General features: G+C 39.7%; 16 protein-coding genes across 16 annotated transcripts; 8 read left to right on the top strand and 8 right to left on the bottom strand.

The window, feature by feature from the left end:
* Window positions 1-860: 860 nt before the first annotated feature.
* K444DRAFT_533093 (uncharacterized protein) lies at window positions 861-1,178 on the bottom strand (the record flags this gene model as incomplete). The annotated part of the gene is made up of 1 exon (XM_024875124.1): window positions 861-1,178. A coding segment is annotated over one exon (318 nt), but the record flags the coding sequence as incomplete, so codon positions are not given.
* Window positions 1,179-2,828: 1,650 nt separating this feature from the next.
* Window positions 2,829-4,414, bottom strand: K444DRAFT_533217 (kinase-like protein; the record flags this gene model as incomplete). Its single annotated transcript, XM_024875133.1, has 2 exons — window positions 2,829-3,692; window positions 3,752-4,414. The coding sequence occupies 2 exons, from the start codon at window positions 4,412-4,414 to the stop codon at window positions 2,829-2,831; spliced, it is 1,527 nt and encodes a 508-aa protein (XP_024734819.1).
* A 3,943-nt stretch (window positions 4,415-8,357) lies between these two features.
* Window positions 8,358-9,508, top strand: K444DRAFT_533303 (uncharacterized protein; the record flags this gene model as incomplete). The annotated part of the gene is made up of 2 exons (XM_024875142.1): window positions 8,358-8,474; window positions 8,528-9,508. The coding sequence occupies 2 exons, from the start codon at window positions 8,358-8,360 to the stop codon at window positions 9,506-9,508; spliced, it is 1,098 nt and encodes a 365-aa protein (XP_024734818.1).
* Window positions 9,509-24,736: 15,228 nt separating this feature from the next.
* Window positions 24,737-25,613, bottom strand: K444DRAFT_27252 (uncharacterized protein). Its single transcript, XM_024871484.1, has one exon. The coding sequence runs from the start codon at window positions 25,366-25,368 to the stop codon at window positions 24,919-24,921; it is 450 nt and encodes a 149-aa protein (XP_024734817.1). The 5' UTR covers window positions 25,369-25,613; the 3' UTR covers window positions 24,737-24,918.
* A 2,938-nt stretch (window positions 25,614-28,551) lies between these two features.
* Window positions 28,552-30,355, top strand: K444DRAFT_592742 (phosphoesterase). The gene is made up of 3 exons (XM_024878264.1): window positions 28,552-29,083; window positions 29,130-29,236; window positions 29,281-30,355. Exons 1-3 carry the CDS (start codon window positions 28,875-28,877, stop codon window positions 30,300-30,302), a joined length of 1,338 nt encoding a protein of 445 aa, XP_024734816.1. The 5' UTR covers window positions 28,552-28,874; the 3' UTR covers window positions 30,303-30,355.
* Window positions 30,356-30,899: 544 nt separating this feature from the next.
* On the top strand, window positions 30,900-32,946 carry K444DRAFT_631635 (putative Glutamyl-tRNA amidotransferase subunit A; the record flags this gene model as incomplete). Its single annotated transcript, XM_024883394.1, has 3 exons — window positions 30,900-31,197; window positions 31,244-32,722; window positions 32,777-32,946. The coding sequence occupies 3 exons, from the start codon at window positions 30,900-30,902 to the stop codon at window positions 32,944-32,946; spliced, it is 1,947 nt and encodes a 648-aa protein (XP_024734815.1).
* A 451-nt stretch (window positions 32,947-33,397) lies between these two features.
* K444DRAFT_644353 (WD40 repeat-like protein) lies at window positions 33,398-34,651 on the bottom strand (the record flags this gene model as incomplete). Its single annotated transcript, XM_024884955.1, has 5 exons — window positions 33,398-33,543; window positions 33,588-34,240; window positions 34,288-34,383; window positions 34,432-34,471; window positions 34,519-34,651. The coding sequence occupies 5 exons, from the start codon at window positions 34,649-34,651 to the stop codon at window positions 33,398-33,400; spliced, it is 1,068 nt and encodes a 355-aa protein (XP_024734814.1).
* A 582-nt stretch (window positions 34,652-35,233) lies between these two features.
* On the top strand, window positions 35,234-37,719 carry K444DRAFT_533336 (PFU-domain-containing protein; the record flags this gene model as incomplete). The annotated part of the gene is made up of 4 exons (XM_024875144.1): window positions 35,234-35,281; window positions 35,360-36,431; window positions 36,478-36,539; window positions 36,586-37,719. The coding sequence occupies 4 exons, from the start codon at window positions 35,234-35,236 to the stop codon at window positions 37,717-37,719; spliced, it is 2,316 nt and encodes a 771-aa protein (XP_024734813.1).
* A 417-nt stretch (window positions 37,720-38,136) lies between these two features.
* On the bottom strand, window positions 38,137-39,521 carry K444DRAFT_592731 (uncharacterized protein; the record flags this gene model as incomplete). Its single annotated transcript, XM_024878263.1, has 3 exons — window positions 39,065-39,521; window positions 38,390-38,721; window positions 38,137-38,337 (listed from the first exon to the last, which is right to left on the bottom strand). The coding sequence occupies exons 1-3, from the start codon at window positions 39,222-39,224 to the stop codon at window positions 38,137-38,139; spliced, it is 693 nt and encodes a 230-aa protein (XP_024734812.1). The 5' UTR covers window positions 39,225-39,521.
* A 1,130-nt stretch (window positions 39,522-40,651) lies between these two features.
* Window positions 40,652-41,326, top strand: K444DRAFT_533298 (uncharacterized protein; the record flags this gene model as incomplete). The annotated part of the gene is made up of 1 exon (XM_024875140.1): window positions 40,652-41,326. One exon carries the CDS (start codon window positions 40,652-40,654, stop codon window positions 41,324-41,326), a length of 675 nt encoding a protein of 224 aa, XP_024734811.1.
* Window positions 41,327-41,571: 245 nt separating this feature from the next.
* Window positions 41,572-42,194, bottom strand: K444DRAFT_644349 (isochorismatase hydrolase-like protein; the record flags this gene model as incomplete). The annotated part of the gene is made up of 2 exons (XM_024884954.1): window positions 41,572-42,055; window positions 42,103-42,194. 2 exons carry the CDS (start codon window positions 42,192-42,194, stop codon window positions 41,572-41,574), a joined length of 576 nt encoding a protein of 191 aa, XP_024734810.1.
* A 779-nt stretch (window positions 42,195-42,973) lies between these two features.
* Window positions 42,974-46,053, top strand: K444DRAFT_614835 (glycoside hydrolase family 17 protein; the record flags this gene model as incomplete). Its single annotated transcript, XM_024880602.1, has 1 exon — window positions 42,974-46,053. A coding segment is annotated over exon 1 (2,365 nt), but the record flags the coding sequence as incomplete, so codon positions are not given.
* A 2,715-nt stretch (window positions 46,054-48,768) lies between these two features.
* On the bottom strand, window positions 48,769-49,817 carry K444DRAFT_631629 (putative cell wall manno protein PIR3; the record flags this gene model as incomplete). Its single annotated transcript, XM_024883393.1, has 2 exons — window positions 48,769-49,596; window positions 49,644-49,817. The coding sequence occupies 2 exons, from the start codon at window positions 49,815-49,817 to the stop codon at window positions 48,769-48,771; spliced, it is 1,002 nt and encodes a 333-aa protein (XP_024734808.1).
* Window positions 49,733-50,695, bottom strand: K444DRAFT_26980 (uncharacterized protein). The gene has a single exon (XM_024871467.1). The coding sequence runs from the start codon at window positions 50,590-50,592 to the stop codon at window positions 50,002-50,004; it is 591 nt and encodes a 196-aa protein (XP_024734807.1). The 5' UTR covers window positions 50,593-50,695; the 3' UTR covers window positions 49,733-50,001.
* Window positions 50,696-50,997: 302 nt separating this feature from the next.
* On the top strand, window positions 50,998-53,664 carry K444DRAFT_631628 (uncharacterized protein; the record flags this gene model as incomplete). Its single annotated transcript, XM_024883392.1, has 5 exons — window positions 50,998-51,366; window positions 51,596-51,695; window positions 52,099-52,362; window positions 52,408-53,110; window positions 53,307-53,664. 5 exons carry the CDS (start codon window positions 50,998-51,000, stop codon window positions 53,662-53,664), a joined length of 1,794 nt encoding a protein of 597 aa, XP_024734806.1.
* Window positions 53,665-54,546: 882 nt separating this feature from the next.
* On the top strand, window positions 54,547-56,421 carry K444DRAFT_664996 (uncharacterized protein). Its single transcript, XM_024887034.1, has 2 exons — window positions 54,547-55,244; window positions 55,295-56,421. Exons 1-2 carry the CDS (start codon window positions 54,850-54,852, stop codon window positions 56,265-56,267), a joined length of 1,368 nt encoding a protein of 455 aa, XP_024734805.1. The 5' UTR covers window positions 54,547-54,849; the 3' UTR covers window positions 56,268-56,421.
* Window positions 56,422-69,644: the final 13,223 nt, after the last annotated feature.

The raw sequence follows: 69,644 nt of genomic DNA, 5'->3' as shown, positions 1-69,644 counted from the left end.
CTTCCTGACTTCCGCCTCCTTCTCGTTGTATTTTATGTCATTTCGTTAAGACGAACTTTCTCAACGTTAAACATTACACTTTCTATAATGCCTAGAGTGCGGGACTGAAGCAATATTAATAAGCTAGTAGCTACTCGATATGTTCCGGAAGACTGGATACATAGCCAGTGGGCAAACAGATACCAAATCAACTATAACATCCACCTATTCTCACCAAAAGCTTCAATAAGACTCCTTCAAGTCTTCTCTCAGTGGGGGTGTCCCTGCATTTCAGGCAGTCCCATAGGATTCGTTGGCATTTCCATCGCTGGGAACCCCGACGCTGCTGCGTTCATATTACCAAGAACAGTGTCCTTCTGATTCAAGACTGGACTCGCAGATGTATTTTCAGCCAGTCGCCGTCTGCGGCCCAAAGTATACACAAACACGAATGCACCGGCGAGAAAAAGAGCCACGGCTGCAGATCCTACGCCAATGCCCGCGGCTGCACCCGGGCTAATCCCGTGGCTGCCGCCGCCCGCTATACCGTTCGATGATATCGAAGAGGTAGTTGTCGTCGAAGTGGTTGAGGTAGGGGCTGGGGACTTTTTGCCAATAAGTCAATGACAAAACTAGGCAAAAGAAAATTGAGAGAGGGTTCTTACCGATGTTTGCGACTGGAAGTCAGTAGATTGGTATCTTATCTGGACGCTAAGAGCGTTGATAGCACCCGCTTCAGGTTCTTGGGTCCCGTAGCCACAGGTGTTGTTCCCGAGAAAGTGACGACAGAGGGGAACTGCGTTGGACCAAACGTCGATTGGCACCCGAAAGTGGATTCCCAAGGATAGTTCGGTATCGGATTGGAATTGCATGCGTATGACCTATGCCATTGTCAACTTTCTCCTTGCAGAACACGGCTTCCGCAGGACAAACGTCGGGCAGCAAGTTACCACCGTCTCGGTCAACGTTCCTACTGGGATCGAGGAGTGGCATGCGGTCGTGTACCCTACAGGACATATTCCCGGAGAGTAGAAATTTGTGCTGGAAAACTGGAAGTTATCGGGCATGCAGCCCGATGTTGTTACCGGACCTGCAAAAAGGAACCCCAAGTTGGTCAGGGACTGGCTCCATCCCGTGGTTTGGAAGGAGGCGAGACAACTAGAGGGTGGTGTGAATGTCGTCGTTAATGAGCCAACAGATATTTTAACGCTTCTACTGCACTGCAAGGTGGCAACGCATAGGTTTCAGCAGTTATCGCGTGTTAGAGTGCGCAGAGGCAATCTATTGATTGCGAAAGATGAAGCATACTGAGAAATGCAGGTGGACTGGAAAATACAACGGAGTTCTCCTTGAGTAGGAGGCTGGAGTTGGCGCCCCGTTGTGCAATTATTGTGGTTGAAAAGCGCCACAAGGTACCAGGGCGCGTCAGTGGGCGTGACGAGGCTGGAGCTGAAGAGGCTGGTATCGCATACATTTCACTTCACCTATGCTCGAACGTGCAATGAGGTGAGAGGAGTCAAAGGAGATAAAAGAGATGCACTTTATATAAAGGGGGGAGGAGGATGTGGTCGAGTGGTGACGAGTAGTGCAGGGGGCGAGGTACAAGCCACACAATCGAGAACAATATGTCATATCATTTCATTTCATTCTTGCTACGAAAACCACTGCGCCAAGACAACAATCCAAACTCGAATAATCCAAAAAAAAAAACCAAATACGCGATCACGAAATAGAGCAGCCAAGAGAACAAATGGAAGGTTGGAAACGGAACAAAATCCCTTCGAATCTGCTATCCACTACTTTTCTGAATCAAGCTTGGTTAAAGGAAGACTACCGGAGAGATAACGGATAATATTCTAGAGTGGGAGCCGTAAAGACAAGCCGTGGACAAGCTCTGACCGCGCAATCTCGTTGCCTCCCGCTACCCTTCTGGACGAGAAGGAACAAAAACGGCGCCTCGGTCTTCCTCTAATATAGTCTTATAACAAAAGTTCTGATAGAACTATATAACTAACTTTGTCCCAACCCTATTCTGGAGAAAGCACTTAGGAAGATCCAGGAGAGATCTTTGTGCCTTAATAACTGCTTGTGTAATGCATCCCTCCGCCAAATTCCCCGGAAAGAGCCACCGAATTATGGTCCGCAGAGCCTCCTCCCCCACTGTGGCTAGAGCTGTTGCGGCGAAATCTAGACTATTGACCAAAATGGACTACTCGAATATGGCAATGCATTGCTACAGGATGAAACCCCTTTCCCCGGTTATTCTTGCAGTCAGAAAAGGTGCATTTCGACTTTTGACCCTGATGTCTTGATCCAGCATGGCGTTCCATATTACGAGAATCTGTAAACCCTTTTCCCTGATTATTGTCGCACCCAGGGAATGTGCAATTGGATTTTTGACCCGGATGTAGACCCTGATGTCTCGATTTAATGTGGCGTTTCACATTTCTGGGCGTAGAAAATCCCTTTCCTTGATTATTGTTACAGCCAGGAAAGCTGCAATTGGATTTTTGACCCTGATGTCTTGATTGAGCATGGCGTTCCATAATCTGAATACTTGCAAACCCCTTTCCCTGATTATTATGGCAGCCAGGGAACGTGCAATTCGACTTTTGGCCCTGATGTCTTGATTGGGCATGGCGTTCCATAGTCCCACGGGTTGGAGACCCCTTTCCTTGACTGTTGGCATAGCTAGGAAACATGTTGTCAATGGAATTATCTATATTTGCTGATTGCAGATGGTCGGCTGGATTCCTTAGCGAGGAGAACCCGCCTCTGTCTTCGTCCCTATCCCCATTATTGTTGTGACAACGAGGAAATATGTTGTTGCTCAAGGCATCGCTAGAGCTCTAGCTAGGATCTTGCTTTCCATGGGTGTTCCTTTCCAATGCGGCAGAATATTGATCGGCCTGAGCTAGGGCAGGATCCAGGTTGACTGAGAGATATTGGTGCAGTGTTCGCTGCTCCTCTGGTTCCTCGATCCACCGCTCTCTATCCGACTCCGAACCAAAGGACGTGTCATCACCTTCAAGACAGCATAAACCGCAAAACATCACAGGACTAAACAAAGTATCAGACCCCGCTTGCTGCTGTGTAATAATGCTGAATATTGTCTGAGCTGTCGGGCGATCTTGTGGATTGATATTTAGCATTGACTTGATCCATTTTAGAGGCTCATTATCTGGGTAGGATTTAAGAGTATAGAGATCTTCGATCCAAAGATCTACTGGTTTTAAGTTGGCGTAGAATCGATAGTTCTCCGAGTAAGCCTTGAAATTCTGGTGCATCTGACTGACTGTTTCACCTTTTAGTGTTGTAGTCATCTCTAGGAAGACACAACCAAGTGACCAGATATCAGATGACGAATTTCGAGGTTCGAAATTTGCAACTTCTGGAGCGCAATATACTGGAGAATGTCCGAAATCGGTACTTGTAGTACTTCTGCTCATATCTTCCCAGTCAAGAGAGATCCCAAAATCTGTCAACAAGACATTCTCGCCTTTCACCAAAATGTTTTCTGTTTTCACATCACAGTGGCAGATTTTGGATTGGTAGAGGTATTGAAGGCTGTTACAGAGACATCCAAAGAAGGTGCGTAGCAATGATTGCTTATCGACGGAGTTGATAGACTCTTCCATATAGGATGCCAGGTTACAGTCGGCCACGGGACTCATTATGAGAGCAACATATTTGAGATCTGTGTAGCTACCAATCTATATATCCTCATATGTGGTGAGTTCAATTCGATTTCTCAAGAGGTAAAAGCACATACCAGTTTCACACAGTGGCTATGAGAAATCCGTTTAAGAACCTGAAGTTCAGCAAGGAAGGTCTTGATCCCTGTCTCATTTTTTCTTCCATACTTAGTTCGTAGAACTAATTTTCGAGCAAACTCTTCGTGACTGAGAAGGCTTACAACCTTCTCCACTACACCGTACGAACCAGATCCAAGCCTTCCCTTGACCTCGTACGGCGCCGATTTCCCTTTCTCAAAATACAAATGTCCTCCTCTTTCACCCTTTTCTAAATGAAGTGTGTTGGTAAGCACGGTAGACTGATGCTGCAAAAATTCAGTCTGTATTTTACTGCTAATAGAAGAGGGAAAGGATTTCGCGTCGAAAGGGAAGGAGACGTCCGTGATATTGCTCGCTAAAAATTTGTCGAGCAGCTCAAGGCGGTCGATAATACGGAGGACAGTATATAGGCGGGGTGTTCGACTATAGGAAGCATGGTTGCTGTTCTGTAACAGGAATGAGACCTGTGCGAGGTCTGCGTCTGTGAAAGCACTTGCGCGGCCGTCCGTGAAAAACTCTCCAAGCCGCTCATCAATGCTGCGAGGCGTTCTTGATGGTATCGAAAGATTTCCCGTACTATCTGTGATGTTCTTAACATTGGCGAAATCATGTGTTAATTGAGCACCGTTGTGCAACGCCATTTCGTCTGTGATTCCCGGTATCTGTCGTTTTAGGAAAGAACTCCCAAGTTCCCAAGCTCAGAGCTCGTGTAACTGTTAGGGCCGCGAGGCTGTCACTGCCGTGGATAAAATTCACCGATAGTGTACGGGTCGAGGGTGTAAGGAACTTGTCAGGATACCTCGTCCTTACTCGTGCAAGGTTGTAGATGCTTCTCAGCTTTAGCAAGACTGGAAGATGCGCTTCTTCATGCTCTGAATTGTAAACTTCTTAGAAATTTGCTTGTCATCGGCGGTTGATCCAGGCCGCTCTAGGCTTTTCTAGGACAAAAACCACACTGATTGGTTGTGTTTCCCATATGGTCTCGAGCGTTCATTGGATCTTGCGACCAGGCAGACAGCGGAGCCCGAGAAGTGGTCTATTGACAAGGGTTCCTACTGCAACACGTTTATGCCATGGCGTTGACCCAGCCCACCAGGTCTACTCGGTGAGGCTTGATCGCGAGGGTTCCACCTTGACATAGAAGCATTTCGCGGATCTAATACTGATGTCTGGTAACACCACAACAGCTTGACAACACTCTGGTAATGATACCACGTCCACGCTGCATAACCCATTCGGTTCTGGTGTTCGGTTTGGAATTATGGGGCTTTAACATTGAGCCAGATCTGATGATTTGGGGATTTCTGAAAGCAGCCCTGCGGAAATACAAATAAGAAAATGGTTGGATGTAATTCACTAATAATTGATACGATACATGCAATGTGAACTGACTGACCCTCGAGTGAATTCGGTAGTTGGATTGGACACGTGATTACAGAATCTTTGTTGACGAGGTTTTTCGCAAAGGGGGAGCGGTGCACCATCAACCGCTCTTCAGTACACCCAACGCTGAAAGCATCCACCATGGCATCCGACCAAGAGCCAGACGACAATTCTACAGCTCAAGGGTATACCAACCTCCATGAGGTCGATATGCTCGAACAGCCAAACAGCGACCCTCGACAGCCTCGGGAGTTTGCTCCAAGAGCCCAAAGCAGAGACAGCAATCGACAGAGGCTGGAGCATCGCTCAGCGCCTCGCAGCAGGAACAGCATCATACCCTCAGCCCCAGACATACAGCCTTCAGCTTCAACCTCACACCCAATGGAGGGCGTCGAAATTGATGTCCAGGGGCATAGGGTCGATGAGGTGACAGCGATCATTCAGGGGCTAGGATGGAGCGCAGAAAATTCCAATGGGATGGCAGGCGGGCAGCTGGGTCAACCAGGTAGACCGGTAAATGGTATCTGCTTCTGGTGTGGTCGACGCGGTCATCAGATGTCTAGATGCCCAGGGCCGCCAGGACCCAACGGGTACATTCCGGGTTGTCCGCAGTGTTATGGTGACAGGACACATTCTTTAGCCACATGCCCGAAAGGATGTACAGCCAGGGATGCCTATCACTACCTGATCAGACTGAGAGCATGCAAGCCGCCCATCGAACATGATCGGGACCTGCTCAGCGGACAATTCAGGCTCGAGAATGGCAAATTCATCGGCCCCACTGGGTCGGTGAATAACCCTCCATGGTCAGCGGAGTTTTCCAAGCAAATGGCAGCGAGATTCAAGAGAGCTTGGCAATGGACAGAGAATGGGATGTTTGAGGATCCTTCGTGGAATGGGGACTTGGCAAGCCTCGAGCCTCAGATCTCGCCCAATGCTCCCAGGCCGCCAAGAAGTGATCCGAAGACTGGCGACGTACCAATGCCAGATAGGAAGCCTGCGTTTGTGAAGAACCAAGAGCAAATGCAGCGTGAGGCAGAGGCTCGCGAGCGCAAGGCCAACGGGCTAGGACACGGCCATGGGAAGAAGCGCAAGGGTGCAAGCGGTTACACCCAGCCAGCGAAGAAACGCATCGCCAGCAGCACTACACAGCGGCAGGTTTTGGTCCCCATGGAAGTCATAGAACGTCTCAACAACCAATCCAAGACGATCTACGAATTGGTGCGGCGACAGGGAACGTTGCCAGCGTCGCCAGACAGCAAGCCCCCTACGGAGGACAAGGGGCGGTCTCGTGAACGTCACTCGAGAGACAACCAACCGCAACCAGGATCTTCTGAACTCAGCAACAGAGACCCTCCTCGGCGGAGCACAGACACCAGCCAGCAAAACAGCAGAGGCCCTCCACGCCGACGCAGCAGAGACACCGATCGGCCGTCATATGAGGACCATCATGACAGCCATTGCACATCCAGCAACCCCCAGCCTCCGCAAAGACATTTTCAAATCCGCGGAAGAGCCGACGAGCGGTCCATGCCCCCTCCAATACGAGGTCGCAGCGAGACAAATGGCCATCGGGTCACTGGGAACCTAGTTCCAATCGGGAACCGGACTTCAAATCCAGGGGAGGATTCCTGCGACAATTGCGGGGCACAGGACCACCATTGGCGTGCATGTCCATATCCGTGTGGCAATTGTGGAAGCCATCGACACTTGAGAGAGTTCTGCTCGAAAGAACCTCAGTTCCGAAAATAAAAGGTCGATGTCTTCGATCTCCAGCGCAGGCTACCGGTTGCACGTACGTCGAGGTCCATCGCTCCTGTGGGCGGGACTTTATGATTCGAAGTCCATAGTTCTTGTGTTCGGGACTGCATGATGTCAAGGTCCATAGTTCTTGTGTGCGGGACTTCATGATGTCAAGGTCCATCGTTCTTGTGTTCGGGACTGCATGATATCAAGGTCCATCGTTCTTGTGTTCGGGACTGCATGATATCAAGGTCCATCGCTCCTGTGTGCGGGACTTCATACGAATGGTCAAGCCTGTTGTACGGTTACTTCCATGGTAAACTTGGCAACAGAAATGGAGAAATTGAAACCTCTGTAAGTCACACCTGGGGGAAATCTGTGCAATGCTAACGTTGATGCGGTAGAGAGTGAGGTGCTGAAGGGCTGAATTGGAGTGCAAAGGTGGTTGGATCTCGGTCGGGTTGGACTGAATGTGTAATGTGTAATGTTTAATGATTCCAATGAAATTCCATGAACCTGGGAGTGTGTCATACTGTTTGAATGCTTTTGTGCCTTGCAAATCACTCCGGTGTGAGGTGAAGAATGGTTGCCATCGAAATTTTCAAGCTGAAGTATGCCACTCGCTAGTTCTATCGCTTTCCGTAGAAACAACAGTTCCAGCCCCATTTTTAAGCGAACTTTAGTAAAACGCGTTTTTGCAGGACCACGATTTTACTACCCTCTAGTTTTTAGACCCCGTATCTCCTCGCTACTCCTCGCCTCTCGATTTTTCTCTGACTTTAACTCAAAAAAAAGCCTTTTTATTAATAACTTTATAACCACGCTTCTAGAATAAGTGCACCTAGGCTTAAATTAATTGCAAGCTGCCCCTATCCATTATATAAGTCGGCTTATAATTTAAATAAGAGATCATAGCGTAGTCGGCGAATTATTAGAAAAACATACCAAAAATTCAAGAAATGCAGCAAGAACTTATTTTAATAGTTTTGTAAATAATTTCACAATAATGCGATTAGAATACGTGCGCTATAGCTTAAATTTATCGCCTTGCGCTCCCCCTTCTTTCTATAAGAGGAATAATGGTTTAAAAAAGAGATTATAGCATAGTCGATAGGTAGTAAAATCGTTGTTTGAGAAAACGTGTTTTGGTAGGGTTCGCTTAAAAATGGGGCTGGAACTGTTTTTTCGCATGTGGCTGTAACCCCCGCTCTTGTGTAACATATCTTGGAAGCTCATGGAAAACTTCGCCAAGGGCACCATCATGTGAGGCTGCCTTCTCGAAGCTTGACAGTCTAAAGTCTCTTCACAAACTCGTAGAAATCTTGATGGAGGCCCAAAACACTCCGCCAAGCGATGCGCCAGCTTTGGAATCAAATGTAAGGCCACATACTTACAGGCTCCTGTGTTCCTCACACTGATTCTTCTCTTTAGTGTCAGACGGATTCCAGCACATTTGCCATGTCAGAACTACGACGAGACATACCCTGTTTGTCGACTGGCCCAAATAGAACTCTAGCAGAATATCTGGCTAAGAACAGTCCAACTTTTGTACGACTCGAGGCAGTTAGGAAAAAGGTAGTTGCACCACGACTAGCATCAATTTTGGCCACTTATTAATACCATTTTAGGGTTGGGACAATCCCGAAGGAGACAGATATTGGCAGAATCGACGTGAACAATCGGACAAAGCCACAGATGATTCAGCGCTAGCATTCTACGATATGACAAAGCAAATCGCGGAGGAAATGCAGGCGAAAACAAGCGCTCTGACCCCAGGAGACCTTGGTACTCAACCATTCCAGGTATTGGACTTATGCATGGCACCAGGCGGCTTCACGTGGGGCACCTTGGAGTACAACCCGGACGCGATCGCCTATGGCATCACTCTCCCTCCCGAAATTGGCGGTTACAAAAACTGGTTCACATTATCTGCTGAATACGTCAAATATATGGACATCACCATGCTCGCGAGTGAGTTCGGCATCGGGACCATTCCAACGAGTCATCCAGACCACTCCCTCTTCCTCGCTGAGCGCCCCTTCGTTGATCAACGCTTCCAGCTCATTTTCTGTGGCGGTGCCGTTCTCAGGAGTCATGAGCGATCTGAGCACAGACGAGAATTCGAACGAACGCGTCTGACGACATCTCAGCTCATCCTAGCTATGCAGCGGATCATTCCGGGAGGGACAATGGCTGTCTTACTTCGCAGACCAGATGCCTGGGACGTAGTACATCTACTTCACCAATTCAACTCATTTGCAAGTATTCAGTTGTTCAAACCATACAAGAAACATGCTGTTCGATCCACTTTCTACCTCGTGGCTAAGAATGTACAACCAGAGGCTGAGAACGCAAACGCTGCGCTGGAAGAGTGGAAGAAGAGTTGGTCTCGTGCGACATTTGGTGGTGATGAAGGAACAGGAGAAAAAGATCCTGAAATGGATGTTGAGGCTGTGAAAAAAGTGCTGGGTGAGTTTGGTCCTAAGCTTATTGAGTTGGCGATTCCTGTTTGGAAGATTCAGGCTAGTGCGTTGGAGAGGCAGGACTTTACTAAGACTCGGAACGATGGTCGGAAGAAGCAGCCCTATTGGCCGAAGAAAAGGGGCTGAATTGCCTTGGTCAAGGTAACTGATGTGAGGTGAAATGAATAATTTGATGTATGTTCAAGAAGAGGTCAAGATATGGGGGTTGAATTTGTTTATTTATGGGTTGTTGCAGGGGACAGACAAAAAACTTGCGTTCTGGAGTTTGTCATACCCCTGAGACGGCGCATCATGCCATGGCATGGTGCACCAGCGACACATGGAACCTGTGTAGTCCACGTAATTGCAGGTTATTCTCATCGAATCCTATTCCCAAGAAGATCAAGATTTGAAACCCCCTGGAAACAATATGTTGGACATGGGTGTCCTTGAATTTTGGGCGGCATGCATCGTGCATCCTCTCTGCCTGTCGTGAATCGTCCCAAGACATTCGTACAACTACTTAAGCGTTTCCTACAGGTCTATGGTTTTTTATCTACGCATACCAGAAATAGGCATGTTTGGAGAGGAAGAAGAATTCCTTTTAAGCAGGAGAGTTACACGTGTTTAGATGTGTTTAGATGTGCAGAGAGGTTATGAGGCATTCATTTAATTAGACCGATTTTGCTTCTTGAAGTGCGATGCTGGTGATGCTGGCCGGTTGTGCCAGGGTCGCTGTTCGTATCCGGTGCGCTCTGGTTCATCTCAGAGTCTGGCCAAGCTTCTGGTTGGAGAACTCGATAGTAGAAGAGCATGTATTACCCCTTGTGCTGAATGGCCCACTGCTGTGCGTTGGCTATGTGTGGCTCCTTGTTTTGGTAGTCGCCGACTTCAGCTGGAACAATCTCCGTGCTATCCTTCCAGTACGTTCGAATATGTTCACTCGGGTTGCCGTTCTGCGAAAGGCAAACAACTGCGCAGAGGTGGTAAGTGGCTTCTTGTACCCCGAATACTCGACTTCTCCGAGTGAGGGTTGTTTCTGGGGCTTGGAACTGGAGCACCCGTAGTCCTGAAAAGGGTCGTTTGGAGTTCGTTCGACTGAAGCGTACTCGGAGGAATTTTGGGCGGAGGCTGAGGTATTGTGAGCCTACTGGATCGGTATCAAACAATCGAGATATGTGTAGAGACAGGGCCTCCATCCCATCATATGTGCCCAACAATGCACAGATTGGCAAGCAAGAGTTAATGCAAGAGGGCTGGCCAAGATCGTGAAAAATGCACCTTGTACTTTCATTTTATACGAAACAATGGTATTTCCAAGCCAATTCGGGCAGATACGATGAAACTTGATCGCGTTCTAGGCAATATTGTTTGCATATGTTCTATTTGATCACAAAAATACTGATGCTGAAGGCAATTGTCGTCAAAGTAAGCGGCGGGTTTTGAGCCGCAAGTGATGGATCGCGGAAGCTTCCGACGCGGGGTGCGGGGTTGATGAAGAACTAATGCAGGCTTTTTTTAGTCACGGGATCATACATCCTTCAACGGCGAACATGCGCTGCCGTAATGTCTTTCGGCGAGAAGAATCTCATGAGTAGGGTCTGGAATATGGCATCCACTGTTACGAGTGAGAGGAGTTTGATTAAGGTTGTCGGATCCGAGTGTCGATGTTGTATGAGGTTGGAGTTTTAAGTCAACATTGCTAAGCGAGCGTAACCCTACAGCGTGGATGGGAAACACCATTTTCTGGGCACGTTCGATGTGCTCTATGATCAGTGGTCTTTAAACACATGCGTCCTCTGGCGTGGAACAGTTTTCGAGTTAGCACTGCATTCGTGTTAATTGGACAAGATAAATATTACCCCTATTCGGACATGTGTCTCCAACGAGCTCAATAGAACACTCAGAAATATAACCGCGTAACGTGGAGCCATAATTCGGGCTGCAAGTTCAATTATCGCTGCATCAAAGCCTAGACTTTTGAAGTGTCATTAGATTGGCCAAAATGTCATCTCAAACCGCCTCAACGATTAGCTATTTCTCCTAACGCTTGATCCTCGGAGGATTCTTTGAGTGTGAAGATAGGAATAAGAAAGCGACTTGAAGTAGTCGGCTTCTGCTCAGGGTTTTTTAATTGATCGAGCTTCTGCAATCAGACTAGCACATCCGTATCTTTGCAAATTCACCCAGCTCTCTGAAGAAGTTGAAGATACGCTTCGAATCAGTATGCCTACCGATTGTTAAGCTTTGGAAACCAAACCAGTTGAAGCTGGCAGAGATAATGATCGCCATGCTCTCAGGATCCATAATCTGGGACAGTGGATTGAACGAGGTGCAACCAGGAGGCAAGGCAGCAAGGGCAGATCCGGAAAAGTTCGGGGAAGCCCTGAAGCAGATCTTCATCCACAAGTCGTGGACAACAGCCAACCTCAGGAAATCAGAAGAGAAGCTTCAGGGTCAAATTGAAGCTTCGGAAGTCTACTAGGATCTTGTCGACAGGGAGAATGGGATAGGGTCGACAATTAAAACGTCTCTTGCAGAGATTTCAGCGATCCAGAGGGTTGCGCTGAAGACCATAATCGCGCTTAGTCAAGCAAATCAGAAAGCAGTGCACGCCCGTAACCAGACAAAACCAACAGTTGCGGAGATGAGAGAAGCAGCTATCTCACAGAGCGAGTGGTCGAATCTTCACCAGCGTTTTCTGAAGTGGCAAAAAGGTAAAGAAGATGGCAATACCAGTGAGGGTGATTCTATTGGAGATTGTAAGGGTGGCAGTCTAGAAAAGTCAGGACCAGGAAGATCGGCGTAGCAATGTTTCCCTGATAAGGGTGCCTTTAATGAAGATGGTTTCTAAATGGAGAGGGTTTCTCAGTGGAGATAATTACTGGAAATAATATCTCAATAAAGATAGTTTCTTAATAGAGATGGGTTCTCAATCAAGATGGTTTCTCAATAAAAATGGTTTCTTAATAGAGATGGTTTCTTAATAGAGATAAGTTTCTTAATAAAGATAGTTTCTTAATAAAGATAGTTTCTTAATAAAGATAGTTTCTTAATAAAGACGGTTTCTCAATGGAGATACGTTCTCAATGGAGATGTCCTCAATGGAGGATATTGCTTCATGAAGTAGTTGCGTAGGAAGATGTTACTGGGGTCTGGGTAGTAGAGCATTTTCGTATCATAAATGAAATGTGATATGTAAAGTATGAATCTGTATGGTAATTGAAGGTCTGTTACAGCATCATCTGCTTGGGTATGCTTGCTTTCGATGTTGATCTCCTCCATTCCTTGTGCCCAAAACACGGTCCATTCCCAATACCCTATATTTCGAGCAATCGTAGTGATCAATGGAATGACGAGTTGGTTTAGGTCTGCCCTGGGCTGCGAGGGCCTCGATGTGGGGCTGAGATTATGCTGTACCGAGATGTGGATACGATTGGGTTAGCATGTGTAGTATCGCTGTGGTATGTGATGAAGAGTCTGCGCCCTGGCTGCGACTAGGAGTTGTTCAGGATAGGAAATGGTGGTCCCGATGTGAGCAGAGTCCCCGCCTCGTGGATGTAAGCGCGCGCCTCCAATCTGCAGCGACTGCTGGCGCGAGAAAATCCAGAGGTCGATTGAAATCGTGTGCAGATGGGTCGTGGAGAGGGTCCTGTCGATTCGAGGTCGGACGCGCGTCTGCAGAGAGGAAATATATGGAGAGTCTGCCGCAAAGGGGTTGGCATCTTGAGAATCAGGGCGTGGGACTTACAGCGTCAGCATCTCATCCAGAGTAACAGAGATACTAGCAAGAGGCAATGGGATAGTATTCGATCGAGAAAATTTGGCTCATCTCGGTCGTGGTCAAAGCGGAAGGCGCGAAGAGTCCGCTGAAGTATGGCCAGACAGATCAAGGCCGAGCAGCTTGGGTTACTGGAATGGCGTTTGATTTGGTTGCTGCTCATTTTTGGGTTCTGGATTTAGCTCGCTGGAATAGAATGGGGATGGCGCAATGGGAAGTCGCAGACTGACGTCTACCCACAGGCGCTGGGAGAGGACTCGAAGGCCAACACGGAGGGCTGTTGTGGCAATGGCAGGCGCCTTTGAAAGGAATAAGATGCCGGATATTTGGAAAGGGTGTTGTGCAGTTCGGCAGGGTGTATCGAGCGATTGGGACTGGAACATGAGGTTCAAGAATGCCGTGGATTCCCAACGATAGCGGCTGAGAGGCAGCCCATCTAGTGGAATTGTTCTGGATTAATGGAAGCACAATTTTACCCCTTTTGTTCATCGGAATCGAGGGTGTGGAGGGCCGGCGGTTCTTGAGGACTTGGTATCCCACGTCTTGGGACCACAGCTTGTGGCGAATGGGAGGATAAGTGGGAAATTTGGGGTTGAGGCTCTGCGGATTAAACCGCTCGGTTCCACTTGGAGGTTGCCTCACTAGAAGGTTTCACTGGCCAACCGCCCAGACCACCCAACCGCCCAAAATCGCTGTTTTCCAAAAATCATAATTCAACACCCACATAATATTTTACTATCAAATCAACTGTCTTCTAAAGCTTTTTTAGCCCCTCAACATGTCTGTAAAGAAATATCACCATACCGAATTCGCGGACAATCCCAACGAGCTCTCAGGGAGCGTGCGATTATAGACGGCTCACGATGATATCTCGACTACAAGAAGACTAAATCCATTGGGAAATGTACGAGAGTATGGAATTGCATACGAAACCCTTTGAGATCGAATTAATGGAGCAAAACCAAAGGTATAAGATGCAAAGGCAAGATAGCGTTTATTAGTAAGGCAAGAAGTAGCTAGCTAATTAAAAGGAGGCATAAAGTTTACTATATAATAGCGAATTCGATTAATATACGAGTTTTTATAATTGAAAATTCGAATAGTACCTAAATTATAATTGAATATTTATATGGTGTGAGCGATTCTTTGCCCCAAGAATTAGGTACCCAAATTTAGGCTTGTTACCCCATTAAATGCAAGTTACTAATTCTTACCCTAAAGAAAATTTAATAAGAAGTATTATTATAATAATGCAAAAAACCTTCTAATATACTCTCTTATATTAAGCCATATATAAATAAAGAATTGAGGACGTTATATAAGATATTTAATTAATTATATAGGAATTAGTAAAGGATGGGAATGGGTGGGGTAAAAATTAGTAGGAAAATGCCGAAAATGCTACTAAATAAATAATTTTATTAACACCGTAAAGTTTTAAAGTAATATATAGCTATTAGGGGATTGAGAATACTATAAAGTATTAGTATTTAATAGGAATCATAATTTTATTAAGGCGTTGATTAAATATTAAGATTTTTAGGTTGGGCGGTTGAGTAGTTTGGGCGGTTGGCCAGTGAACTCTTCTACGGAAAGCCGTAAGGATCAGAAGACCAAGCGATTTTCGAATCTGGTTTTCGACCTTCGATATCTGATTTGTGGCACGTATGCACCCCACTAAAAATCGCCCATAACCAAAATACCGCATTCTGCAGGTATAACTATACCTAACTTAAGTTCCTTTATTACTATCTATTATAAAACTCGTATATATAATTAAATTATATTTCTAAGTATAGATAATTTATAATATAATTAACTATAATACTTCTAAATTATTCTTATAAGATTATACTAGTTCTATATTATTATTTATAATACTTCTTTATTTTTTCTTTTTACTCTTACTAATATATAACTAGCTTTATATATATAAGATATATATAGAAAAACAAAATTATATCGGATTAGAGAATTAGTTATAGAGGATATACTTGCTTAAAATAGCTAGTTAGTAAGAAATATATTCGAAACTAGTAAAAATAAATTAAAATATATAAAGTTACTAGTTTATAGAAGGCGTGCCCGAAACCGGTAGTACTAAATAAGGATATACTTAGAATAGCCGGCTAGTAGAAAGTATATTTGAAACTAGTAATAATAAATAAAAATATATATAAAATTACTAGTTAGTAAAAGATATATCTAAAACTAGTAATAATAAATAAAGATATATTATAGAATAATTTAATATAGATTTATATCTAAAATAGAAATAGATAGTTCTATTAGTTCTTTAATATAGAGAGATTTTTCTATTATATTCTTATTTCCTAAATTATTATTTTTATTTTCTTTTATTTTTATTTTTAATTTAATTTTTTTAAAATTACCTTATTTAAGACTTTATATATTATAATATTATAACTTATTATAAAAAGTATTAAAAATAGAAGAATATTAGCTCTTTTTATAGTTATTATAATATTATTTTTCTCTTTTCAAGTTCGACCGAATTTATTTTAGAGAAAAAGTATTTATAAAAAGCTTATAAGCTAAAATTAAAGCCTCTTGCCTTTTACTTTTCTAAAAATAATAAGAAAGACAATAATAATAATAGTATTAAAGAGATAAATACTAGAAATTAGTATACTTATTAGGCTAAGTTTTTAAAAAATAAGGAGAAGAAAGAAAAAAAAAAGAAAAAAAAGCAAGTAAGAAAGAAAAGAGAAAGTTTCTAAAGAATTATTACTAGAAATATTTTTTATAATATATAAGAAAATAATCTTACTTCTACTAGAAAGAAGAAAAAGAAATCGAGGCTCTAGGAAAGTACTTTAACTAAGGCTTATAATTAGTAATAATTAAAAGTAAAGAAAAATAATAAGAGAAAATATAATAAAAAAAAGCTAACTAGTAAATATAGCTATAATTCTACTAATAAGCCTTTACTAATAGGCTTATTAATAATTATTTATTACTATATTAGCTATTCTGGAAAGCCGTTTAAGTAAATTATTTCTTTAAAACTTTTATTTTTTCTCGATTCTTATAAAATATTTAAAAGGCTTAATAGCTAGATATTTAATTACTTTCTAGAGTCTAATATCTAGAAAGATATTAGAAGAACTAAATACTATAAACTTAATCTTAAGAATTAAAGCCTAACTATAAGCTACTTTACTAGTAGAATTACTTGCTCTAAAATTCCGGACTTTCCGGTTTTATTTAAAAAAAATTATACTTTTAAATAGTTCCTTAAATATATAAAGAAAATATATTCTAATATAAATTATTAAAAGCCTAAATTCTATTTCCTTATTTCCGTTAAAAAAAAGTAGCCTTTATAGAATTATTAATTATATAAAGGGCCAATAATTAATTTAATATTAATTTCTAATATTAATAACTTACTAATAACTCTAATAATAATATAATTAGAAATAATTATATATTTAAAAAAAAGTAGTATTAGTATTAAAATATTAGTAAATAACTTAAGTATTATTTATTAAAAGAATTATAAGAGATTTAAGTCTCTATAAACTTTAGCTAGTAAGCCTACTCTAGCTAATAAGCCTATTCTAGCTACTAAGCCTATTTTAGCTAGTAATTCCGAGAAGCCTTTTAATAAGATATTTAATAAATAATATAAGTAGCTAAGGAAGTTTATAATAAAAGATTATATTAATAAATATTAGTATATATTAAAAAAGAAGCTAGTAAATTTTAAGAAAGAAAAGAAATAATTTAAGGTATAAAAATAGAGCTTTAAAAAGAAAAAAGATATAGTAATTAAAAAAAGTAATACTTATATAAATAGGCTTAATAAGAAAGTATAGCTTTTAAAAGCTATAAAAGAGTAATTTAAAATTAAAAAATAAAGTTTTACTAAAATCTATATAAAGAATTTTAAGAAACTAAATATAAAGATACTTTTTTTTTTTAGAAGATTTTTAAAATAAAGTAATTAAAAGAGAATAATTATTTATAAGTTTAAAGTATCTTAATAGTTTTATAAAAAAGAATTTAGAGATTATAGACTTATAAAAGAAAGTAAGGCTTATAATAAAGGCTCTTTAATAGAGTTTCGACTATATAATATAAAATAAGAAGAGGCTTAATAAACTAGTTATTTAGTAAAATAAAAATAAAAGCTTAATATCTATTATATAAAGAGCCTTTTAGGTAGCTATATAAGAGACCTAGAGTAAAAGTTCGGGGTTAGTAGTACTAGTAGTTTAGGAAGCTTAGAATAAAGGCTCTGGATCTCTTAAGATAGCTAAGTCTAATATTAATAAAAGCTTTTTATAGTTTATTAAAAATAAAAGAAAAATATATAAATAATAAGAGATTATCTAAATTTCCTAATATTATTAATTTAGTTATATTAAGAATCTTATTACTTTAGTAGCTAATTAAATTAGAAATATAAAAAGTAATATTTACTTATTTCTAATTAACTAATTTTTAGTTAATTTTAAGAATCTAGAGATTATATAATTATATGTCTTTTTTTTCTAGCTATATAATATCTTAAAAAACAGATATTATATATTTGCTATAATAAAGGGCTTTATTATTAATCTAATTAGATAAAGTATAATACTATCTTATTATATTACTAGCTATTTATATAGCTATTCTATAAGTAATTTAAGTAAGCTTTAATATTCTCGAATCTTTATATATAGCCTAGTCTATAAACTAAAATAGCTTTATATCTAGTAATACTATAATTTAATTTTTAATATAAAAATAATTGCCTTATTTTAGTATATTTAAATATATTAGATTTGGTTTTTTTAATAGTATTATTATTAAATTATTATTTCCTAAAAATATTAAATAATATTTTCTTCTAAGAAATATATATTTTTAATAAATAATAAAAGTAAATATGGAATTTAATAATATAATTACTTTATATTAGTATCTTTTTTTTTTATAAAAGTATAATTCTATTTTATTTTAATTTTAAAACCTTTATTTTTTTTCTATATTTTTTTAACTTTACTATTAATACTAAAAGCTAGTATTTTATTATTCTTTACTAATACCTCTATTAATACCTCTATTAATACTAAAAGCTAGTATTTAATTACTTATAACCTTTTTCTTTTTCTTTAAACCTCTTCTTCTTTAACCTCTTTTCCTTTAAATTTCTTTTTTTTAAATCTTTTTTTCTTTAAATTTCTTTTCTTTTTAAATTCCTTTTTCTTTAAATTTCTTCTTTTTTAAATTCTTCTTTCTTTAAACTCTTTCTTTTTTAAACTTTTTTTTCTTTAATTCCTTTACTAATAATACTAAGAACTAGTATCTAATTACTACTTTCGGATTACTTTTATCCGGAACTTCTATATTATAAATCTTTAATCTATTTATTTCTTAGAAAGCTAAATTTTAGATCTCTTTTCTTTTTTTCTAATATTTCTTATACTTTTAGGCCCTTTAAAAATACTCTTTCTCAAACTTCTAAAAAGAGGCTAACTTCTATTTAGATTTCTTTAAACTTTAATATTTTTTCTCTTTTTTTAATATTTTCTTCTTTTCTTTAATATTTATAAAAGCTTTTAGGCTATTACTAAATACTTTTATTTTTTATTTTAAAATATATACTAATTTATTTTTATAGGAAATAGCTTTTCTTTCTCTAATCTTAATTTCTTTAATATATACTTTTTATTTTTAGGCTATTTAAATATTTCCTTATTCTTTTTTATAAAATATATACTAATTTATTTTTTAGTTTCTTTTATCTTATTTCTCTTGCCTTATTTTTTCTTTAATATTATTATATATATATCTAGTTAGTACTAGTTCTTATAATTTATAATTAGGCTTTTTATTTATTAAATATCTAAATATTTTATTTTACTTTTATTTTATATATTTTATTTTATATATTTTATTTTATATATTTTATTTTATATATTTTATTTTATATATTTTTTTTATTTTATATATTTTATTTTATATATTTTATTTTATATATTTTATTTTATATATTTTATTTTATATATTTTACTTTTCTTTTATTATAGATTAGAATTTAAATAGTATTTATTTTAAGTACTTATACTTTTAAATATATAAGATTTCTATAGATTTTTCGGAATTATAAACTAGCTTATTTTAATTTAAGGAAGTTTTCTCGAGAATATTTTAGAAGTTATAGTATTTACTATAATTCTTTCTAAAAATTAATATAGTATAAATAATTCTGGTTTATTTTCTTTTTATAAAGTAAACTATTACTTTAAGTTTATATAAAAGTTCTAATTATTTCTTGAGTTAAAGTATAAATATTTCTTATTTTTATTAAATTAAATATAAAGAATAGTAAATGTTTTTAGGCTAGATTATAATACTAGTTAAATACTAAAACTTTCTATATTTTATAAGATATTACTTATAGCTCTAGATATATTATATTTAATAAGGCTTCTATATTTAATTATTTTATATTATAGTAAAATATATAGTATTATAATTAGAGAAGTTCTATTTTATAATCTTATTTATTACTTATAGATTTTCTAGCTAATAAATCTTAGCTAATAGCTAAGAAACTTATTAGCTACTTTATTTAAAGCCTCTAAAAGCAAGAAGTTATCTTAATAAAGACTTAGTATTAAAAATAGATTTAACTAATTAATTCAAATAAAGAGTTTATAGTAAAAGTCTTTATATAAAAGTAATTTTATATAATAAACTCAAGTCTTTATTTCTAATTATATAAATAAGCTATATAAGAAACTCTTTCTAGCCTATTAGAATAGTTCCTATTTCTAGTTATATAAGTTATAATATATAATAAACTCAAACTTTTCTTAGGTTATTTTTAGAAGAATTAGTAAGCTTTTCTAGATAGATTTATTAAGGCCTTAGTTTTTAAAAATATTAGTTTAGTCTTTTTACTTTTTTTTAAGTAATAGTTTAGTTCTCAGAAATTATATATAAATATTAGAATAAATAAGAAGATATATTATATATACTTTCTAAATAGATTAAAATAAAACCTATAGAATTCTTATAATATTTATATTAAATCTATAATACTAGCTAGTAAAGACTTTAATAATTTTAATAAAACTTGAATTATAAGCCTAGCTTTTAGATTTCTCGCTTAATTTCAAAATTAAGTAGTCTATAATAAATTATTTATTATAAAATATATTATACTTTTTTTCTAAAAAGTACCGAATACTAGTAATAATTCGAATATTCTAAAGTTCTTAAGACTCTTTATAAGTTTCCGGTTTTAGAGTATTTTTATAGCTAGCTAATTCTATAGAATTATATAACTATATAATTTCTTATATTAATTTAAAGGAATTATATCTTTATATATAACTATAATATTATTTTTAAAAAGCTTAATATAAATAAACTTTTATAGCCCAAATATTAGTTATTAAACAAGTTATTTAAAATTCCCTTATTCTCTAAATCCTCTAAATTATTCTTATATTATTTCTTATTATTTATAGAAACTTTACTATTAAGATTATTCTTTTTAATATTTCCTGATTTTTAATTTACTATAATTATATTTTCTAGTCTTTATTTTATTTTTTAAACTATCTTTAATTATTTATTTCTCTTATAAAAAGGCTTAATATTAAATAGAAGTTTTCTAATTCTTTTCTTATAAAGTTTAAAAATATAATAAAGAAACTAATATACTCTAATATAGTTTTAATTTAGCTTTACTTTAAGCTTATTTATAATATATATAATACCGGTATTTTTAAGAAAAGTTATATCAAGCTCTTTAATTTCGGGAATTTAATATATTATATAATTATATTTTATAACTTTTTTTTTAATCTTAAAAAGTAATTATTTAGTTACTTTTATTAGAGAAATACTATAATAATAAACTTTCTAGTAATAATTATATAGCTTTTCTAGAACTTTAGGCTAAAGGTAATTAGTTCTTACTTATTAAAAGTAGATTAGACTAATATTATAAAAAAGAATAAAGTTATTAATCTATTAGTAGAAAGTATTTATATAAATAAATTAAATAGTAATTAAATTATAATAAGACTTTTTATTAAAGATATTTATATTATAAAAAGATTTAAAGAATTATTTCTAGATCTCTATAAGCCTATTAGCTAAGGTATTTTATTATATCTTAATATACTAATTCTTTATTAAGGGCCTATAAATAAAGGCTTCTTTCTATAATAAATTATAATTCTTTACTAATTACTAGAGCTCGACTTATATAATTATTATAAGTAGTATTTCCTAGTTTTTATTAGCTTATAACTTTTTTAGAAAATAACTTTATTTCCTAATATAAAGGAAATAGAATTTTAAAATAGTAATTTATATATAATTTAATATACTAATAAAAATACTAATTATTATTTAAGAATATATATTAATAATACTATAGATCTAAAAGCTATAATAGAATAACTTATTATATTTATCTATAAACTAATATTAATCTAGCCTCTTAATAATAAATCTCTTATATTTCTAATTTTTATATTTATTTTATATCTTTATTTTTATCTTATCTAATATTCTAAGTATTTATTATATTTTCTTATAAAATATAAATTTACTAGTATTTTTTTGAATCTAGTAATATATTTTCCTATAGCTATATTAAATTAATTAATTACTCTTTAGTTCCTTAAAAGTAAATTCTTTAGCTTTTTTAAAAATATTAATATATTTAGTATTAAATCGATTTTATTTTAGCTAAAGCTTATAATAGTATTAAATTATTTTTAGAATATATATATTAAACCTAAAGTAATTAAATTTATAATTAAAGATTTAAAGTATATATTTAAGTAAATAATTTTAATACTAGAAATAATATATTATTTTAATTAGCTTTTTATTATAAAAATATATTTTATATTTTACTTATTATTAATTCGGAAAGAGTTTAGTATTTTATTATTATAATTAAATAATATAGCTAGTTTTACTAATATAAAACTTTTCTAGTTATAAGATATATTTAATATTCTAAAAAGTTTTCTTTTAAATATAATAAAGCTTTTTAATTTAGGTTTAATATTATTTCTATAATTAAGAATTAATTCTATTAGTTCTTATAATATAATATAGTTTATAAATTATAGTAATAGTAATTAGAAATAAAAAATAAAAATAAAAGGAAATATATAGTTCTTAAATATTAATTTATACTAGTATAAAAATTCTATTTTTATATTTATATAAAATATAATATTATAACTATTATAACTATTAAAAATAGTCTTATTTTTATATTATATTATCTAGATATATTATATCTAGATTATAAAATAATACTAATATTTTATTTTTTATATATAAAGAAAGCTTAATTTTAGTATTATATAACTATATAATTTTCTAAATTCGAGAAACTAATATAAAATTTAGAGAAGGCAACTTATTATTTATATAATTCCAAAATTATTAGATTTCCTAATCTAATTCTATATTCTTTAAATTTAACTAGAGACTTTCTATCTATATTCTAGTATTATACTAGTAATAAACTTATAAATATAATTTATCTAATTTACTTATTTAGCCCGGAAATTATATCTTATAATTCTCTTTTATAAAAGTAATATTAGTATAATAGATATTATTATTTATAAAATTAATTCTATTTTCTAATTAGCTTATTAATTTTATTATTACCTCTATTTATAAATTTATTATTACTTTATAAAAAAAAGAGCTTAGAAAAATTAATTCGATTTTTTGGTTTATTTATAAATCCGTTCTTTTATATTTTTTAAACTTTTATAATATAAAAATAACTTCGAATTTATAATTATTTCTCGGGAAAAAAGTATTATAAAAAGGCTTTTTTTTTCTTCTAACTAATTCTTTTTCTTTTAATTATAATACTATATCTAACCTTCTTTTTACCTCTTTTCTTTTTTCTTTAAGTATTATTTAAGTCTTTCTTTCTATTATAAAGTAAATATAATTCTTTATTATATTACTAAAAAAGTCTTTAAAAAAAGAGAAAAGATATAATATATATAATATTAGTAATATTAATAACTTATATTTATTTAATAAAAATAAATAATATAATATAGCTTAAATATAAAGGCTTTAAAACTCGAGGTATTATAAAAAAGTAATAAGTTATATTTTCTTTATATAAAAAGCTAAAATATAATACTAATTAAATATTAGAATAATAATTTATTAAATTTATTAAATCTTTTTTCTTTCTTAAATATCTTATAGCCTTTTTCTATTATTACTAATAAATAATACTATCTCGAGCTTTTTAATATTTCTAATAAAATAATATAAGTTATAAAAAATATTTATAAAATACTAGAGATTTAAAATATAAAGTTTTATTCTAAAAAGAAGCTAGCTAACTTAAATAATCCGAAGATTATAGTAAATTTAGAAATAGTATATAGTTAAACTTAAGGCTATTTAGTATTTATATCTTATATTAATTATATAAAAAAGAACTTTAAAGGCTTATAGTAAAAATATATATAAGTTTAGAGCAAATTTAACTAAATCTATTATAATTATAAATATAATAATAGTAATAGAATATATATCTTATATTACTTTAATAAAATACTAAAAGATCTAGCTTTTCTTAAGTTAGCCTTTATAAAACCTTAATCTTTAAAACTATAAATATTCTTAAAATAAGGTAATAAAGTAAAGAGACTAATAAAGAAAAAAAGAGAGAAAAAGAAAGAAAATAAGAATAAGAATAAAGAAAATAATAGAGATAGAGATATTTCGAGTATTATAGGAAATAATAGTAAGAATAATAATAATAATAAGAAAGATATATCTTATAATTTATAGAATCTATTATATAAACTATATAAATTAAAGGAAAATTAATAATAGTTAAGAAAAAGAAATAGAGGTAAAGGCAGAAGTAGAGGGAATACTAGAGATATTATAGTAAAGACAAATATAAATATTAGTATATTTAGTAACTGCAAATAGCTTTATTTTAGCTACCTCTATATAAGTTATATATATAAGTATAATAGTAGTTGCGCCTGCAGAATGCGGTATTTTGGTTACAGGCGATTTTTGGTGGGGTGCGCACGTGCCACAAATCAGACATCGAAGGTCGAAAACCAGATTCGAAAATCGCTTGGTCTTCTGATCCTTACGGCTTTCCGTACCGCACAGAAAATTTGAACGACACGCCAATCTGTACACCAAGATTCACAGTTGCACACCACAACATCCGTACAAGGCATCTTCCTCCAGTGTTGATTCTACTATGGAGTCGATGTCTGCTGGTAGGAGGTGTGGGCGTTGCTCTCTGGTACGCGTTTCAATGCGCGATTGGCTATGCGCAAATTCGTCTGCACTGGTTCTTTCCCTCGAGATGCATTCCTGCCTAATGGTATTCAGGTATGAAATGCGCTGAGACATGGTGGGCGTATGCTTTTCTCGAAGGTCTTGGTCCGATTGGAGGGTATTGTGTGGGATATTGGATTCGGCTAAGTTGGAGATTCACAAGCTCACTCTCTGCTTCATCTTTGAGCAGTGAACGCACATTTTCGGGCCCAGGCAAGTGTTTGGATTTTTGGTTACTACATATCTTGCCCTCATTGCGGTTACGAGCTCCATTGAGCGTAAGCATACTCCATTGAACGTAAACCATACTCCATTAGTGTAAACCATGCTCCATTGAGCTCTGTTACTCGACATTTCTTACAAAAGACGCTGACCATCAAAGACATGTACCCCTGGTCGCTGCTCAAGACCCACGCCCGTGGTCTAGAGTATCCTACAACTTGACTCCTCCAGGAGACTCATCTTCTGATGAGTCGTCTCCAGCATAGTCTGAAGCTGGCTTTGGTATGCCATGGTGATTGTTTCGAGAGCTGTGTTGGAGGTGACTTTCAGGAGTGACTGGTGCGTTGTTTGAGGCACCTGCCGCGGCATCCCCATCTCCCCCCGATGGCTCTGTATCCTCTTGCTGGTTCGGATTGTTCTCGTCTGGCGAGTTGTCCCCATCATTGGAGGTGACCTGAGGAGACTGGGCGTCGTGTGATGCAGACGGCGCTGCGTCCGTCTGCTCTTGTGTCTCCACCTGAGTCACCGGTCTGCTGAGGTCTGGAGTTGTTGGCATGCTAAGGTCTCCAGCTTTTGTATCGGCGGCTGAGTATCCCGATGCCATCTTCTCCGCCATGAATCTGGTTCCGCTGGTCTCTTTTCTCTTTCGCCCGAGGACCATGCCGCCAGAGGGAGTCAGCAACAGTTCCCATTCGACCGGGTAAATAGTCTCCTAGTTGCGGTACATGACCAACTCTTCGAATTCTGGGAAATCGCCCTCAACTACATTCTTGTCAGCAAGCATGCTCAAGGACGGACTCTTGAAACTGACAAAGTCTAGCCCAGGTGAGCATCTCTGCCTGGTATTGAGCCCTGGGGCACAAGCCTCCCCACTCGATCATTGCTTGTTCGAGGTAATTCCGGTAACAAATCTTGTAGTTCTCGTACTCTGGTGAATCCGGGCCGTGGTTGGCGTGGATTCTTTGAAGCATTACTGGTATTTGGGAACGGTAACAGAACAAGACCCGGTGAGTCATGGTCGTGGTCTGGGAGGGGATGCGTAGGTGGAAGGTGTTGTTGTTGTTCTTTTTTGTTGGAGGGAAAAGCGACGATCTTCAGAATCGCTAGTGAAATCGGGAAAATAGTTATTCCCGAAGGCAAATTCACTACAAATGTTCTTATCAGGAAACCAACATCGAAGTTTGCGGCTTCAGCGTGCCAACATCTTTTCCATGCGCACGCTTCAATGTCCAAAAGCTGGGGGGACATTCATAGCGACATGGGAAACCATGATAAATCCATTATCGTATGCTGAACCGCAACCTTTCGCATGCAAAGGAACTCGAGAGAAGGCTGTTTTGAATCAGGCGCTCATTGCTTCGGCCAGGGATGTACAATTCATATTTCTTTCCGCATGAAAAACCGCGACAGAGAAAGGTGAATATCATCTAGTGGCTCGTTGTATTAGCCAAACATGTATATCCCATATCCAATTAGCTTGAACCTTTTGGCACCTCCAATTAAATTACGAATCTGACTTTTCACACATTCAGGGGGTCTTTGTGCCACGTGACCCATTGTTTTGATTTGCTCACGTGACAACCACCCCCTTTCCATCAGAATCATCTATGCATGCTGGAACGATCCAGAAGCTCCAAGTCTTAATGGGAATGTTGCTGTTAGATGCCACATGCGGAGGATGCCCTTCTCTTGCCTCTTTCGGGCATTGCGTTGCTTGAAGTCGAGTTGAACGGGGCATCTTGCAATTCGCATCATTGCAGAAGTTAATTCTTCGGTGGAATCGGCTCTGCAAAGTCCGATTCGGGTCAGTTAGGGCTTGGACACTTAGGGGGAGGCTGCGGGGCTTGGAATCGCACTTTAGCGAGTGTCGCCGGCTCTCAATTTTGAATTCGAGAACTTGGACTCGGCTTCCTTCCATCAACAACATCGACTCCGACATCTATCAACCAACAACACCCACAGCCTCACCAGATCAACCATGGCCTACCAAAGCCAGCTTGAGCTGATCCACCAGCTCTTCCATCAGATTCCCACCAGAAAACCCCAGTGGACATGGGAAGCAATCCTCCATGTCCACCTACCAGCACAACGAGCAAACTCCCAGAGAGACCCCCGCTTCTCTGCAGCAACCAACCCAGACTTCTTCCAGTATAGATCTGAGCTCCAGATCTGGAGAAACCTCTGTAAGTTATTATTATTACTTCCAGTCATTCGGAAAAGCATCCTGATTATTATAGGGCACCAGCCTGGTGTCGGAGGACCTCCCTTCCCAGGCATTGCACCGCCAATGCATCTTCCACCACTACCACTACCGCCACAGTCTTCCCAGCCAAACGTTCACCATAGAGTCACCTCCAACAGCTCTCAGACAATCCCCATAGCTTACCAAAGCCAGCTTGGGTTGATCCACCAGCTCTTCCATCAGATTCCCACCAGAAAACCCCAGTGGACATGGGAATCACTCATCTATGTCCACCTACCAGCACAACGAGCAAACTCCCAGAGAGACCCCCACTTCTCTGCAGCAACCAATCCAGACTTCATCCAGTATAGAGCTGAGCTCCAGATCTGGAGAAACCTTTGTAAGTTGTCATTATTACTGCCTGTTAGTCAGAAAAGCATCCTGATATATTGTAGGGAACGAGCCTGGCATAGGAGGACCTCCCTTCCCTGGGATCGCACCGCCAATGCATCTCCCACCAGTCATACACTATTACCATACTACTGTCATTTATCCTCCTCCTCCTCCACCACCAGTGTACCCAATAGCTCCTCAACCAGAACCCACAATCCATCTCCCTCCACCACCGCCACCACCACCACAGCCTCCCCAGCCGATCGCTGCAGCACCAGCGACTACAAGCCTTCCACCAGAAAATACGGCTCTTCCACCAGCATACCCCCCTCCTCTCACGGATGCTGGGTCTGTCCCTGTTGCAGGTGCACCTGGTGAGGTACTTCAGGGAGAGAAGGAAGGCGCAGGAGGCGTCGAGGGCCAGGAAGTTGTTGACCAGGAGGAGGAGGGTGGTGAGGATAACCGTGTGAAGTTGTGAAGTGCCTCATGAGGCCTTTTTGCATCATGATGCTTATTTTGTACGCCTGAAGAGGTGATTGTTTCCCTAATGAGGCGTCTATGTCCCTAATGAGGTTGACTTTAACAAATGAAGCTTTTGCGTTGCTTCTGGTTGCTCCTGGTTGCTGCACATGAGTATGAAAATGTAAACTTTTGCAGCCAAACATGAGTCCACAAGATTGAAAATGTCTCTCGTGAAACAGGATCATCTAATACCCTCTATTCTGCGCGATCATTAACCATTGTAGAAATGGTTGAGAATCCATTGTTGCCGAAGCCGACCCGCAATCACCTACCTACCAAAGGCAGCTCAAGCCGAGCGATGATTAGCCAACCACCAAGAAACAAGCTTCCCGGGTCTCAGCCAAGCCGGCGAAGGAAAACGCCTCACTTTATTTCCACGGCATCGACTTTCTGCACTTCTCCCACTTACCTCTCTTATGCAAACCGAGAATGGCAATCGTTCCACCGAAATATGAGGGATTGATAATTGACAGGGGACCCGTAGCACACACGTGTACCAGCTCCTCCTCCCAATGGACTGCGGAAGTTCGCTTGCAGAAGCTTGCCGCAGATCCCCGCCCGAAACCCCACCTTCACTTCCAGAAGTTTTCCGTTCGGTCCAATCGTTTTCCAGGCATTGCTGATCAACAGGTACCGCAGAAGATGTGCCTGGCTGTCTGCACGATAAAGCAGCAGTTTGCTGTGGGATGAAGCCGACTTCCCAGCCTCGTGCTGTGGCCAGTAAGAGTCAGATGGTCACACCATGTGCAACAGCGGAGAACCGGATGGGACTCCAAGGGCAGCTGTCCATGGGAGACCCTGAGAGTCAGGGATCACAACTGCAAGCACCGGGGCATATCTGCTGCCTTTTAGAGGTCGCTCGAGCCGTTTATGCGGCCTTGGAGTGCCGCTCTGAAATGAGCCCAACCTCGATGAAGATCATGTCCTCTCGCAGGATACACGTGCGTCGGATCTATCCAAGCTGGCAGGCCGCAGTTCCTGTCAAGTCGACAGTGGGAGGATAAATAGCTGCAAGAGAGACCTTGAGACAGGTCTCAGGCAGCCGTTGTATCACTTCCGGAACTGCACAAATGGTGGGGTTTAAACTTATTACAGTTGCGGCCATCTCCGGCCTCGCTTTGGCTGTTCCCAATATTGCAAACAAGGGGGACTGGAAGAGCAAGATCAAGAATGTTGTCATTCTCGTTGAGGAGAACAGATCCTTTGATACCTTCGCGGGTGGTCTGAGCTATAGCAAAGACATTGATGGATTGCTTCATCACAACTACTGCAATTCCATGTCAGAACACCCGAAAACCCTTCAAGGCAAGGCTGACATACTCCAGGAACGCTTCCGACCCCACGCAAAAGGACGATGTTTGTGCGGGACCTCGAGCTAACGACGTTGCTCCCGATGATCCAAACCACAGCATCAGTGGTGTTAACATGCAACGTAAGGAAACCCCTTTGTTTCCTTCAGAAACCAACAATTTCCAGTTTTCAGCACTTGGCACCCGGATGAATCAGTTGTCGACGCGGGCCACCAAAGGGAGAACATGCGTGGATTTGTGACGGAGCAGTCCTACACGTTCAAAACTCTCAACAAGACCCGGGCTGCTGAGGCAATTAATTACTACACCCCAGACCAAGTCCGTGTCTTTAACGAAATGGCCGAGAACTTTGTCCTTTTCGACAGATGGTTTGCTGCCGTCCCTGGCCCAACCAACCCTAACCGTGCCTACCTCACCTCTGGTACCTCACACGGACACGGAAAGAATGACAACGCTTTCAACGTCTATGGACTGCCCCAGCGATCAGTCTTCCAGCAACTCTCGGAAGCCGGAATCAGCTGGATGAACTATCAGAACTCCACCACCGGGCCAGGACTGGGCTTTAACCCAGATGCTGCTTTCTATACCTGGACCAATACCTCCGGGGCTTACAAGACCAACATCGTTCCCCTCACGCAATTCTACGCTGATGCGAAGGCGGGAAGATTACCAAAATTCACATACATCAACCCCGAATGCTGTTCTTACCAGTCATTCCACCCGCCATCCCCGATCACTCTTGGGGAGAACTTCATCAAGGGTATCTACGAGGCGGTCCGCAACTCCCCACAATGGGAGGAGACACTCTTCATCTTGACCTTCGACGAGCACGGAGGTTTCGGCGACCACGTCCCACCCCCAGTAAACGTCCCCGCTGGTGATGGTATCCTGTACACCGAGACCGCGCCAGATGGAAAGAACATCACTTTCGACTTCAAGCGTCTTGGTGTTCGCGTCCCTACTCTTCTCATCTCACCTTGGGTTTCCAAGGGGGTTGTCGAGAACAAGGGACGAAACAACGGGGGAGAATACACACATACTTCCATCCTCAAGTTCTTGCAGAACCTGTGGGGCCTCGACAGCTTGTCGCCGAGAGTGGACTACTCGGCTACGTTTGAGCATCTCATCACAGGTGATTACAGGACCGACACACCTGCTACGCTGGTGAACCCATACCCATACAACTAATTCTTCCGCCGTAGAACGGGAATGAGGTTATAATTCATGAATGTAGAAAGGATTAGAAACAGTGTCCAATGGAAAGGTTTCTCTTGGCTTAGGAGTGCCATTCGCGTGACTCACCCCTCGCTACCCTCTTCTCAAACTGGAAGGTCCTAAGATCTCCTTTTCACCAAGTCAATTAGTAATCTCCCAACACCCCCACTGACTATCTGCCCACAGACATCCCGTTGTTGAAAACGCATGTATGTCACATCTGGCCTGGTAGCAGAGTACTTATTCCACGCCGAAGGGACCATTCATCCGTCGCATGCTTCAAGCAGTCTCGGTAGTTTACCGAGGCCTCCGGGTCCTAAAGTTGGCAGCAGATGGAACGCCTCAAGACGCCATCAAATATCATGGACCAATGCTGTTCTCGCACGCTGTTCCTTATCAGTTCCAACGAGCTGGAGACACAGGAACGAGCCTCTTGTCCGGGTATCTCCCATAAACGTCCGTCCCTGGGTTGGAGCAAAGGTGGGGTACTCCATTATATCTTCGATGTGTTTTCCGTGATGTTGGGCCATGTAGTTTGTTCCTCTCTGCTATTGTCAGTCGTTGGTCAAGATGGTAAAGGGATTACTGCATCTCTTGGCTTTGGCCGCTGCTGCCAGTGCCTCGGTGTCCTCCTCTGGCCAGACTCTTGTCGTGAATGGAATCAACTATTATGCTGCTCCTGAAGCTGTGACAGCCATCTCAGCGACGGCTGATATGTTGACTTCTGCGTCGAGGGGAACCGATATCGACTTGATCCCTCTCACTGTTATGGTTGACTCGTCAAGCCAATTCACAACCAACGTCTTCCCGACACTTGTAAGCAACTACACAGCTTCAGACGATGTCTTCAATGTCGGATTCTTGCAATGTTGGACCCCCCTTTAATTGTTCGGCACACATCTAATATTATCCAGCAATCTATCTCACCCATTCTGGATCAGCTCCAGCAACAGTCAAGTATCCCCTCGGAGCAGCACTCACCGAGTTCGGAACCAAATTCTTCATGCCAGCTCGAGCATACACTTCCTCGATCCAAAGCCAAGGGTACAATTTCACCGGTTGGAGGACTGCAGTCCCGGCGGGTCCATATTTCATGTCTGCCTCAACCGGTGAAGTCTTCCAAGCCTACAGACTCTACTCCGATGTGCAAGGCGCCTTCACCGAGGGCCTGAAACCCAACACCGATGGCTCATACTCCATCCTCAGCGCTGCCATCCCAGGAGCCCAGAGCTTGACAATTGGCGTCCCGTCAAAAATGTACTATACCAAGACAGCAGACAAGCCCCTCGCAGGTGTCAGAGTCGGAATCAAGGATATCTACGACATTGCAGGCATCAAAACCAGCTGTGGGAATCGGGCATACTACGATCTCTACCCACCCCGCACCGTGACCGCAACCGCAGTACAAAGACTCATCGATGCTGGCGCCATCATCATCGGCAAGATGAAGACCTCGCAGTTCGCCAACGGAGAAACCGCAACCGCGGATTGGGTCGACTACCACTCTCCCTTCAACATCCGCGGCGACGGGTACCAGGACCCATCCTCCTCCTCTTCTGGCCCCGGAGCCGGGATAGGCGCATACGACTGGCTTGACATCGGTCTGGGCTCCGACACTGGAAGTTCCATCCGCGGTCCCTCAGAAGTCAACGGCTGCTTTGGAAATAGACCATCTCATGGCCTCGTCCCCCTCGATCATGTGATGCCTCTTTCTCCAAACCTCGACACAGCTGGTTTCCTAACCCGGGATCCATACCTCTGGCATGAAGCCGCAAAAGCTCTATACTTGACCAACATCACTTCGAGTTTCAAATCCTTCCCCAGGAAGATTCTTACTTCCGGCTTCCCCACAACAAGGGATAATGAAGCAGATTCCATCCTCGTGGACTTTCTTTCGAAACTGCAGACATTCCTTGGAGCACCGACACCAACGCCAATAACTTTGAGCACACTGTGGTCAGCCAGCGCCCCCGCAGCAGCGGGCGGTGCATCCCTTTCCTCATACCTAGGAATCGTCTATCCAGTCCTCATCTCTCGACAACAATACTCTCTCTTCACCCTCCCCTTTCACGCCGACTACGCAGCCGCACACCAAGGTCGCCGACCATTCATCGACCCCGTTCCCCTCGTCCGCTGGGCATTCGGACAGAACAACGTCTCAGCAGACGCCTCCGTCCAAGCATTGCAGAACAAAACCGTGTTCATGGATTGGTTCGCTAGTAAAGTTGTGTTGCCGAGTGAGGAGACATGCAGTGATAGTGTGTTGATTTATGTCGGTAGTGATGGAAGCTCGAATTATAGGAACGTGTACTTTAGTGCACCTGGTCCGCCCACTGGATTCGGGCTGAGTCGAGTGAGTCCGTTGAGTGAGGTGCCGGATTTCGTCTTCCCGAGTAAGTGAAGTCAGTTGTCAAGATATGGGAGAGGGAAATGCTAACAGGAAACAGTTGGCCAGGCGGCGTATAATTCGACCATCACGCTGAAGGAAGAGTACCTGCCGGTAACGATTGATATCATTGCTGCGAAGGGGTGTGATGGGATGATTTTCGCGCTTGCGGAGGCGTTGACGACGGCGGGGATATTGAAGATCCCGAAGACGGGCAGTGTGATGTATTGAAGGGATTGATTTAAAAGAAGGGAAGCAGAGAAGGGATGAAAAACAGCAGGGGTGGGCTTAGGATGTTGACGATGAAGCTTGGGTTATTCTTGCCTAAGGGAAGCTGAAAATAAAGGCAAACAAGGTCAACATGGCACTAAAAGACACGCTTGAATAATTTTGTCTCGTTCTCCAAGGCATCCATAGAATGCAGCGTATGACATCAAGAAGCTCAACTTGAATTACGATTGGACGAATCAACTCGACTCGAATGTAAACTTCGCCAGTCAAATATTGTCTCTCGAAATGATCCCCGCATTTTCCGACGTGAATCTCGCTCTCTATTTTAGACGCTCTTCAGAGAATACCAAGCTGATCACCGACCCATTCTCAGTGGGGCAGATATTTGTAATCCTGGCAAAGAACACCTTAAACGCCTATGATGGTATCTCAATCCAGACAATTCCCAAGACTAGTCTTGTGCGCGCCACAAGCCAAAAGAGCCTTGACAATTTTTCCACATCTTGATCGTGCCATCCTCACTCCCTGTAGCGTAAAGCTTGCCGTCTGGGGAGAAACTGATGCTCCAGATGGGGCCGTGGTGGCCTTTATGTAGGTCTATGAAATGTTAGCTTAGTCGCGGATGTGCATGGATCACCTACCGGTTTCCTGCTCGGTATCATAATCGTACACCTTGGCCCAGGTATCTTTTATGCCACCAGTGACAAACTTCTTCTCAATTGGATGTAAAGCAACACTTGCAACTTCATACGGTAGAGGGATACTCTTGATCAACGTCCGAGCATCAGGTCCGCCATAGAAGTATACCATCTTGCCTGCAGCAATCGTCAGGATTGGAAGACCACCACCAATATCACCTGGCTCGCCCTTGATGTTTGTGAATTCACAGGAGCCAATGTCACCCTGGACGACCTGCTCCTGCACTACAGACTGGCTCTGAAGATCCCACCAACGGATGACTTTGTCGTCTGCTGCCGTAACAAGGATGTTCGGGTCTTGAGTCCAGACGATAGACTTGATCATTCCGCCATGGACTCCTGCGCCAACTTCGAAGCCCATATCAGCAGTTATCGTCTTGTGGTCTGATGCGCCATTCGCATTTCCGTTCATCAAGCTATTGCCGTTCACGGGTGCAGAGGTGTCGACTCGGTCGAGGTCGAAGATTCGAAGCTTCTTTTCCATACCACCTGTCGCAAGAAGGTTGCCAGAGTGAGGAGGAAATGCGACGGCACGGACAATGTGGTGATGCTGGAGGGTGTAGGTAACTTCGCCAGAATGGGTGTCCCATATTTTGCTGCAGATGGGTTAGCAAATGTTGGACCACCGAGGCAAATAATATACGCGGTGAAATCTGCAGAAGCTGTAGCAGCATACTGCGTATCCGGAGAGAGTCGAGCCTGGTAGACAGCGCCTTTATGTCCGAAAAAGGTTCCAATCCTAGAACATCAGCCTTTGCTTCAACCCCGCGCTCCCTCGAGAACATACCAATCTCCGGTGACGCCATCACGGAGCATAGGATTATTGTCTGCTTTTGTCAGTGCTGCCACGACCAGCAGAGCCGAAGAAGCATACCTTTGCAAGCAGAAATCATGTAGTATTCGCCTTCTGGGCCGATAGAAGAGAAGTTGATGTGCGTAACGGGTCTTGAGTGGCCATGGCACGTCAAAGGAACATAGGTCTTCGGGGTCTCCAGTCCTCCTGCCATGGTTGTAGATTCAAGGAGAGGAAGAGATCGAGACATAGGGGTCGAGTAATGAAAGGCTTGCTGTGCGCAAAGAAAGGATGTATGGGACTGATTCGTAACGAGAGATGGTGCGAGGGAAGAACTGCGGTCGAGAAAACGAGGGTGATGTAGCCAAGATAAGAAGATTCGTTGCACGGGTCGTAAAAAGTCGTTACTTCGTGTAGGTCGCAATGATGCCGATGCCGTAGATGGGACTCCTCCTCTCAACTTCTACGTCAACAGAGAGCGCACTTGAATGCTATTCCACAGTCCAAGGGCCCTTCGTGGCAGGAAAGGGGGGAGGTTGCAGCCATCTTGCCTGTCCATGACTGATTCGAATTTCCAAAACTGCGCTAGTGGGCTAGCGTCATAGCACCGCCGGATTATTGTTGCACCGGATAACGATAAGAGTCGCTCGTTCCTCCGCCTCGCTGCGGCTTTCTCAGCATCAACAACAGAAATCAAAAGACCACCATGGAATGACAACACCACAACCTTGACAACAGCTTGATATCGACCACGAAGCTGTATTACAGTCGTTAGCTTTGAACATAGCAGGCCAACATGGCCGAATTCAAGCTTTCGGCTTCTCTTACTGGTCACGAAGATGATGTGAGCAGCCTCCCCTCAACCACAACACTGGCCACTGCCACTGCCACTGAGGCTATATACTCATAAATTCTCCCCCAGGTCCGCTCTCTAGTCTTCCCCACCCCCAAAGCGATTATTTCAGCTTCCCGAGACGGCACTGTTCGATTATGGTCCCTTTTGGCAGACAACCCTCCCGTCTACGATGCCAAAATCTCCTCTCACGCCCCACGATTTGTTAATTCAGTCGCCTACCTCCCTCCAAACGAAGAATACACTGAAGGCCTGGTGGTATCTGGAGGAAAGGATCTGGTTATTGACATTCGGCCGCCTTCGAAAGCCCCAGAGGACAACGCTGATGCGATGCTCATTGGACATGGCGACAACGTCTGCGCGCTGGATGTCTCCCCAGATGGCAAATTCATTGTCAGTGGATCATGGGATAATGATGCGAGGGTATGGCCGATTGGAAAATGGGAATGCGAAGCTACACTCCACCATGAAGGCAATGTCTGGGCAGTCTTGGCTTTTGATCCGGAAACAATTGTTACCGGTTGCGCAGACAAGAAGATTCGAATATTTCACAGGTCGGGAAAGCTGTTGAAGTCGTGGCAAGGGAGCAAGCACCCCATTCGAGCTCTGTGTCGAGTTCCAAAAGGCCATCCTTCCAAAGCAGACTTTGCCTCGGCCGACAATGATGGATCCATCGCACTTTGGACACTGGGAGGCAAGCAAATCGCCACCCTTTTCGGCCACGAAGGTTTCATCTATTCATTGGCCGCTCTCCCTACCGGAGAAATTGTCAGCTCGGGCGAGGACAGAACACTCAGAATATGGAAAGGCACGGAATGCATACAAACCATCACCCACCCGGCTATTTCTGTTTGGGCAGTGGCTGTTTGTGCGGAAACCGGAGATATTGTCAGCGGGACGAGTGATAGATTTGTCCGCGTCTTCACAAGGAGCCCGGAGAGGTTGGCTGATGCCGAAACGATTCGAAAATTCGAGGATGCGGTGAAGGAGTCTTCGATTCCCCAACAGCAAATGGGGGGGGTCAATATGGAGCAATTACCTGGACCGGAGTTCTTAGCGACAAAGCTGGGTACCAAGGAAGGACAAGTTCAGATGATCCGAGAGTTGAATGGAAGTGTCACTGCGCATCAGTGGTCTGCTAGTATGTTGATCGTTCCAGATGTTCGAGATTTTGCTAACATTTCAAGGCCAACAGCAATGGATCAGTGTTGGAACTGTTGTTGATGCCGTGGGGAGCAGTGGGAAGAAGGTCAATTAAAACCCCTCGAAATCGCGTCGTTTCTAATATCTTCTAGGTTGACTATCTGGGGAAGGACTACGACTATGTCTTCGATGTCGATATCGAAGATGGCAAGCCTCCTTTAAAGTTACCGTACAACCTTTCACAAAATCCCTACGAAGCAGCAACAAAGTTCATTCAAGACAACGAACTTCCCATCACCTACCTGGACCAAGTCGCCAATTTCATCACAACAAATACAAAAGGAGCAACGATTGGCCAGGTAGAACCAGGCCCAGCTGGTTCGGATCCATGGGGAAGTGATAATCGATACCGACCAGGAGAAGCCAGCATACCTACCGTCGCCCCTCCGCCTAAGATCCTGCCGCAAAAAGAGTACCTCGCAATCCTCGTTGCTCGAATTCCGCCACTTCAAAAGAAGGTCCAGGAGTTGAATCAGGCATTGATTGCTGGTGGTCACAAGGATTTGTCGCTGAACCCAACAGAACTCAAGGTTCTCTCCAGTTTGGCCACCCACCTCGAGTCTTCTGGCGCAACGAAAACATCACAGAGCGTTCCCGGAGGTCTGGACCTTGCAATCAAGCTCACCACAGTCTGGCCCTATAAGGACCGCCTACCGGGTCTCGACCTTCTGCGGCTGTTGGCCGTAGCACCCATGACAGCAAGCTTCAAGCATCCCCGTGGTGGAAGCATAGTCGATGTCCTCGAGCAAGGAGCAACAGAGACTCAATCTCCAGCAGAAAACCACGTGATGATGGCCGTCCGCGCCTTCGCCAATCTCTTTGAATCAGCAGAAGGCCGAGCGCTGGCAATACAGGAGTTCGACAAGATCCAGAACGTCATTACTACAGCCCTCTCCAACACATCGAACCGAAATCTTCTTGTTGCGGCAAGCACGGTGTACATCAACTACGCCGTTTATTTCAAGACCCAGCCCGAGGAAACGTCTTTTGAGCACGTTCTTGCGGTTCTCGATACACTTTCCAAGGTCCTTTCAACACAGAACGATTCTGAGGCTGTGTATCGAGCGCTGGTTGCTACTGGGACGTTGCTCACGCTTGACGATGAGATCAAGAGCGCGGCGAAGGATGTTTATGGGATTGAGAAAGCGGTTAGTACTGCAGTGGGAAAGGCAAGTGATCCGCGGATCAGGAATGTGGCAGGAGAGATTAGAGGCTTATTGAAATGAAAGAGGTGATGGGCTGTTGATAGGGTGATGAGGCACGAATGATGCATTTTCATGGAGCATGCAGTTTTCTTCACTTCCTCCTTGTCAAAAGCAGCACAGCGTGCGAGCAGTGTCCCCATGGAATAAATATAGATTCCGACTCTAGATCCTGTGACCGTAGCAGGCATTGGTTTCGTGCTCCTCTCCTAGCCCCGCACCTCGACGCCTTCCTCCCCTCTTCATCAAAGCGCACCCAATGAGACGAGCGTCTTCATGATAATTAAAATAGAGTATATGCCACTACTCCAAGTGCTTTCATTCCTTGCCTGCTTTGCCCCAACACCAAAATATACAACCGGAGACGCCCGCACGGGACGGGAAATCTGATGATGATGAAACAGGATATCTACAACGTTCTGGCTCGACACTTCAGCTCATTCATAGCAGAACCATCCACGCGATTCCGAGCAGGGCCACCGGTAATAACGGTATTCTCGAGAGGGTTTGTGATGCGGATGAAGTGGAGCCGCCAATGGCGATCGAGTAGACGTTGTTGAATGAGATGTCAGTGCTGTTGAAGCAGTTTGTTTCGTTTACCTCGGCGACGTCTTTGGGATCCGCGAAGGTGATGTCTACGCACTTTTCCGCTCGTCAGCTTTGGATTTTTCAGCAGGGGAAAAGGAGAACTTACAGAATACAACGCAGCTCCATGTATAGCCGTCTCCACCACCTGAATCGTCGCGTTGTCGCCCACATTCGGCGTCGGTATTCCACTCGGCAGCGGCACCTGAGGAAGACAGAATGTTCCTGGATAGGGATTCTTTGATGGGCCGACGATCTGGAAGACGGGCACCATGGGGAAGGACATGTTGGGTGGTCCGTGGTCGGGCCCATCTGTGCCGAAGCCCATATTCATGTAGAAGAAGGCGGTGGCGTGGCCTTGGAACCAGCCTGGTTGGAGGGCGATTGCTCCGCCGGTCGTGGGCCAGAGTGTTCGGTTTGTGGTTGTGCGCATGCCGCCGCCTGGGGAAGAAACGGGTTAGTTGAGCTCTGGAGATGATGGCTGGAGCGGGAGAAGAGGTGCAGATGAGAGGTTTTCTGGAGCTATCGAAGGGAGGAAGAGAGTGAAGCTTGCAGTGCACTGCAAAGCAGAGCAACCCCACAGCCTCTCCTCGAGGTGGAGGCGTGAGGCAATGCCCAAGTTCAGCCGCCAGGAGGAAAAGAGAATCGTCGAGCTTGCATTGCAAAGCTGCAGAGCAGAACAATTCAACCTGCTCCTCTATCCCAGCTTTCGTCCCATCTCCATCCTCCTCTTCTCTCTTCATCCCCTCTCTCCCGGTTGAAGCCAAACGAGAAAAGTACTCACAAGGATACATCCACTGCATTCCATACGGAAAGGTATCATTCGTCACCAGATTGTCTCCCCTCCACCCGGGATACGTGAGCACCGTGTGCGCTCCCACGCTCTGCAGCCATCCTCCCAACCACACGGCGATAACAGCAACGGATAAGAGCGACGAGAACATGGTGATCTACACTGTCTGTTCGTTTCTTCCACTCGCTCGCTCGCTCACTTGCTCAACCCAACTCAGATACCAGATCGTGTGTTGAAGGGAGGTGCAAGTCGTCGGTCAACGGACGTCGTACAGAATCGAAGGTCGTTCGCTGAGTGGAAGTATTAGCAGGCGTGAAGAGGTCGCGGCCGATCTGGCTGCGGGCGCCCTTTTGTTCCACCGGCCAGCCAGCGCCGACAGAGCGAGGTGTGCGGTGGTGTGCGATGGTTGCGATGCGCATTTCCACCGGCATGCTGTGGGGGCAGCTGCAGCAGCGTTGAGTGGTCGCCGGCCAGCAGAGCGACCGATTCGGCTCGTGCAGCTGGGCGGCAAGAAGGCTGTGGAGCGAGAGCATGTATTTTGCCCAGCCACTCAGCGCGCGGGATTGGCATTCGTGCAGAGCGGCTAAGCGGGATCGGGAGTAGCGCCTCCCAGGGCCACAGATGATTTGCAGCTGAGCACGAGCGTGCCGCGAATCAGCGCGGGGGGAGGGGTAGCGCTTGGAGGGGAAGGCAGCGGAGCTGACCAACGGGACGGCGGGAGTTGGCGCTCGGGAGGGCGTGGCGAGACTCCCGTTCGAGGCGCGAGAGGTACGGAGTACGGAGTACCAAGTAACAAGTCACAAGTAGCCGCTGAAGAATCGAACGATCCATTGTCTGTCTGAAAACGGCCCTTTGCTTCTAGAAATTGGGAATCAAGCAAGATTCGGCAATTGGAAAGGAGGATCGGGGACCGTTCGGGAGAGAGGGTGAAGGATGGGATTTGCCCCCTAGTGCCGGTGAACGAGAATCGAGTTTGTGCAGTAAGCTGACAGACACTTCACTTCAGCCATCGGCCCTGCTTACGTAGTACTTCAGCTACTCGGGCTTTGAGCCCCCCTTCGGCCTCACCGTGCCACTTTCTTGGACTTCAAAGCCGTGAAATGCTGCTCTGGATGTGAACAACTAATGTGACTGACTGTGCTGACCTGAAGGAGCGCCTGTCTGATCTCCTTCCCGTGCGTCTCCTGCAATTCCGATATTCAATACAACGATGTTACTTCACATCGCGTCACCTCGTCACAATCACGGCGCATCGCCAGGTTTCAATGCCCACTATCAAAAAGGCGGCGCTCTCGGCTCTGTGTGAAGCGTGGCTTTATTGTTAGGGGTCTCACGAGGTCCTGCATGTTCTCCGGCAGAATCACACCGCTTCCGTTTTGAGCACACATCCCGATTTTCTTTACGATCCTGACTTTGGGATTCGCGAGCCCATTGATGTGAGGGGTGCGGCAGATTGATTGATTGTTTGATTCCTGAACCTACACGAGCAGTGCATACCGGACCTGGCGCCTGGATCTGAGATTGATGGTCTATTAGGAGGCTTGTTAGGCTAAATTTGGGCGTCGGTTTGTGGCAACAATGCCTCGCAAGAAGAAACCCTCGACGACTGCGAACACCGACGAGAAGAAGAAGACGGTCGTGCACACGAAGAGGAGAGAGATACTGGACGATGAGGGATGGACACATGTTGTTGACGCCCCGAACAGGAAGGGGAAGACCGAAGGGCTAAAGACAACAGCGCTGCTTCAAGGCGGAGACTTCGTTCTCAATGGTGTCAGCTACATCGCTCGCACACACGAAGAATTGAAGCAGGAGTTCGAACACTGGAAGAAACAGTGGGAGGCAAGCCCTGCGTGCTTGGAGATCAAGGCTTTACTCGGGGAGGGACAGGAGAGGAGGAAGATTGGCAACGTCGTCTTCCTCGGCATGGGCAGTCTGCAGAACTCGAGAAGGGAAGGAAGACGTGCTAGTGCTACGCAGCTTGCTGCTTTGCAGACAATTATCAGTGTACTTGGAAAGGGGTTGGAGGTTGTGTTGCAGGATCCGCAGTTCACGGGTTTGGACAACGAGTTTCTCGGTAGCTTGGGCTATAAAGTGGTGCAGGATCCGGAGGCTTTCAAGGGGGTGAAGGCGGGGACGCTGGTATATGCTATTCATTGCTACGTCGATGTCTACAAAGCGATCAGCGCGGGTCCCCGGCCTGCGGTGTTGATTGGCACAGACGTTGGGAACTTTGGAAGGTTCGAGTCGTGAGTATCTCCAGCCTATCACCCCAGAAAGTTTGCAGACTTAACGCAAAGGCAGATCGGAGAAATCAGAAGGGATCACAAAAACCTTAGAAGAGCTGGTTGGAGGCTGCGAGGTCATTGATTTCCCACAACTTCGACACGATTTCTCAGATACGAAGATATACTGGAGGAAGATATCTACATCTAAATTCCCATCCGAGACTGCGAAGCCCTGAAATGGTGTCCTCTTGAGGACTGGTACACAAGCGCCTATTTGATGTCCGCGACCTGCACAATGCTCCCAAAAGCATCCGCCAACTCCATAAGAGTCGTCTGGACCAAATCGCGGGCGTCCACACCAGGAATATTTCGATCACCAATCGCCTGCTGTGGCAGAATCACATCGTACCCTTTCTCAGCAGCCTGCCTCGCTGTCGTGGAAACGCAGACATGTGCCATATACCCGCATAGCACTACCTTGTTCTTCCCGGTGCTCTTGAGATACTCCTCGAGATCTGTGCTGGTGAAAGAGCCAGGAAACTGCTTGCCAATCACTTTCTCGCCGGCCTTCGGGGTGAGTTCGGAGAATTCTTCGGCGAGAGAAGTGCCAGGAGTGAACACGGGCGCCCCGTCTGGAGTTCGGTGCACGATGTGGACGAGGGGTGCGGATGCGGAGCGGTACTTTTCGAGGAGCTGAGAGATGGCCTGGCGTGTTTCACTGACGTTCTCGGTCTTCAGGTGTCCCTCCGCATACCTGTGTCAGTTAGCAGAGTGCTGGCATACAGAAGCAAGAGTGTATACTCATTCTGAGCATCGATAATGACGAGGACGCTGTCTTTTGTGGAAGCCCTCGAGGGTAGAACACCGACCAATTCCCTGAATGATTTTGCCATTGTGAATAGTGACGATTTTGCAACCGGGTGAAGTGTACAGAATAAATCAAGCTTGTTCTTATGTTTGATCTCCTGGAGCGGGGTGAGGGGCAAGAATTCCCTGACGAAGACTTTCCGAGGCTAATGACCGCATCATGAGCCGGAGCAGCGGGAAGGGAATGTGCAAGCGCATCAACCCCTTTCCGAACGGCTTTTAGAATTAGATGTTGGATACAATAACGAGAATCAAGTAAAGAGGGTTCGCCAATGTTTCAAACCGCTTGTTGAGTAGAACCTCAGGTTCTCGTAGGATGCATCCATTATCAAATAAACAAAAATTGGACCTGTGCAGTATTCTTCATTCCTGGCGGCAAAACCAAAACTCTAAGAGTTTCGGCTTGCAGTGACATTTTTCATCCAGTCGAAGACTCAGTCTGCCCACTTGAAGCTTGCCCTGGACAAGAAGCACTTGCATAATCAGATCCCAAGCAGTGGCGGGGTGAGTAGTTAGGCGATGCTCTCGAAGGGACCTTGAGTGACGACGCAGATCCACTGCAACGCTATAAAAAAAAAACCAATAAAAATCCTGGAAAAATGCACGAAACATTTCCCACTGTGAATGGTAATATCGCACACATCTGTGGGGAAGTATATCTTCATCAGCGGCTCACGATGGTACGAGAATCGCTTCGTCAGCTCGCATGCCTGCCCCTCGGCTCAGGCCCTTGCCCTTGCCCCTGGCGCTGCTAAATAGGGATGAGCGCTGCACTGCGCCCCCCCGCGTTCAAGCCTCTGTTTCGCATGCTTGCTCCCCAGCCAACCACGGGGGCAACATCCCGCCGCCGCACAAGACGGGACGACCCCCAACATCTCAGGAGAATGGAAATACCAACGCTCGAGTTAATACCAGAGCTGAGCAGCAATGCGCAAGGGATTCTGCTGAGGCCGCTGGAAAACGGTATCTTTTCTGTGAAGAACGGATCTCTGTTTCATTTTCAATTCGGGAGCCAAAAATCGATCTGCATCTCCACTGGGGCTGCCCTGTTTTCTGTGTCTCGACGGACCCATGGTGGCGCAGACCTGATTTATTGGAAAAAACGAACAATCAAACTCGAAAGCCTCCTGCCACCTTTTACGGACTGGGGAACTGGGTAAAGAACAGTCGATCGAAGCCTCTCGTACTTGCGGACCCATTGCGGCGGGCTAGTGGGTTCCAGTCCAAGAATACGAGACAGCGTGGAGACATCTGGCAGAGGGACACACTACACTTCATCCCTTCCCCCCTCCTTCCTCACAATGCAGAATCAACATCGTCACCCCTTCGAAAACGAAGGACAGAATCCAGAACCTTATTACGACCAGAGAAGGAGCCCGCCGCGGCAACAGTACCCACAACAATACCACTCTCCTTCCCAGCAAAACCAACCACAACAATACTCCTCGCCTCCCCGGCAAACAGAACCACAACAATACCATTCTCCTCCCAATCCTGCTGCGCACCCCGAGAGCTCCTTCAATCGGTTGCGAGCTGCACGAAGGTACTCCCAAGAACGAAATCCAGGCCAACAAATATCTCCCCAAGGCTACGCTCCGTCTGTGAGTCCCCCACGACTCACAGCGCCGCCTCCACATCGAGACGCAGAAGGCAGACTCTGGGGGCGGGAATTGGGCTACGCAGACAGAGATTCGAACCCTTACGAGATCGTCACCCCTGGTGCGGATAACTTCAGCGAGAGCGCTTCGGGCGGTCTTGCGGGTATTGCAATGGGAGTTGCAGACACACATGCAAGGGAGAGTGGACTGGAGGCTCTGAGGAGTACACCTGGGTATGATCCAAGGACGGACACGGTCGATCCGCGGCATCAACAAGGCTTCGACCCAAGGATGCAGCAGCAACAAGCTTTCAACCAACAAGGTTTCGTTCCGCGACAACATCCCCACCAGGGCCTTGACCAGCAATACCAGGGCTTCGATCCAGCGATGCATTCCCAGCAGCGTTATGAGCAATCGATGCAACATCCACCGCAAGGCAGGATGCCCGAGCAATCTCCATACGATCGAGCACCGCCACGGGGAGAACCTTCACAAACCTCCTTGACGCCTCTTGGAGCTGCTGCTTTCCCTCCTGGCATGACTACACCACAGTCCCGCTCCATTGCTTCACGGTCACCTCACAGTTTCAACCAAGAACCCTACGCCGATATCCCATACAATCGATATTCGAGGAACATGGATCCTAGCTTGGGGGAGGTAGACCCCAACGTCATCGAAGACGATGGAGATGAAGGACTGGAATACAGACACAACAAACGAGGGTCTTTGTTGAGCTTGGGCCATCATTCTGATCGAAACCTTCCAGCTACTGCAGGGACTGCCGCCACAGGTGGAGTCTTGGGAGCAGTTGGAGGGATCCTGGGAAAGAAGAGTGCTAGCGGATCGGGATCGGGGTCGGGGCCACAGTACAACCCAGTGAACGAGTACTATGGAGCGGGAGGGAATAATTACGACCTCGGGAAGGGGGAAGAGAAGAGCGAGTGGCTGAACAAACAGTCGACTGGAAACAAGAAGCTACGATGGATTGTGGGCATAATTGTGGTATTGGCGATTCTTGGAGGTATCGCCGGAGGAGTTGTGGGCGGCATCCTGTCGAAGAAGCACACAACCCAAGTCTCGGGGCAATCCGCTTCCGACGACACTGCAACCAATGGAGACCTCGACAAGAACTCTGCCGAGATCAAGGCACTCATGAACAATAAAAATCTCCACAAAGTCTTCCCTGGCATTGACTACACCCCGATGTACACACAATACCCGGGATGCTTGACATATCCGGCTTCTCAGAACAATGTCACTCGAGATTTGGCAGTCCTTTCTCAGTTGACCAATACAATTCGACTGTACGGAACCGACTGCAACCAAACCGAATTGCTTCTGCACGCGATAGATCAACTGGGACTGAATGGTACAATCAAGGTCTGGATGGGGGTTTGGCAAGATCAGAATGCAACCACCAACGCACGGCAACTCGCTCAGATGTATGACGTCTTCCAGAAATACGGCGCATCTTCGTTCGTGGGCGTCATTGTTGGCAATGAGGTCCTCTTCCGTGAAGACATGACCGCCACACAGCTTGGAACAATCATCGATGGAGTCAGGACAAACCTATCGCAGATGGGCATCACCCTCCCAGTAGCTAGCTCAGATCTCGGAGACAACTGGACGGCAGAACTCGCCAATAAAGTCGACTACCTGATGGCGAACATCCACCCCTTCTTCGCTGGAGTCACCGCAGAGGTAGCAGCATCATGGACCTACAGTTTCTGGACCGGCCACGACACGATCCTCAAGTCTGATATCTCCAAGAATATCATCTCCGAAACTGGATGGCCATCTACGGGTGGGACTGACTGCGGCGCCGCAGCGACGTGCACGACTGGTTCCGTGGCAGGTATTCCAGAGATGAATACTTTTATGAACGATTGGGTCTGTCAAGCTCTGGCGAACGGCACGAATTACTTCTGGTTCGAGGCGTTTGATGAGCCGTGGAAGATTCAGTTCGATACCCCGGGTAAGGAATGGGAAGATAAATGGGGATTGATGGATGTTAATCGGAATTTGAAGCCGGGGGTCACTGTCCCTAGTTGTGGAGGGAAGACGGTGACTTGATCTGGGGGTATGAATAGAAAAAAAGTGCATCGCATCATCGAGGACAGGCAAAGCACTTGAACGGCGGTTCAAGGACAAATTCTAGGCGTTCCGGAAGGGGTTGGGACTTGGGCATCAAGTTACTGTATACTAGCATGCTAACATTGAGGGCTTTTTATGATTCATTGGGGCTATGTAGATTGGTATCAATCAGAAGGCATTGATTGAGCTGCATGAAACTTTTCCCTTTCCAATATGCGGTGAAGTCTCCAAGTCTGCAATTGCCCTCTTCGAATAAAGACAAGTGACTGATGACATGACGGTTTGCTTCCCCCTGAATGGGGACAACCTCTTTCAGCTGGGCAACTGAAGTAAGTTATGGTTTGGAGTTTGATGATTGGTGAGATATTTCCAACTTCCAGCAGTTGCCACAAGAAGGCCAACAAACTCAAATTTCAGCTGGATCATGTTTCAGCAACCGGGGGTTAGGCAGCCCTCTCTTGGATGTCGATAACTGTCTGCTGCGAAGCTTTTCGAGGTTTCCTTGCCGTTCATTACTCACACCTAGGGATGCACGATTTATAATTATTACAATTATATAATAATCAAGTCGCCAATATTATAATGCATAAAATACTGCATAAAAGAGCGTATAAATCGTGCATAATTCGGCACGTGGAAAAGGGTAAATTAGTGCATTTGATTATTAGGGAGGAGCACGAAACCGCGCTAGTCAAATGGAGGCTTCTGATGGTATGTCTCATATGCAAGATAATATCACCATAATCAAGTCTGAGTGATTATTTTACGATATTACGTATTCAAGTCCTGAATTATATAATTTTAGCATCCCTACTCACACCCTCAAATCTAGGAGTCCGGCAGGGGTTTCCCAGATTGATGATTAACCGATTGTCACTATCCTGTCAGTGCGTGCAACATTGCAGATCAGATCCCTTGAATCAATGATTAATGGTGCAGCTAAGATGTCATGATCACCAAGCCAAAGTCGGCTCACGACAGAGATCGAGCATCAATGATGTTGAAGACCCTGCTTGCATTACTGGGGTCAAAGCCGATCGCGGGAAGACATGACTGCCGGTCGATCGTAGTGATATGCAAACTCTATTCCTCCTCGGGCTTCGTATTCGCTAGTCTTTCAACGCAGTGGTGTGGTGGTCACTTGACTGCTTCTCGTTCCTCTTATTCAGACTTCAGAGAGGTTCGATCGTAAATACAGATTGTTGAGCACGGAAGTGGTTCAAGACCGAGGTTGCACTTATTCCCCTTCATGAATTAGCGGATGATCCAGGCCTTGTCCTAAATCACCAAGTGACGACACATGAGAAATGCCACTACTACTCAACCAATAACCCAGTGTATTTGGAGTATTTGCCGGAGCCTTGTTACTTGAAATTTGCCCACAGCCTTCCAAAGATTCCACCGCCAGCATTCAATCCAGCACCACCGCCCTCCCTGCTCCCGTCCTGATCCACTATCTATCTCGCATCCATTTCGGACTCGTCACTTTTGTGTATGGTTGTACGCCCTTCTGTCGAAACTCAGTAATATATTCCCGAAGGCCAATTCCAGCAAAGCTCAAAGCTAACGAGCCTTCCAGCAAGATCTTGGAAACCTCGGAAGACTTAAATAAGAAGCGAAGACGGCGTGAAAGGCAGTCCGGAGCTCGCTCCGATGCCTTGGCAGCCTCCAGCCAGTTCCGACTCGATCCGAGACGGTGCACCACGGCGTGCAGCTAGACTCCGAACGGAATGCGGCTCTTAGCTCTATGCACATTGGTGCCAGTCAACTTAGCTGAAGTCCGTCGCATGAGTTAATCTATTTATAAATAAATAAAACAAGTGAAAAGCTAAATGAAAACTTGGAATGGGAGAGGTTGGCCGACCCGGTCAGTCGTTTTCTTTCTGGCCGCTGACGGGAAATGGCCCAGAGCCAGCCACTTACTTGTTACAGACAGGTTGAAGAAAAGGGGGGCTGAAAATCCGAAAGGCTGAGCCAAGTGCCAAGAACAAAAGGGGGAGGGGGGTACTGTTAAGCAATCAAGCTGACATGACGTGCAGCTGAAAGAAAGAACCTTGCAATCTTGGCAGCGAAGCGACGTTTCATGTTTTGTTGAGCTGCAAAACTTGGGCTGCGTCGAAGATAGGGGACGGAAACATGTGAAAGCCCCCTTTCCCGTTGAAAATCCAAAATCATGCCCGGTGAAGGAGAACTTTGGTTTACTACGAGCGCCGAATCCAGGGGAAAACTAAAAATGAAACGAAGAGTGGGGAAGGAAACGGACCGAGACAGCTGGGCTGGGAGATAGTCACGTGAGAAGAACCGGAAATGAGGGTGGGGGGGAAAGTAGAATTAAGCATCGTAATTTCCACAACTTCATGGGTTTGGGTGAGACGTGGCGATGGGGTAAGGCTGTGCATCGCAATAACCTTATTGTGACGGCGCGTTGATGGAGGGGTTGGTTTGATGGGATTGAGATGAGGAACTGACAGTGAATGAAATCGGGATGAGATGCTGAGTTAAACATGTGTGCATCGCTTGGCTCAGGACGCGAAACAAGAACTTGGACAGATATCAAGCGGCGAAGTCGGAGAGAATTACACCAGGTTCCATGGGCATGATGGAAGGAGAAGCGTTTTTCAAACTGTTTTTCATTCGACCATGATTATAGATCGTCGCTATATACACCATTACTTCATCTCCAGTTCTTCGTATTATTCATTGCGTTCTTTTAATCTTTCACAAATTTCGCACATACAATCCTATTAATCCTCCGCTTGATACCATAATAATGTGATTTGATGTGCTGTTCCAAATGCTCCAGCCAGCTATGCCATAACTTTTAAAAAGAATGTGCCATTACCTACAACTCGCTTCAATCCAATATGAAACGAAACGATCCTCCCACCACGATGCGAACTCCACAATTTTACAGGAGGAGCATGGCAGCAGCACCCATAAGGAATGCAGCGAAGGACGACGCAACAACTGCGTTGCCAGCACCAGTGAAGGGGATAGGGGACTTGGTTGCGTTGGCAGCACCAGTGGCTTGGATCTGGCCGTCTGAGATCTGAGTTACGACAGCAGGAGCCGTGGTAGGAGCCTGGACCTGTCCGTCTGAGATTTGGGTGACGGGCTTGCCAGTAGCTGAAGGAGCTTGGACCTGTCCATCAGAGATCTGAGTGACGGGCTTGCCAGTGGCAGAAGGTGCTTGAACCTGCCCGTCGGAGATTTGGGTGACGGGCTTGCCGGTAGCAGTTGGGGCTTGGATTTGTCCGTCGGAGATCTGGGTGACGGGTGGCTTGGGTAAGACGGTGATGACTTGAGGTTGGCCGTCAGTGAACTCGGAGACTGGCACTGGGACAGCGGATGTTCCTTGTGGCTGCCCATCAGAGATCTGGGTGACTGGCTTGGGCCCGGGGGTGCCAGTTGGCTGCCCATCAGATTGCTGGCCGACGGTACCGCAGGGAACGACGCCGATGAGGATGGGCTCGCATTGAGCGGCCCATGAGCGGTCGTACAGGTTATAGAAGGTTCCGCTCAGGCATTCATAGAAGACAGCCGAGCCACCGAGAGCGAGAGAACCGTTTGAACCGACAGAGAAACCACCAGTATAGATGGCTCCGGCTTGAGGAGGAGCATCAAACTGGAATTGGTAGTTGGCTGCGATGTATCCGGTTCGGCCTTGGGCGTCTTTGAGTTGGCCCCCAGCAAGTGTGAGGGTGAGATAGCCCGGTTGTCCGCAGGTGGAAGCACGCTGATGATGGTCAGTATGGACAGGAGTAATGATTGAGGACAACATACCTCGGTCAAGGAACGCTTGGCAGAGGTCTTGTAGATGGAGATCTCGAATTGGCCACTGTAGTCTGGGGAAAATCCGGCAGGGGCGCTGGAGGTGGGAGTGATGTTTGTAGTGACTCCTTGCGGGATGGCATAGGCAACTGCGGCTAGGGCAGCGAGAGCGAGTGAAGTCTGCATGTTGAGCGAGTGAACAGTGCAGTTGAGAAGACGGGTATGAAAGCGAGTGACAATTGCCTTTGAGAAACGCAGAATTAAATATTCTGGGAGGAGGGCTAATAGAAGGCTTGGGAAAGGGGGAGGCAGGAATCCCCTTATGTAGTGCGATGATCTGACTACGGACCAGCACGACTCGACGACGGCACTACCGGCGGAAGAATAGGGTGCGTTTCTTTTGCGAGGATGGGGAACATGTGTGTTGGAGTGTTCGACGCCTACGCGATGACGGCGTTGTGGATTTCCAGATGGGGCTGCACTCGCACCATCTGACGCCGGGCGAAAAGTCTTCCCTGAAATGGCATCCCAGAGGTGGGATTTGCTGAGGAAGGTCGCACTCGCTGACGGACGGGTGACCTATCACATCCCGGATCAATTGGGATGTTTTGCCGTTTAGAAACCGATCGCTGGGGAAACTAGAAGATCTCTGTCCTTTGGTGTTGAGGCAGGTGGTGATGTTGCACGGGCTTGGAATGGGCCGGCTAATCAGGGGCTGGGCAGACAACGCCATCCGCACGCAAGTGGCCCGGTGTGGGCCTTCGACTGGCACTCCTGTACAACTGCTCTGCGCCAGTGCTGCACCATTCCTGCACGGCTCAGGGCTAGCTGAATCGGGGGCCACGGAGCCGGTGATCGTGCGGAGGCGAGCAGCTGCTCGATGGGAAACAAGCAGGGGGACAGGAAGCTTCGAAGTTCGAATACGAATGGGGATGGCTAGGCTGAGGGGCCAAGGGGCCATTGCTGCGCTGGTCCTAGTCCTAGTGGGCCACGGTGACCTCTGCTATCACTCCAACGTCTGCACTCGGGACAATCGAGGAGACTATGCCATGGGAAAGGGCCGCGAGTGGTGATGCCCGTGCCGGTGCCCTGTTGCAGGCGAAGAAAGGAGGGAGCTGGGCTGAGTCGAGCTCGAGCTCGGTGCGGGGGCTGGCAGCCGGGGACAGGTCAGCATCTTTTAGCGGGGTAGTTTCGGTGTGTAAGAGCGTCGATTATTCCGGCAGAGATTGATGCAGGTGCTTTGGACCTCGCCCGTGGAGAGCCAGTATTGGCACTAACTGAAATATACGAGGCGGGGATGAGGTTGGTGGTCGGTGAAGTGTGGGCAGCGAAGTGTGAGGGGATGGGGTATGGAAGGAAAGACAACATGACGAGGACACTTTTGCTGCGTCTCACTTCTCAACCTCCCACTCACTCTCGGCGGCTTCTGGCCCAAGTCGTCGGCCCGAAAAACCTCCAGGCACTCTGGCAGGTTGGCACGTTGGCAGGCTGGGACGCTGGCATGCTGGCACCCAGAGACTCAGGTACTCAGGCACTCAGGCAGCAACAAGCCACCCAACCACAATTCCAGCCCCCAGCCCCACGTTTCCAGCCACCGACGTCTTTGTATTCTCTTCTGCGTAAACACAACACCAACGACAGTGGCCCGGCAACACCAGCCCCATGCTTGCGAAACACGGTGGCTGTTCTCCTCTTTTCCCATCCTCCTGCTTCACATGAAAAATGGCTCAAAAGGGTATGCGACATCGACACGGCCTCCGGTTCCAGCCACTCGCCATTCGTCTTGGCGTGCGCACCACTCGTGGGGCGACCTGACCCTCGCTGTCCCGTTGTGGGGTGCTTTTCCATCACGGGCGATTGACGCTGTCAAGGGTGCATGCACAAAGATCAGCCCAGGGATGATGTAATTCTGCGGTAGAATGTTTTTGGCCAAGCATCGCCGCCTTTCTCTTTCTTTCCGTCAGCCACCGCATTTCGTCTTCGATGGCATGACAGTCACCCAATCGTCGGCAACCACAGCTCTCCCCACCAGATTGATGGCTTCGCCTGCCCCTTCGTCCCCCGGTTCGTCCCCAATAGCGGGGTTCAATCACGCCCAGAATCGCCGTCTATCTGCTCTGCATCCGGAGTGAAATCACTCATGGGGTTCCAGTTGCCTTGGCTGGCCAACATGCTGTGTTTATTTCATGAGTGTGGCGTGTGGTTGATATATTGAGCTTCATATGGGTCTTAATATACCCTCTTTTTGGCTTCAAATCTCTTGTTGAGATCTCTGGGTCCTGTGCCACACCAAGTCCTAGTGGTCTGACGAGGCTTCAGCCCCGACGAAGCGCCAAAATGGATGACTTATATCAGAGATCCTTTGCTATCCCAATTAACATCAAACAAATATTAACCGCATTGTTTACCAATCATGACTGTCATCCGAAAACATCAAAAAGTTAAAACTTACTCACGAAAATCAAAGATATCCCACTCTCCATATCGTCAGAGACACCTCTACCCACTGTTTCAACATTCGGCCATCAGGTCGACCAATGCATAACCGATATCGGCAGATACCTCACATGTTGCGAGGATATTAGGAGAAAATGGAATTCGGGCAGAGACCATCACAGAACGTCAGTACTCGATGAGCTCGAAATTACACTTCGAGCCGGTTCTGGTTTCATCTCAGGGGAAGCGGGTAGATTTCCCAGGCTCTATCGCTCTGATCCCGACGGTATTGACGGTAGATTACTCCCTCCCCCAGCAAGCACATTATAATTCATCGCAGATGTCGGAGGAACCGAATTCGCTAGATACATTACACAGATCGAGGACGCCAACCTTCAACTGCAAGCTATAGCCGAGCCATCATCGCGACATCATCACCATTACCACCACTGTCATCTCTCACGTTTTCTCGCTCATGGCTGGGACCATGATGCCCATCACAGCCATGAGCATACGCATTTCCACGAGTTGAGTATGCAATGGGAGAGAATTCGGGATGGGATACCATGGACCTTTGCGGAAATGGACGCCCGACTTGCGTTGATGGAGAGAATACGGATCAAAAGAAAAGAGGATGAGGATAAGCTCAAGAAAGCCAAGATGGAGTTCGATGTGAAGAAAAAGAAGGACTTGGGAAAACTCGAAGATATGGAGAAGGATAATAACAAAGACTTGGAGAAGCTCGAGGAGCACAATGAGAAACGATTGTATGAGAAGGAAAGGATTGATCATAGGCGCGACTTGGTTGTTGAGCGAATGTTGGAGTCAAAATTGGACGAGGATCCGATTCAAAAGATGCATGACCTAGCGCATGTGATTAGTCACCTCTCTCGAGCAATTACTCCCAGGACAAGCCATGAGAGGATACCTTTGCGTATAAACCTTAATTCCAATGCCATCGCATCGGGATATAGAATGGGAGCGGGGGGCCGAGGTGGCAGTACGAGGCTGCTTGAGGTGCCCGTTTTCGATCATCATCACGAGTAAGTCTCGCTTCTCGTTCGTCTCTTCTAAGAGGGAGCAGGTGCCGGCTTGAGGGAGAATTCTAAGACAGGTTAATCAACTTAAGCAGCACTTACTACTTCCTCTCGGCACTATGGCAATCGACCCGTTTCAATTTTTAATCTAACCTCCACAGTCGCGGCCACAGCCACTTCCACCCCGTCATCATCACCATAGGTTTCCCGTTCGGCGGACACACTCCTGTCCTGACTTGCCCGGCTCAGACTCCACCGAAGCCTCTTCGGTACATCACACTCCTGTCTTCATCGAAAACCACATCAATAACAACAGCGTTGGAGATGACGAAAGCATCGATGATGAGGTGGACACGATCATAGATGAACGAGGTATCGTGCGTCGGCGATATCACCAGGATGATTGGCATCGACACGGACATCGACATCGACATTTGTTGCATGCGCCGGGCCATCATCCGGAACGTGTCCTTACAATCACTGTTCCAGAAAGTGAAGTGGGGGACTTGGAGGAGTTTGTGGAAAGGAGGAGGACGAACAGGTCTGGGAGTTGGTGGTGAAATATTCCGAGAGTACTTATTCTCCGCTATTTTACAGACCCAGAGAGGTCTAAGACTTACCAATTTGCCTTCTGGCGCGCTTCTTTGCTCTTTGCGGTTTTTCATTGGACAGGCTGGCTAATTTTGGCGTTCAAAAGATGGCAGGGCGGAACATTTTCACGGCGTTGCCAAAGAACACGTGTGGATGGGTTTTCTTGCCTTGTCGGATACCGTTTGTGGATACCCCCTTTTCCAGTCTGTTCTAGTTCGTTGTGACTCTCATTCTCACTCTCACAATTGCTTCTGCAGCGTATGCTCCTTGAATGCATATGGACTCGATTGACTCTGTCACATGATCAACCTTAAAATGCCGACACTTCACCACCATCGTGCGTTGTCTTCTGTCCCACCAATGGGCGCAGCTTCCACATCCTGCATGGATCTAGAACATGCATGCCAAGCCGAAAGGGGAAACCCCTCCTGGAGTACGAGATTCCTGAGCTGGAAAGCTCTCAGTCATTCACGTTGAATTCACAGCTTCATCCTAGATAAGAGCCAACACCACTCCCTCTAGAGAAACGTTCCACTGTATTTCCCTTTCTTCAAGATTGTCCCAAGCAATTTCCAATATTCCAAGCATTTGTTCAATCCTCTTTCCTTCATTCGATCTCTGGCCAAGGCGATAGCCCCAAAGCCTTTTACATTCGTCGGAGCGGCTGCAATGCTTCGGACATCGGGTCAACTTCCATTGGTTTGACAGTAGCCATTCCCTGGGTCACACCACCCACCGCTCCCGCTTCTCGAATCAAATTTCCCAATTGTCTCGGCTGTTTGTCGAATCAGCGGTTGGCCTTCCAAATCTCAAGACGTCCTCAACCCTCATTCGACGCCATCCAAGCCACTGGCTGCCAGCCTTTTCCCTCAGCCGCACCATCAACAAATCATCATGAACGGCGCCCACTATCGACAGCCCTGCCCAGTCAAAGCTTCTTGATCCTTTCCAAAACAGAACGGAGAGAACTTTACCCGTAAGGCAAGCGGAGCATTGTGTTCTTCAAGGGTCTGGCCCGTTGAGAAAGCCACAGAATCTTAAAGGGGACTAATCATACGCACGAGGCTGAAGTCTTCCGCATGTAAATACGCATTCCCTCCCAATCGAAGAAATCTTCACGCAGGATCTGCCATTTTACTGATCTCCAGGTCGCCATGTTGTTCGCTGTTGTCCTCCTCCTCCTCGGAGTGAGTTCTGCTCAGCGTCCGCAGAACGCGACGATTTGTGACTACTACGCCATCGTCAACTATGGCTCCAACTCAACTGCGACGCAGCTTAAGCTTATGCAGTCGATTTTGGCGCTCGCGTTTGGCGGAGCCGGGCCGCTCTCCAACGTCAACTCCAGCATTACGGGAATCTTCAACCCAGGGAATTTTATCGGAACCCCTGTTGATCTCCAGCCTTGGTTCAACGGAGTGAAGGATTCTACGAATTTAAACAACCAAGCTGTGGGTATTGATTGGCTTGATGGAGGAGGGACGGCTCCGTTGTATGCGTTCTTGGCAGGCTCGACACCGAACCTCACGTTCACAAATGGGTCGAATGAAGCGTGTGTACCCCCTTTTATTATTGAGAATATCATATCTGACTCTTGAACAGGAGGCTCTTCGCCCACTGGGAGTCGGCTTTCCAACACGTCTACGGCTGCACCCTCCCAGCGCCACAACCCCCGACCCCAGGCGGCTTCCTCGACCTAGCCTACGTGCACAAATTCATGGACCTCAACCACACAGACATAGGCCACTTTATCAACCAACTGACTCTCTCCTCGCAACACTTCGGATTCTCCGACAACGATGCCCAATCATTGAACACCCAAATGAATGCGCAATTCAACGTACGTTGCGCGCCACCTTCCGGAACCCACCTCTATTCTCTATGTCAAGATCCATCCTGTCCCTTAGCATTCCCGAGTCCAGATTGTGCCCCTTACGAAAATCTCGGCCCCAACGGAGTAGCATCCAGCTCAGGAACAGGTCCCGCATCAACATCTCCCCCACAATCAACATCTTCCTCTCCCGCCTCCTCCTCCCCAGCTACACAATCATCCGCCGCCGCCGCCGCCACCCACGACTCATCAAAGCTCAGCGCGGGCGGCATTGCAGGAGCGTCCATTGGCGGCGCCGCTGTCCTCTTCGCCTTCATCGGCGGCATCATTTTCCTCCTCCGCCGAAAGCAGAGACCCGACCCCGCACTTTCTAACCCCTACGTCCCGAACCCCTCCAACGCCTCGTACCAGGCGCCAAGTTATACAGATCCACATACGAGCTACATGTCGAACCCCCATCCGGACGATGGGAATCCGCAGGGCTACTGGCACTCGGCTGCAAACCAGGGCGGCATGGGAGGCGGGGAAATCGGTGGGCAGATGATTGCGGAGATGGAGAGCCCGAAGAGCCCCGAGATGGTGAGTCAGGCGCATATGAGCTCGCTGAGTGGGCGGACGATGAGTCCGGGGCCGGGGAGTGGGGGGATGAGTCCGCCGGGTGGGAGTCCGGGGCAGACGTACTTGACGCCGGGGCAGATGAGTCCCGGAGGTGTGAGCCCGACGAGGAAGCCTGTGGGTGGTTAAGTGAGGGAAGGGGGGTAAGGGTTGGCATTGGGAGCGGTGTATATAAATAGCATTCTTTCCTTTTGGAAATGAAATAAGTTAATGGCGTCGTTATTGTTCAGCTTTTGTGAGTTAATAGAAATAAGTTCAAATCGGGTGATTGACTTGGGATTGGAATGAGTGACGCTCGGTCGTTCTGCGAGTGAAAACTCACCCCGGATATTTTCTTGGATGCTCCTCGTTTTTGAATGTTTCAAAATGGGCGGCAATCGATGCCACTCGAATGAAGGCGGCTCCAGTCCAGATCTCCATTCTTTGTCTTCTTATATTCCCCCCCTTTGTTGTCCTGTCTCTTCTCATCTGTTCTGGTCCTCGTCATCGGGTGCCCTTGATAATTGAGTTAGTAATTAGGTTATTCGAACTATTCTACGGATCTTTAGTAAAGTCCGCAACTTGATTCGAGTTTTCATTACTAGCAGGCCCGAGACAGCTTTTTGACTTGGCTTTAGCGAACTTCCTGGTATTATATTTAGAAGCCTTGTTTTTTAGTATACTTCTGGAACTGAGACTAAGCTAGAGCAAAATTATAATTATTTATATTATATAATAATAGAGTCAGGCATAATTATATAAGATTTAAGTTATTAGATTCGTATTTTATAACGTATTATATAGTATATTATATAATAGCTAGTATAATTATATAATTTACTAGAAATAGAAATTAAAAAAATGGATCTAAAATAGAGAACTATATTAGAAAATATAAGTAAAGTATTACTAAAGATTAAGGCATTACTTTCTTTTTTGCTTTCTAGCTTAATATTCTTAATATATAAGATTTATTAAACTTTAAGCCTTTATTTATTATATTAATCTTATTATTATATAATATTAAGCTTATTTAATTTAGCTTATAAATATAATATAATATTACTAGTAAAGAACTTATATTTGTTTTTAAAAAGCAAAAACAAAATATTGCTTTTAATATTAATAACTTTCTCGAATTAAAAAGAACTAGAGATCTTAACTAAAAGTATAATATTTTTTGTAATTTAATTAATCTTAAAGTCCGGCTTTTAATTAAAGTAAATAATACTTCTTTTCTAGTAATTAGTTATTTATTAATTAAAAGAAAAAAGACTTTTATTCTTTATAATTTATTTAATCTCGGAATTTGGCCTTTAATTAAAGAAAATATTATTATTTTAATATTAATAAAAGTAAAAGAACTAGCTCTTTTTATAAAAAGAATTAATTACAATTTACTAATTTAAAATAAAAATAAAAAAATAAATTTTAGTTTACTAATTTAAAACTAAATAAAATAATAATTAATTATAGTTTATTAATATTAAATAAGAAAAACTTATTTAGTATTTATTTTTATAACTAATATTTTTGAAGCTATTATAAATAGTTCGGAAATAAATATTATTATTATAAGTATATTAAATAAAAAGCTTTAATATAATAAAATAAAGAAACTAGACTTTAATATTATAAATTTATATTATTAGAAAAGCTATTATAATATTATTCTAGAAAATAATATTAAGAAATAGCTAGCTAACTTATTTGTTTTTAGGATATTTATTAAAGTTCAGAATTAATATAAAAGTTATAATATATATAGAATTATATATAATTTAAAAATATATAATAAACTTCAAATATTATAGATATTAATTAGGGAAATTAGTAGCCCTTTAATATTATAATTAATAATTATTTATATTATAAGTATTAGGCTTATAAATTACTAATTATATATATATATTATTAGAACTTTTTATTTAGAGAAGGCTTTCCTGAACTTTATAAAAGAAATAAAAATTAGTTTTATATTAAATTTAATATTATAGTTTTATAACTTACTAATTTATTCTATTATTTTATTACTTATAAATAAATACCTTATAAGCTAATTTCTTTATTCTTAAAGGAAATAGTTTAATAAGTAATTATATCTCGAAATCTATAAAATATATAACTTTTTACTAAAGCTATTTCTATAAAAGAAATTAATTAGATTAATTTTAATATAAGTAATAGTAAAGACTTATTTAATACTTTTAATAGAATTCTTTAAAAGCCTCTAAAAGCTAGTAATAATAATAGAAATAATTCCGGTAATAATTAAGATTTTAAAATTAATATCTAAATTATTATTATTTAAGTTATAAAATAGAACTTATATACTAAAATTAAAGTACTTTAATAAAAACAAGAATTAGTAAATATAATTAACTAATATATTCTATAATTAGAATAATATAAAAATATTTTCAAAAATACTTTATAGTTTATTATATTTTATAAAAACTTTATTTATAAATTTATTTTATCTTTTTTAGTAATTTTTACTAGAAAACTTCTTAAAATAGAATTAGAATCTATTTCTTTTTCTAATATAATAAGCTTTAAAATTAATCTCAATACTATTTATTAGAAGCTATTATATAATATTCTAAAGATATATTTAAATTAAAAGAAGCTTTTTAAAATCCGGATATCTAATTTATATTATAAAAAGTTTCTTAAAAAATAAAAAACATTTATATTTTTCTAAAAAGCGGTTTTTAGAACTTAATTTTAAACTTATAATAAATACTTTTCTAGAATTAATTTTATTATAAATACTTTTAAGAACAAATTTTATAATACTTAAAAGGCTATAATAAAATAAAGCCTATTATTATATAAAGTCTATTAAAAGTAATTTAAGATCTATTTAGCTAATATATTTTAAGTACTTTAAATCTATTAATAAGATATTTTTAAAGAACTCCGAAATTTTTATTAGAAAAATAATAAAATAATTACTAATTTTTATATTTAAATAATTAGTTTCGAAATTAATTAGAATTTATATTCTAAAAAAGATTAAATTTAAACTCTTAATATTATTTTATCTAATTATAAGACTTATTAGATATTTATATCTATTTTTTTTAGGAAATAAAATAATATTTATTTTCGAATAGCTTAAAAAAGCTTAAAAAGTAAAATATATTATTTATTCTAAATTAAGAAAAATAAAAATAAAAAAGTTTAATAAAAGTAACTTTATTTCTAAAAACTTTAATTTAGTAAATTCTAATTTATAAGGCTATTAAAAAAGAAAGAATAAGTTTCGAAAATTATATAAAAAACCCTTAGATAATACTTTAATTTCTTTAAGGCTTTAATAAAGTATTAGTTTTATTTTAAATATAGTTTATTAGACTTATAAATAAAAAGAATACTTTTTAAAAAATATAAAGTATTTTAAATATACTAAATAAGTTTAATAAAACTCTAATAAAGCTAAAACTATAAAAGAATTAAGGTATTTATAAAAGTAGATTAATACTATTATTATAAAAAAGTATTTTAAAAAAAACTTTTCTAAGAAATAGAAAAAAGAAAAAGCTAAATCTTAAATATTAATTATTTTAGTAATAATAAAAAAGATATATTACTTTATATAATTATTTAAGTAAAATTAATATAGCTAGAAATAAGTATTTCAGAAATATATAACAAATATAATAACTAGTATTATATAGTTAGTTTTAGTTAAAGAAATTAATTTTAGCTAAAGTTCTAAGCTATAATTCAAATTAAGCTTATTTTTAAAGCTTAGTATTTTAGTAGTTTTAGCTATATCTACTTATTTATTACTATATCTTACTTTTTTCTTCTTAGTTTTAAATTCTTAAAATATAGGAAATTATTAATCTTTAAATCTTATTTTCTTACTTTATTTCTATTATTATAATAGATTTAATAATATTAGATTAGATTATAACTTCCTTAATAATAATTAGACTTAAAACTAAGTATTATAATAAGAATTACTAAATTAGGGCTAGTATAATTACTTTACTTAGTTAGAATCTATATACTTATTTCCTAAAGCTTTATATTTCATTTAAGCTCTTTTCTAGCTAGTTTAATTAATTCTTTTATAATTTAATATAACTTTTTATTTTATAATCTTTATATATATTAGTTATAAGCCCGGTCTTATATTAATAAGCTTCCTAATTAGTATACTATAGAAAGTATTTAAGAGCTTATTTAATTCATTTTTAAAAAAATTATATTTTAGTTTATATTTCTATTATTAACTAATTAATAGAAACTATTTCTATAGCTTCTATAATTTCTAAAGTTTAATTATAATTATATTAGAAGCTATAGTAAAGATTATTATCCTAAAGAATTATAGTTCCTAGATAGACTAGTTTAATACTTTCTATAAAATAGCTAATAATAAGAATATCTGAAATAAGATTAATTTATTTAATAATAAAATAATTAAAATAAATATAATAGCTTCTTTTAGGCCTTTTCCTATAATTAATAAGCTTATACTAAAGGAAATAGAGAATTACTATATTAGATATTAAGTTAATATAGAAAATTAGAATAAAGATATTTAATCTATAATTAAGAAAAAATTAAAACTAGTATTTCTATAATCTATAATATTTGGGAATATTAGAGATTACTATTTAGTACTTTTATAGAACTATAAGATTAAGAAACTAGACTAGATAAATAAGCTAGTATACTATTATATAATTAAGTAATAGCTTTATTAAATAGTTAATATAGAGATTCTTATAAACTTTACTTTAGAATTTAAAGAAAATAAATAAAGCTCTATTTATAAAGTTCTTAAGATATTATTAATAAAATATAATTCTATAAATATAATACAAATTACTACTACTTAAAAAATATATAGCTTGGTTCTATTATAAGTAAATAAAGAATATTATAGATATAATATTTAGGGCTTAGAAAATAAGATAAAAGATCTCTTATAAAGATAATTTAAAGCTAAGAAAGAAAAAACTAGAATATAAAAGGCTATAAGGGAATATATATACTTTATAGTATACTAGTTCTAAAGAGGCTTAGTTTTCTAAATACCTCTAGTATATTTCAAGTATATTTCTTTAATAAAGTAACTATATTATATATATCTAGGAAATATCTAGTATTTAGTAAGATATCTTAAATACTAGATATCTAGGAATTATAATATTACTTTTCTTTTTATAATAAACTTATTCCCGAGCTTTATAAAAGCTATTAATCTATCTAATTTTATATTATACTTTTTCCTAAAATAAAACTAGTATCTCGAATATAAATATTATATATAAAAGACTAGTACCTTTATTATATAACCTAGAAAGATTTATTATTATTTTTATATAATTCTAGATAAGTATTATTTTTTATATAGTTTAGCTAGTATTATAGGTTTTATAAAGGTTCTAGTATAATAATATTATTATTATAGAAACTTTATAAAACCAGAAAGCTATTACTTAATATTAAAGCTAGATATTATATTAGATCTTTATTCTAACTAATTTACTAAATTCTATACTTTAGTCTATTTTTTATTAGCTTAATTATAATAACCCGTTTAATACTATACTTTTATTTACTATTCTCTAGTATTAATAAGAGTAGTTCCGGGTTTACTTAACCTAGTAAAGAATTCTAAGAGTCTTTTTATAGCTTCTTTATATAAAAAACTAGATATATCTTTATAATTTCTAGTAGTTTTAGGAGAAATAAGTAATTATACTATTTTAGAATCTTAAATAGGTTCTTTATTTAGTTCTCTAGCTTCTAGCTTAGATAATTGGATTTCTAGTACTTTATAGTAATTTATATTTTATTCCCGATTTTGAAATTAATTAGATAATAGTACTTATTAGCTTATATTATATATTATTCCTATACTTATTTTATATAGCTTTAGATAAGTTATTATAATTCATATAATTAATTTACTAATACTTTAGCTTTATTTCTATTTAGCTTTTTCTTAAGTAAATTAGCTTTAATAAAAAAGTTCTAGTCTAGAGAAATATAAGGCTTATAATTCTTTTTAGTTATAAATAGAGACTAGCTAATAGTTTTATATTAAAGAGAGGCTTATTAATAATTAATTATAATAATTCATTTGTTTTAGTTATTCTAGTAATAATTAATATATAGATATAATTTTTAATTAAAGTACTAATTAATAATTTTTATTTATTTATTTGTTTAGGGATAATTAGCTATAAAAAGCTTGAGTTTTATACTAATTCTCGTATAGAATTCGTTCTAAAAATCGGATATAAATTAGAATCTCTAATCTAATATAATTATTTCTAGAATACTTACTTAATATACTATATAAAATAAAAATAGAAATACTAGCTACTTAACTATAATTATATCTTATACTAGAATTATAATTAGGTACTTAAATAAGTAATTTACGAATATAATAATTATATTATAGCCCGATTTGCTTTTTAGATAGCTTTTGAAATCTATAATAATATATTATTAGAGGTAATTAGAAACTAAAAAGAAATAAAGTAAATTAGGCTTTTTATTTCTAGATATATATAATCTCCTATAAATATAGTAATTACTATAGTATTAATTAATATTCTTATTTATAAATAGCTAGTAATATTACTTCTTTAATAGCTAATAAAGCTTTATATATCTAAGATATCTAGAAAGAAGTTTATTATATATTTTATAAATTAGAGCAATTTATAAAAATAGTCCGGGAATTATTTCGTTCTCTATAATATAAAGTTTTCTATAATATAAAAAGAGGCCGTCTTATAATATTTAGATATTACTTTTAGCTTAGGCTATTATATATAGCTTTTCTAAATCCGGTAATATATAATTATCTTATAAAATCTTATTTATAAGTTATAAATTACTATACTCGATAAGAGCTTCTAATAGTACTTCTATAGGAGCTACTATAGTAAAGTTTACTAGTAAAGCTTCTAAAAGAATACTTTTTTCTAGGGAAATTATATCTCTAATAAAAGTATTTTTTTCCGGAAAGTTCTTAGTATATACTTAGTTTTTAGGACCAAATTCCGGATTAAGTAAGCTAATTTTATAAAGTATTATTATAAGTTATAAATTATAGATAATCTCTAAATTAATCTTATTTTTAGGAAAAAGTACTTGGGTTTATAGCTTTTTCTTAATCTAGCTCTAAGTATTTATTTTATCTTATTTTTATAATAAAGTATTTACTTGCTTATTTAATTTTCTAGAATAATATATAAGCTTAAAATAATAGTAAAATAAGAGCTTAGCTTATCTAACTTATTAAAAAGAAAGCTTTTTAGTAGTTATAAAATATTCTAAGATATAGTAATTAGAATAAACCTTAAAGGAAATATTCTAAAGGCTCTTTAGCTTAGTTTCCTATTTCTCTAGTACTTATATTATAGTAAGTATTTCTTTATTATATATATTATAATTAAGCTTTATTAGAAATATAGTTTTAGAAAAATAAGCTATAGAATACTAAAGGCCTATTTCTGGGTTTTATTAAGAGAATAAACTAATAATTAATTTTTTAGATATATTTATTTCTATTATTATAAGTAGATCTGAATTATAGTATTATAGAACTAAAATAGAAATTATAGCTTTCTTTAGATAAATAAAAGCCTTTTAATATTATTCGGACTATTTAAAGGAAATTCTCTTTTTTATAAATAAAATAAGAGATTTAGTAATCTATTTATATTTTCTAATAAAATATTTATAAAAGTTATAGAAGCTAAGAAAGAACTATATATTTTTAACTAGTTTTAGAAGTTACTAGTTATATATTACTTTAACTTTATTAGAATTTATTTTAATACTAGATATAAAGATAATAAAGCTCAAGTACTTTATATATATAACTTTAAATTCCGATTTCTTAATATTTATTTAGAGGCTAGTAAGGTATAAATAGTCTAGTACTTTTTATATATACTATTTATATTTTATTAGGTTCTCTAAATAAATAAGAATATTATTAAGATATACTATATAAAAGTTATTTAGATACTTAAAAAGTATATTATTTATATAATATTAATATATAACCGGGCTATTTATAAGGCCTTCTCAGAAAATATTATATTTATATACTTTATAGCAGATATAGAATATTATTAGCTTCTAAAAGTCCGGGTTTATAGCTATATATAATAAAAAACTCAGTAAATATCTAATTTAGTATAAATTTTAGCTTTAGATAATTAATTTAAAGTCTTATTAATAAGTAAAAAAAGATATTAATTTTTCTGAATAATATTATTTAAATAATAGAAATTAATATAGAAATATAAATCTTTATTTGCTTTCTTTATAAAAAGAACTAGAGAAGTAAAGAGAGCCTAATTAGTTTTAATAAAGTCTTTAGCTAGATTATTTTCCAAGAAATACTTAATTTCTAGAAGCTCTTAAATAAACTATTACTAGAGGAATTAATATTTAATATTCTCAGTTTCTTTTAGGCCTTTAATCTAAATCTTATAATTATATAGTTTATAGAAAGGAAAAGTATTAGTTTTTTTTTTAGAGAAAATAAAAATATATTTCTTAAGTTCTGGAAGTAATATTCTCTATAGCTATTAAAGCTCTATTTCTTCTGGTTATTAATTCTCTGGGCCAGGAATAGCTTCTTTTTTCCGAGCTTTAAGCTTCTTATTAATCTTATAAATAAAGATTTAACTAATAATATTATTTTCTTTCTTAGCTATATAATTAAATACTATAGAAATAAAAATAGCTAGGTCTAATATTTGCTTTTTATTAAGGATCTCTTTTTGCTTCTTTAGCTTTTATTTAGGTATTATATCCTAATTAGGCTATAAAAGCTTCTTTTTTATAGTTTTATATAATTCTCTTTAATTAGTCTAAAAGAAAAAAGACTATTTTAGAATAGAAGGTTTTTAGAAATAGCTTATAATAAAATCTTATTAATTAGTATTCTTTTAATATTTCTTATTAAGTTACTTTTCTAGCTATTACTATAAAATATTAATAATATAACTAAATTATATAGATTTAGGCTTATATTTTGGCTATATAAATCTATATCTTTTATAATTAACTAGAATATTAATATATATTATCTATTTTCTATTAAGAATAATATTATAATTTTTAAGATTTAGAATAATTATAGGTATATTAATACTTTATTTATTAATTAGAAATAAAACTTTTATATATTTCTTAGTAAACTTAGCTAGCTTTCTATTAAAATTATATATAGTATAAAATAAGAGAAGGGGTTATAATTCTATTTCTAAGAATTACTTTATAAGCTAAATAAGCTTTATATTAATAAAAGTATAACTATTAGCTCTAGTATTAATAAGGGAAAAAGACTTAATTTCTAATTTATTTATACTAATAATATAGGATATTATAAGAATATTTCCTCTTATTAGATAAGTTAAGTTAATCTTTACTAAATTCATATTATAAACCCCTAAAGTAAAGACTTCTTTTAAAAGTACTTGTTTCCTGGTTCTATACTAGAATTAGAACTCAAATTCTTTAAATACTTTACTAGAATAATATATTCCGGTAAAATAGGAACTATACCCGGCTTAATTCTAGAAAAAGCTATTTTGGTTTCTTTATTATATAAAACTAGATAATATTAGATATAATAGCCAAACTTATTATAATTAAAGTACTTAATAATTAAGAGATTCTTAGTTTTTATAGAATATTACTTATATTTATAAGAAAGTATATAATTAATAAAAATAGTTAATATAGGCTTCTTAGGCTTCTTTTTAGGAGTATATTCTTTATAAATATATAGAAATATAATACTAGAAGTAAACTTGGCTAGAATAGCTTTTATTTTCTTATACTTTTTAGTTTTCTTATATATAGCCTTAATTTACTAATTATTAATAATATAGTATTAAGTAAAGTAAATAGTATTAATAAAAGAATTATTATAATATATATATACTAACTTCTAGAGCTTTAGTAAGAGCTTCTTATTTAGTTTATACTTAATATCTTAAAGACTAATACTGCCTTTTATAAATAGTTATAAGAAGAAAATATAGAATTCCTGAAATATTTAACTAGAGTATATTTAAAGCTTACTAAAGTTATAGCAAGTATTTTATATTTTATTAGAGTTAAAGTATAGCTTTTTTAAGTAAAAGTAAAATTCTAAAAGCTAATAATACTAATTCAGACTATTTTTATTTATATAAGAGTTAGTTAGAATAAGAGTATTACTAGTAAATTTATTAGAAATATAAATAATCTTGAGATTTTCTAAAAAATATAAATTAGTATTTTCTTATAGCTTATTTTTAATCTAAACTAGCTAGTTATTAAAAATAGTATAATTTCTAGTAAAGAGAGTTAGATCTGGGAGCTTAGTAACTCTAGTATTTCTAAAGAAAATATAAGATATAAGAGATCCTAAATAGGAATAAGTAAGAAATAATTCGGAATTCTTTTAAGAAAGATTTAAAATAGCCGGAATAAATAGAATAGAAGTAGTTAGAGCTATTATAAGCCAATCTACTATAGCTATATAATATTTAATATTATTCTTAAGTTTAGTATTATAGAACTTAATATTCTTGAAAATAGCTTTATTATAATTATAGGTATTCTTATATAAAATAGTTCTTTAAATATTTTCCTAGTAGCTTTTTATAATAATATTAATATCTAAGAATAAAATATCGGGTTCCTTGGCCTATTTATATAATTCTCTAGTAATAATATGGTTTTTGGTTTCTAGAAGCTTTATAATAAAAGTAGAGAATTCTATTTTTATAAACTTATTTATAAATTCTCTAGAAATACTAATAGGATATTTGATTCGAGAAAAGCTACTAATAAGATAACCTAAACTAATAAGAGCTTTACTAGAAGCCTTAGTAGAAGTTAATATAGTTCCTGGTCACGTGATATCCTGGGAAATTAATCTATTATACTTTTCCTCTATTATATTCTTTTTAATAATCTCGTTACTAGTATATATATAAGGCCTATAAAATTATAGAATAAGGCTTAAGAATAATAGTTAGGTTACTAGCCTATATATATCTATTACTCTAGGACTTAGTTAAAAAGTAGCCTTTATTTAAGGTTCTTTAATTTTCGGGTTTTTAGAAGAGGTTTCTAATATATTACTAGTATATATTTATAAAGATATAAATACCTAATTTCTCTAAGAATTCTAAAGCTTTTTGCTTTTATTATTCTAGAGTTTATTACTTGTATTTCTGAGGTTCTATTATCTTAGTAATACCTATATTACTAATAGTTCTAAATTAGTTTATTTGAAATCCTTTATAGAATTAAAGAAAGTAAGCTTTAAATATTATTATAAATATAGTATTTAGGACTTAGAAAGTAAGGTAAAAGATCTCTTATAAAGACGATTTAAAGCTAAGGGAGAGAAAACTAGAATATAGGAGGCTATAAAAAAGTATATATATCCTATAATATACTAGTCCGAAAAGGGCTTAGCTTTCTAAATATCTCTAGTATATTTCAAATATATTTCCCTAGTAAGGCAGTTATATTATATATATCTAGAAGATATCTGGTATCTGGTAAGATATTTCAGATATTAGATATCTGGGAATTATAATAAAGGAAAAATAAGCTTAAAGTATTAGTTTATTAATTAGAAAAAAGTACTTAATTATACTAGAGCTCTTAAAATTACTAAAATTAAAGATATTCTAGTAGTAATTGAGTTCTTAATAGTTCTCTAATAGAAATATATACTAATCTAAATAATAGAATAGCTTAGTAATCTATATAATAAAAACAAGCTAGGGCTTCTAATTCTTATACTCGAATAATATAGCTAGGTATTTAATTAAATTATTTTAGAAAACCAGAATACTAAATACTTAGGAGCTTCTATAATCTTTATTATATTTAGGAATTAAACTAGTAAAAAATTAGATAGCAAACTAGATTCGGATAAATATAAGTACTATAAGTACTCTTATAAGAGTTCTAAAACCTATAAGTATAAGTAGAACTCACTTAGCTATATTGCTATAGAAATTATAATTACTAAATTAAGTAAAACTTAAATAAAATTTAAGTCTAATAAGAAATAGATTAGAAAAATCCGAGAAAGGCTTTTAACTAAATATTAAAAGAATCTGAAACCTTAGCTAGAAGAGAAATATAGTATAAAAATTACTAGTAAACGAGTTATAGAGAAGCTAATACCCGGTACTAGTTCTAAAAAAAAGCCTAAAATATCCGGAATCCAATCTTCTAGAAATTTTAATACTATTCTAATAGATTCTATATTTATAATCTAAAGCCCAGATTAGGGAATTTATATAATACTCGATTTCTTAAAATATTTACTTTCTTAAAATACCTTATTAGATAATTATAGTATTATATATCTGGTTAATAATAAGAATCTAATTAATTCTAGTACTTTTATTAAGGTAAAAATTAATAATTATATAGAAATAGAAATAACTAGTTTTCTAATTATTAAATATAATACTCGTATAATTAAAAATATAATTAATAAACCTATAAAACTATATATTAAAGATCTAATTCTCTATAATATTATAGTTATTAAAAGATTTTATATAAATATTATTTCTAAAAGTTATCTAGTAGAAAAAAAAGCTTAATATTATAAATAATATAAGAAATAAATAAATTAGATTAGATTAATAGTTATTAATTTAATTTATTTATAAAATTTTCTTATTAATTATATTCTATTTACGAATTAATTAAGCTAATTATAAATATTTATAAATACCTTAATTAATATATATATAACTATAGTATATAATAGGCTAATCTAATTAGGTAAGAATCTGGCTCTAGTACTATCTTATTTCTAGAGAGAAAAGCTTACTAAGATAGTACTAAAGCAAGAACCTTACTTAATTAAACTAGCCTATTATATACTAAGGTTATATATATATTAATTAAGATATTTATAAATATTTATAATTAATTATTCTAATCTAATTAAATTATATAAGTATTATATTAATTAAATTCTATTTATACTATTTATAAATATTTATAAATTAATTAATTAATTATATTAATTTTTTTATATACTAATTATAAATACAATTTTATAATTAGAATATAGGTTTAATTTAGTTTTCCTTAAATATAAGCTACTTTTTATTTATTTTAATATTTTATTCGAAATTCCTACTAGTACTAGTAATATACTTATATTTCTAATACTCGAATATTTAATTAGAATTTAGTATAAGAGATTAAGAAAGTATCTCAAGCCAAGAAGTAATTTAGAAGAAAAATAATATATAAGAGCGGGGTATTTAGCCTATAAAGCTTTATAAAGCTTATTAATTATATATATAATATGAAAATTAATAGACTAATAAGAATTATATACGAATTTTATATTTAGATATATATTAGGTAAGTAATTTTATATAGACTAACTAAAAGAAAGTCTATTTAACTATTTTAGAAAATCTTATAGAACTTATTTAATTACCTAAATAGCTATAATAATTCGAGCTAGATTCTAATAATTAA

Source organism: Hyaloscypha bicolor (genome assembly GCF_002865645.1).
Source record: "Hyaloscypha bicolor E unplaced genomic scaffold K444scaffold_113, whole genome shotgun sequence".
NCBI lineage: Eukaryota > Fungi > Ascomycota > Leotiomycetes > Helotiales > Hyaloscyphaceae > Hyaloscypha > Hyaloscypha bicolor.
The sequence above is the reverse complement of the archived record's forward strand: the minus strand, read 5'-3'. Positions and strand labels throughout refer to the sequence as shown.

Coding starts and splice junctions, on each gene's coding strand:
- K444DRAFT_664996 (XM_024887034.1), top strand. CDS start 54,850: ATGTTGTTCGCTGTTGTCCTCCTCCTCCTCGGAGTGAGTTCTGCTCAG. Junction 55,245..55,294: donor ACAAATGGGTCGAATGAAGC/GTGTGTACCCCC, acceptor ACTCTTGAACAG/GAGGCTCTTCGCCCACTGGG.
- K444DRAFT_26980 (XM_024871467.1), bottom strand. CDS start 50,592: ATGGCCCCTTGGCCCCTCAGCCTAGCCATCCCCATTCGTATTCGAACT.
- K444DRAFT_592742 (XM_024878264.1), top strand. CDS start 28,875: ATGGTGGGGTTTAAACTTATTACAGTTGCGGCCATCTCCGGCCTCGCT. Junction 29,084..29,129: donor CACAACTACTGCAATTCCAT/GTCAGAACACCC, acceptor GACATACTCCAG/GAACGCTTCCGACCCCACGC. Junction 29,237..29,280: donor CAGTGGTGTTAACATGCAAC/GTAAGGAAACCC, acceptor AACAATTTCCAG/TTTTCAGCACTTGGCACCCG.
- K444DRAFT_27252 (XM_024871484.1), bottom strand. CDS start 25,368: ATGGTCCTCGGGCGAAAGAGAAAAGAGACCAGCGGAACCAGATTCATG.